General features: G+C 38.9%; 1 protein-coding gene and 1 long non-coding RNA gene across 3 annotated transcripts; both read right to left on the bottom strand.

Moving 5' to 3' along the window:
* Nucleotides 1-32033: 32033 nt before the first annotated feature.
* Nucleotides 32034-67275, bottom strand: LOC129431237 (hemicentin-1). 2 transcript variants are annotated; one of them, XM_073874940.1, is made up of 21 exons: nt 66953-67275; nt 66783-66824; nt 66326-66592; nt 63255-63521; nt 62862-63128; nt 62168-62434; nt 61511-61777; nt 59592-59864; nt 53429-53695; nt 53001-53273; nt 52616-52900; nt 48433-48702; nt 48056-48346; nt 40698-40958; nt 39503-39769; nt 36049-36150; nt 35817-35873; nt 33920-33970; nt 33386-33454; nt 33242-33289; nt 32034-32481 (listed from the first exon to the last, which is right to left on the bottom strand). In XM_073874940.1, the coding sequence occupies exons 1-21, from the start codon at nt 66981-66983 to the stop codon at nt 32474-32476; spliced, it is 3930 nt and encodes a 1309-aa protein (XP_073731041.1). In that variant the 5' UTR covers nt 66984-67275; the 3' UTR covers nt 32034-32473. The 2 variants fall into 2 exon arrangements, with proteins under 2 accessions (XP_073731041.1, XP_073731042.1); XM_073874941.1 differs by lacking the exon at nt 53429-53695.
* A 3248-nt stretch (nt 67276-70523) lies between these two features.
* Nucleotides 70524-71230, bottom strand: LOC141369274 (uncharacterized). The gene is made up of 4 exons (XR_012372861.1): nt 71121-71230; nt 70928-71004; nt 70776-70857; nt 70524-70621 (listed from the first exon to the last, which is right to left on the bottom strand). It is a non-coding gene; the product is annotated as an uncharacterized lncRNA (long non-coding RNA).
* Nucleotides 71231-72089: the final 859 nt, after the last annotated feature.

Here is a 72089-nt window from a genome sequence, read left to right as displayed (position 1 = left end):
AGTACTGTATACAGGATTTGCATTATAGCTCAACTTTTCAACTTCGCTATATTTTTTATTTCATGCTTTTTATTCCATATTTCATAAAAGGGCTTCTGTTTTACAATTTATTTTTACAATTTAATCATTTGTAATTTAACATAGGAACACTGAAAAACGTATATCATATGCCCTTTATACCCTGTAATCCTTAAAGATGACATAGAATGATTGAACGGGGTATTTATCCTTGTTCTGTGATGTGACATGTAGACAAAAAATTTTTTGTTTGGGTCTGTAATGCCTTAGAACCTTCCTAAAAACCTCTCTCAGATAGCACTATTAGGGTGGGAGATTTTAAACAAGTGGTTTTGCACCTATTTGGCTCCCCCTACTGGCTTAACTTGTAATCTCATTACTGATTGGCTGACTTTGCTGCCACTCAAAAAATGTAGCCAATTATTTTAAAGTGGAGGGGCAGTTAGATGCCTGTGATGTCATAAGCATCTGTTTTTCAGATTGGGCCGTTTTCTGGCTGACATTTCTAAAAGAGGAATTTCTATGAGACTGAGATGTTTAGCATGTCTAGCACTTTTTGTATGTTCGTGAATGTGGGTAGACTTCCATTATTCAACAAAGACAAGGTAAATTTTTTTTCATTCTCTGTCCCCTTTAAAAAGTGACAACTATATATTTTGTTTTTTTTATTCAAAGCTGTAGTCCATATGTGAAATGTCAAATTTTGAGCAAGTACATAACCATGTAGTGTTCAAAAATCTCCTTACCTTAGTAGGTAGTTATCATAGTAAACATTTTAAATATGGATATTTTTCTTACAAAATTGCATTGATTATTTAGAAGGCCTTTATTAACACCCTGGAGCCGTGTGGATTACATCTGTGAAGGATAGATGCACTTTTTTGAGCTTCAAAGTCAAAAGTTGTTCCCTGATTCATGTTTACTAGCATTATAAAGCTCGGAAGAGCAAATACATTAAAAAAAAACGTTAATTGTGTTCATCTGAATAAAGATAATTATGATAATTATACATGGAGGATGGCTTGAGGGTAAGTAAATCACTCTTCGCTGGAGTATCCCTTTAATATCAGCAGGGCTTTTTAACATCTGAATGACTAAAATACTGAAGCAGAGATGGCATTTTCCTCTGAACAGGTAAGAATAATCCTGTATGTCAAAAATATTTATGTTTTAATTTAGTTAGAAAAAGTGCAGCAGATATATGACTTGCTCAGATGACATTTCTTCAGATATATGGCTTTTAGGATACTTCTAACTGTCAAGTTGATGTATAATGACAGATTTGCTCTAATGCCGTGATCACAGATATTAGATCCATCAATTAATTTAAATGGTGCCCCACAACAGCACGTTGTGTATTGTACGCATTTGTGAGGCTGCTTCACAGCGGTCTTGCAGTGTTGCCAGGTCCTCGTCTTTTTTGTCCATTTTGGCGCTTAACTGTTTATGGCTTTTGGCTTATGAAGCGATCAAGTTTTTGTTGTTATTAAAGTGTGAAGATGCCGGTACCAATATTTTGATCTTTAAGGTAAAGCATTTGGATTTATTTCGGTTTATTATTGGATTTTTCTTGTTTGCTGCTTATTTCATGCAAGATCTGGCAACACTAGTCAGCAAACGTTTGTGCCTCTGTCATTTTCTGCATCGCACATACAGAAGACTTTTCCCACTTCTAGGCATTTATTTTTTATAGAAGAAAGTCATATCCATGATGCACGTTTAAACACTTTATTAACTACTAGTTTTTCAGTTCGGTTATGTACACACTGTGCAGAGTTTCTGTAAATGCGGTTGTCACTACCTGCATTTTGCGGGAGTTAATGCGGTTGTAGAACGGGTTGTCAGTCCATAAATTACTGAACTGTGTGTGTACAGAACAGGATTAAGCATTAAAAGGTGAAGTGACAACCGAATTAATATGCATTGTGTACGGGACCAAAGTTGAGTTTAAAGGGGACATTTCGCAAGATTTTTTAAGATGTCAAATAAATCTTTGGTGTCCCCATAGAAATTATGTAAAGTTTTAGCTCAAAATACCATATAGCTAATTTTTTATAGCATGTTAAAATTGTCACTTTGTAGGTTTGAGCAAAAATTGTCTGTTTTGGGTGTGTCCTGTAAAATGCTAATGAGCTGATCTCTGCACTAAATGCAGTGCCGTGGTTGGATAGTGCAGATTAAGGGGCCGTATTATCTCCTTCTGACATCATAAGGAGAGCCAAATTTCAATGACCTATTTTTTCACATGCTTGCAGAGAATGGTTTACCAAAACTAAGTTACTGGGTTGATCTTTTTCACATTTTCTAGGTTGATAGAAGCACTGGGGACCCAATTTTAGCACTTTAACATGAAAAAGCCATATTTTTATGACATGTCCTCATTAAATTTAAATTATATTCTGTCAGAAGTGATTTTATGAAATTTTTACATTTGACTGAGCATATCTTTGTGTCTTTAACACAAAACCCCATCATAACTGTATGAACTCGTTCCTCTTTGATTTAGTGCTGAACACATCTGAACACAATGATGTACTAAGACATTTAACATTCATTTTAAATTAAATTCATTTAACCTTCATGTTGTGAATTGGCACATGCTTTGTTCTTTCTTGACATAATGCAAATTCTTACAATCTTTCCCCAAAGGCAAAATGTGAAAGTAACGCAGAATGAATAACTGGCAGTGAATATTAACCACTAGTCCCTTAAGCTTTTGAAAACTGGACAGGATCACTTTTTACAGCATTGTTTTTTCAATAAACAATTTGGAGGATTATATTACACAAAACATGCATTTTTGGCAACATTAATCTTAAAGTGCACCTATTTCATTGCTAAAAACGTTATTTTTTGTATTTGGTATAATACAATGTGTTTGTGTGGTTTATGGTTACAAAACACATTATTTTGTAGCTGCAGATTTCCCTGTCTTCCTGAAATGCATGGATTTGGTATAAAACTGTCCCTGATTGGCCAGCTAATCTTATCTGTACGTTGTGATTGGTCTGGCCTCTAAAGTCAGACGGAAATGTGACACTCCTTACCATGTTTGAAAGATTCGCTCACAATGCAATGTTAACAGGAGCTAACTTACAGGCTGTGAGTCCAAGCGAGAGGAATTATGATAATGTCGATCTTTACTACATCACCAATCCCAGGTAGTAAACTGTTGCCTAAAATCTGTGTGTTTGTTGTAGTCCAAGAAAATAAATTTACGTTGGAGACAATAACTTGCGTCATTTTTAACTTTGGGGTTTGTACCTTTTGCATATTGTTAACATGTAATAATACACACTTACACACCAAAGGAAATGTAAAATCCTGAATCGGACCATTGGTGCTCTTTAAACATGACTTTGTTGGTAAAACTAATGTGGTCACTAATAAATAAGTCTGACTGAAAACCCAGCTAATGCATCACAGAAATGAGGAACAATTTCAGGTTAGCTCTAAAACATTTCTGAAAAAGCATTTGGTTTTCTTGTCAGCCTTTTTAAAATAGTTGCACATTTTCTATTTAACAAACTAAGCAAAACAAACACAGAGAAACCAGCCATTGCCAAGGTTTAAACGTTTATCACCGGGTTACATGGCTTTGTAATCTTGGAGTTGAATCAACAATCAATCAATGCCAGGGTACGAGAGGACAGAACAAATCGATTCTCAGTTAGCAGCTGTGAGATAACTGTAGAGGTATCGGCCTCCAGAGGTGAACTGCTGTGAGCTTTAAAGCCCACAAATGACTTGACCCTAGCAGAGATCCCAAATAAGCAGATAAACAGGTGACATAGCCTACTGTTTATACGATACGAAAAAGTAATGCAATATACGAAATTGTAGTTTGGCACTAAAAGTGTGTTTTAAAGTGATTCATGTGGTTTGAGATATACGCTGTTAAAGGTGCAGTGAGTAACTTTCAGGAGGATCTCTTGACAGAAATGCAATATATTATACATTACTAGTTTTTTTGAGGTTTATACCTTACTGTACATAATGAACTGTATTGTTTTTATTACATTAGTATGAGCCATTTTTATTTATATACACCGCAGACTCGCTGTTTCACCTGAGTCGCCTGTTTCACCTGAGTCGCCTGTTTCACCTGAGTCGCCTGTTTCACCTGAGTCGCCTGTTTCACCTGAGTCGCCTGTTTCACCTGAGTCGCCTGTTTCACCTGAGTCGCCTGTTTCACCTGGTTCACCTGAGTCGTCTGTTTCACCTGGTTCACCCGAGCACCCTGAACTCTCTGCCCGGCCCAAGATGGCCGTTCCCGAGCTCCCTGAACTCTCTGCCTGGCCCAAGATGGTCGTTCCCAAATGCCCTGAACTCTCTGTCTGGCCCAAAGGTTTTTTTTTGGGGGGGGGCTATACCACCATGTTAGTCTACCCCATGTTGTTGGTCATTGTTTGTAAATGCTGTTTCGTATCTAGTCGCTGTGTATGTTCCAGTTTGTGTTAATTCATTAAAAGTATCATTACAGTTATTTCCTTCGTCATCATCTTGCCTTCCTCCAACACCAAACCCTGACACATGCTATACAATTTGGATTTGATATGATTTATGAGACAAAGTACATAAGTAATGCCAACAGCTCTGAAATTGTATTGATTTTCCAATAACTCTTCTTCATCATTTATAAAACATGGATGAGAGCATTTCCGTATTCAATTTATCATGTCACTGATCATTTCAGGGTGTCACTTTTTAAAGTATCTGTAAATATTCAGTAACTCATTTTATTAAGTTTGTACATTTTCTAAAGAGAATAATGAGTGGTGCTGCGTGTGTGTGCAAAACTTATCACAATAATCCCAGGGTGTTTTGGGTGGGTGGCAGGGTGTTTCGATGCAGTTGCCAAGGCATTCTGTGGAGTTTGGTGTATTGCTATGCTAATATTAATGCATTTTAGGTGTTTACTGTACTGATCAAAACACACATACTGTATACAAATGTATACCTTGTAATGCACTGTAAGTCGCTTTGGATAAAAGCGTCTGACAAATGCATAAATGAGTGGCTGTGGGAGTAAGACTCATTGCACGTACCTGCTCCATCACTTATTTTTAATGGCTGTAGTGCTGAAAATACTACTTTGCGAAATGTAAAAAGTAAGTAGTAAACAGAAGTAAAAATCAAAGAACCATCCACAAGAAACATTTCCAGCAAGGAAATACCGAGACTACCTATAGACCCAATATTGTCCAGCTATGAGTAACCTACTTCTACCCTAAATAACCTTGAATTTGGTTACATGCTGTTGTTACCAAAATAACTCTGAAAAGTACTATATTTCATCATGTAAGAAAAATCAACAGGCGTTCAAGGTGTTCATTTGTTCTAATTGTATACATGGTCTATTCTTGAGCTAGACGTCTAGACTTTAACTGACAGACAAAATTTTGCCTCGTTTTAGCCAAAATTGCTTGCTGGGTTAATAAAGGCTTTGTTTTAGTAGAAGTGTAGACCCCATTTTGGCTAATTGTTTTTACTTTCATTGTTTCACGAGTTTGTGACCCATCAGTCTAAATAATTAAGGGTAAACGAACTTGCTGTCCTCGAAGGCAGCTCGAACCTGAGTCCCAAAATCAAGTAACAGAACTGCGCAAAGGGAAAAAATAAGCAATGAAGGAGGAGATTGGAAAGAGGAGGAATGCTGGAAGAAATGCTGCTGCGCGGAGGCATTGAGACTTCTGCTTATATGCTTTTAATGATGATTAACACAGGACTGAATGTTTAGGTTCTTCCCAAACCTACGTTTAAAGTGTACCCGTTTTTTCTCATGGTGCCGCTATCGCTGGATAATAATGTATTTGTTTACCTGTAGGGGTGATACTTTCCAGTAATTTGTAATGTCACAAAGTGGAACGTCCTCACATATTGACATGTATTTGAATTTGCAGGGTACATTTGCAAATGATTCATGAAGTAATTTCTCTGCAATTCTTGATCGGTTGTGTTTTACAAGTATGCTCAAACTCTAATGACAGCAATCCTGTGTGATCGCAGATGCGTTGGTAAAGAGAGAAAGAGAGAGAGAGAGAGAGAGAGAGAGAGAGAGAGAGAGAGCGTGGGCCTGTACAAAAGTGGAAATGATCAAGGTCATCTGCAGTCGGCTCTTAAAGGGCAACATACCCGATAAAGCTATTACGTTGTTATTAAACACAATTAGTCGTGACCTGGTGGTTGAGGACCTCTGGCCTAGAACTGAGAAACGGTTTGGGTAAGTGTTGTAGTTCTCGAGACCGGTCTCAAGACCACTTTTTAAAGGTCTTGGTCAGGTCTTGGAATCGACCGGGTTTTTACTTGGTCTCGTCTCGGTCTCAGACAAAGAGGACTCAGAATTTTATTTCAAGACCGGTCAAGACCACAACTGATGGTACATCACAAATTTATTTTTTATCATTTATTTTATGCTGTTTATTCAGGTTTGGCATATGATGTTGGCATTGTTTAAGCATTGTTTAAGTTTCTCCCAATTACAATTTTTCTAATTTTATTACTAAAAACACTTGCATTGTGATAAGTGGATGGCAAGCCATGGAAAGACAGTTCAGATTAAATGGTTAAGTTGATTTCAGCTCTTTAGTGTTTGTTCACTTTTATATGCTCATAGACAAAGATAAATTCCCACATATCTGCAATGCCTTTGATTATTTTATCAACTTCTCTGATGGCACACACACACACACACACACACACACACACACACACACACACACACACACACACACACACACACACACACACACACACACACACACGCGCAAGCACACGCACACACAGACAAGAAGTGCCTAATCATATGCATATTTCACATTTTATCATTAGTGTTTTAATGCAGTGACTTGCACTGGTCTTGGTCTTGACTTGGTCTCTGCCTGTCTTAGTATTGGTCTTGATTTGGTCTCGAACCTTTAAAGTCTTGGCCTTGGTCATGGCTTGGTCTCGGTTTAGGTGGTCTTGACTACAACACTAGGTAAAACACTGTGCTTATCAATGTCACTTTTAACTCAGCAGTCAAATCACAATGGAGAAGAGCTGGGACAATTACCACACCAACCAGTTGTCAAGGTGAGAGGTCTGCGTGTCATTGCGTCCCAAAATTGAAATAAAAATCCACAAACTTAGCATTACGATGGGCTCCATGGAGAGAGAGAGCTTTACTTTCTGTTTTCTTCAAAACAATCGCATCCTAATGACGAAAGCATGCTCGGAGCGATAAAGTATAGTCAGTGTGAGGGCAAGCTTGTGGGGGAGTGGGGAGGGTGCAGGGCTGGACTGGGACAAAAAAATGGCCCACTACAAATCTTTGTGCAACCTTGACTACAAACTCCCTATAATGATTAAGGAGAAAAATATAAGAGCTGACACGTGACATTACAAAAATGTAAGCGCTGTAAAAGGCATTGCAGGTTTTTAAAATAATAGTATTAGCCAGTGAGTGCACAATGTTTAAACTAACCATTCTGAATACCTTATGATAGCACTGAGACCTGATAAATGTTAAAATGAAGTCGCAGTCTCGTGACTGAGCCATGACTCCCCTTACAGTGTGTGCAGAATATTTTGATCACTTTTTTTTCCTGAACACCTTTTACCAATTCCAAACCACAGTAATTTTAATAACCAACATTAATTTTTGTATATGTCCTTTCCTTTCATCCTATTTTATGCCCTTGCTGCCCGAATCTGGATTTGTATAATGGTCACACTTCAATTTTGCAATCTCCATGCATGGCATCTTTCTTATGGACATTAAATAATGAATTTCCAGTGTGTGTGTGTGTTAAACATTTTTTGTCCCGTTTTAAATGTTAAAGAAAATGTGCCTACCTGAATATAAGGTGCTTTTATCTCCAGCCATCATTAACAATAATGTATTACTTATAAATGCCTTATTTACGAAATGAATGGTAGTTAAGATTGATTTGGTTTGGAATTAGTAAAATATGTTTGATAAAACTGTCAATCTATGTTTGACGTAGCTATCTAATAATTCTGCCCACACTGTATTTTATTGCAGTGTAATCACTGTCATGGCAGCCATTAGTCTATCACTTGTGTTTTTGACTGCGTTTTATCAAAAGAATATCTAACGACAGTGTTTTAAAAGCAGTTCTGCTTATCACACGTCAACTCGATTCTCAGTCGTATCTTATTTTGACAGACGCACACTGATGCTGCATGCCTCATAAAATGCCCTAAAAGTTGTGATTGGGCTTGCCAAATGTCAAATAAAAAAGAACCAATGGGCTGCTGATTCGGTGTCTCCTGTCCGGAAAAACAAACAAACATCTTACGCTAACTTTTTTGGAAAATGCAGTACATTGCCACCGCGCCTTTTCGCGATATTAATGAATTACATTAAAACAAAGAAAGAAAGCAACGGGCTGCATTGGGCGATGTACGAGTGTTATGGGCTGGTCAGACAAAAATAGTGCGAGATGTATGATACGTCTGTATGATACTCGCTCTCTGTTTCTTGTGTCAGATCATCGCTCTCGGTTTCCATCTGACACAAGAAACAGAGGGGGTGGGTGGAGCTTGTTAAGGGATGATTGGGCCAGCTCAGTGTCAGTATGGCTGTCCCTGCTTAATGGGCCTGTCGTTGGCCAATTAAAAAAATATATTATATTCACCGGCCCCCAAGGACGTTGGCCCACCGAGCATTTGCCCGGTATGCCAGATTACCAGTCCAGCCCTGGGAGGGGGACATTCGAGCTTGCGCCCTAAAGCACCTCAGCTGAGAAAACACTGCCATTCATCCACATTTATAGTTTACAGAAGAGCACCTGGTGTCTTCAGCCATTTTTAAATGCTTTGTTGTACATACTACGACCTTATGGTGGTTACCTGCCCATCCACAATAATTGTAATGGGTCAGTAAAACAATACTGTACTAGGAGCAAATTATACTAGTAGTTTAATAAGCTCTTTGTATTTAGGCATGAGCCTAAAACATACACAAACAGTTATTTTTCCAATAAACTACAGTATACTATATGTCCCTGTATTGTTTTCTGTGTTGTTTGTCTGCAAGTAGTGTACCGAATTTGGCATTCTGGTCTTTGGGGGCAGTCTATTTCTCTCTCTATCTCTCTCTTTCTCTTTCATATGTAGGTCTGTTGTTTCTCTACTCTAGAATTATAAAGCAGCTTTGATCAATGCTTCCTTTGCGCTCTCCAGTCTCACGTGTCTGGTGTCTAGCAGGACGCAGATGATGGACAGAACACAAATTGACTTCAGTACAATAACCTTGACTTAACCTAAATGGTGCACACAGAGTACATTTCTACATTTAGACTTACAGTCGTATGCAAAATATTTGGGTGTTTGGATCAGCAATTTAATTTTGATCAATCAAATAACTGAAAGACAGTAATATTTCAGTAGTGAAATGAAGATTAGTGGTTTAACAGAAAATGTGCAATATGCATCAAAACGAAATTAGACAGGTGCATAAATTTGGGCACCCCAACAGAAAAATCACATCAATATTTAGTAGAGCCTTTTTTAGCAGAAATTACAGCATCTAGACCAGGGGTAGGCAACGTCGGTCCTGGAGTGCCGTGTCCTGCAGATCTTAGCTCCAGCTCTATTCAAGCACACCTGAACAAGCTAATTAAGGTCTAAAATGTCTGCAGGACATCGGCACTCCAGAACCGAGGTTGCCTACCCCTGCTCTACACGTTTCCTATAGCCTGTGATGAACGTCTGGATTCTGGATGAATGTATTGTGGACCATTTCCCCTTACAAAACATCTCCAGTTCAGTTAAGTTTGATGGTTGCCGAGCATGGACAGCCCGCTTCAAATCACCTCACAGATGTTCAATGATATTCAGGTCTGGGGACTAGGATGGCCATTCCAGAACAAGTACACAAAATGTACTTGTTCCTCTGCATAAATGCCAGAGTAGATTTTAAACACTGTTTTGGGTCGTTGACTTGTTGAAATATCCAGCACCAGCGTAACTTCAACTTTGTGACTGATTCCTCAACATTAATCTCAAGAATCTGCTGATATTGAGTGGAATCCATGCGACCCTCAACTTTAACCTGATTCCCAGTAGCGGCACTGGCCACACAGCCCCACAGCATGATGAAACCTCCACCAAATTTTACTGTGGGTAGTGAGTGTTTTTTTTTTGGAATGCTGTGTTCTTTTGACGCCATGCATAAACGCTCCTTGTTATGACCAAATAACTCAATCTTTGTTTCATCAGTCCACAGCATCTTATTCCAAGATGAACTTGGCTTGTCCAAATGTGCGTTTGCATACCTCAAGTGACTCCGTTTGTGGCGTGTGTTTAGAAAAGCCTTCTTTCACATCAAAGTGCGTTGAATTGTTAAACAATGCACAGTGACAACATCTGCAAGTTAATGTTGTAGTTCTTTGGAGGTGGGCTGTGGGCTGTTTTGACTGTTCCCATCATCCTTCACCTTTGCCTCTTCAATATTTAACGTGGCCTGCCACTTCTGGCCTTAACAAGAACTGTGCCTGTGGTCTTCCATTTCCTCACTATGTTGCCCACAGTGGACACTGACAGCTTATATCTCTGTGATACCTTTTTGTAGTCTTCTCCTAAACCATAGTGTTGAACAATCCTTGTTTTCAAGTCATTTGAGAGTTGTTTTGAGGACTCCATGTTGCCACTCTTCAGAGGAGTCAAAGAGAACAAATATATCTTCCAAGGGTTTTTTGCCCTCCTAGGACTTTTTGTTCCTCCCACGCTAAAAAAAAGTCAGGAGGTTTTTCTCTTAGGGGGTTTTTCAACCCCGGGGGTCAGTCGACATTGGCTTAACTTAGCACTCTTTTGTATACGATACATTATTAATACGCTCGCTTGTATATTGCTTATTTATTCATAGCCGCTGTATTTTGCTACTTGTATTGATGTCGATTTTGTGTTTTTCCCTGCTTCTATTAATGTAAAGCTGCTTTGAAACAATTACCAATTGTGAAAAGCGCTATATACCTGCAATTGACCACCTTAAATCCCTTTACTCATGATTGGATGCACCTGTCTATGACGTTCAAAGCTCACCAAACCAATTGTGTGTTTCATTTAATTAGTGCTACAGCTATTCAAATTAACAAAATGACAAGGGTGCCCAATTTATGCACCCGTCTAATTTCGTTTTGATGCATATTGCACATTTTCTGTTAATCCAAGAAACCTCATTTCACTACTGAAATATTACTGTGTCCTTCACTTATTTGATAGATCAAAATAGATCAACACCCAAATATTTATAAATGAAAATCAAGGAAATTGTCAGGGGTGCCCAAACTTTTGCATACAACTGTAAATCACACAAGTGCATATTTACAGGAATATTTCTACAGTGGTAAGACCAATATGAGGCTCAGGCAAGTTTTCACATGAATGAAACACCAAAGCCAGCAGCTGAACAGAAGAACATGGTGGAAATGCTCAAACCAAGAACAAAGTGAAATATCAAGTGCATCTGTATCCACTCAGAGCTCTTCTGAACCAATGTGAAGGACTTCAGACAGCACATGAGGGTCAGTTCGCTTATAGCTGAAAGCTAACAGTGAACTTTTCACTCGGTACCAACAGAGAGCCTACATTCTGTGACTATGAAATAACACAAACCAAAACATCATCCATTTGAGCCTACTGAAGCCTTCTACAGACACAATAAATTGCAAAAAGGTCCAGAGTGCAAATAAAGTTTCAAAGTTGACCTTTCAAAGTTCTGTATAACCATTATACTTTCAGCCAGTTCAGCTATTTCAAGCCATGATATTTCTTTTATTGTTTTCAGAAGAATGGCTTTGAAAAGTCTCTGTAAGCATCAAATTAATGCACTATGCACTTCTTTCATGAAAAAAGAGTTTTCAATGTTGGGGAACTAAAGGGGTGGGAGGTTAATGGTATTTCATGCATTCTGACTCATTTAAAAAGTTGTATATCTCATGCTAAACAAAAGCAGTGTCAAAAAAACAGTTGATCTTGTGACGGAGTATTTCTAGGTTAAACTTCTTTGTTTCCTACAAGTTTCGAAGTTTTTTTTAACTGTTATGTATCATGGACCGGTTATTTCTTTTATGGGCACTTCCCCCGGAAAAGCACGCCCACACATCAATCAGAGCGAGAACGCTCATCATTAACATTGTTCCTTCGAGTAGAAGTCTTAACTTTGTTATTTATAAAAAAATCATGAGGAAAAAGTCTGTTTTTGGAAGTATAGAGAAGAAAACCTCATTCAGCTTTACAGGTAACCTTTTCTCTAAGGATTAGTCCATTTTCTTAAAAAAAAAAAAAACATACAGATAATTTACTCACAACCATGCCATCCAAAATGTTGATGTCTTTCTTTGTTCAGTCAAGAAGAAATTATGTTTTTTAGGAAAACATTCCAGGATTTTTCTCATTTAAATGGACTTTAATGGACCCCAACACGTAACAGTTTTAATGCAGTTTAAAATTGCAGTTTCAACTGAGTTTCAAAGGACTCTAAACAATCTCAAATGAGGCATAAGGGTCTTATCTAGCGAAACGATTGTCATTTTTGACAAGAAAAATAAAAAAATATGCACCTTTAAACCACAACTTCTCGTCTTCCTCCGGTCCTGTGACGCACCAGTGCGACCTCACGTAATACGTCATCATGTCAGGAGGTCACGGATGATGTATGCGAAACTACACCCCAGTGTTTACTAGTGTGAAGAAAGAGGACCGTTCTTTTGTTGTTGTATGTCAAATGATACTAATTAATGTCTTTGTGTCAGTTTATTGTTTAAAATGGTCCACAAATTCATTAACAATTACGTGAGGTCGCGCTGCCTCGTCACACAGCTGGAGGAAGAAGAGAAGTTGTGGTTTAAAAGTGCATATTTTTTATTTTTCTTGTCAAAAATGACAATTGTTTCACTAGATAAGACCCATATGCCTAGTTTGAGATTGTTTAGAGTCCTTTGAAACGGCATTGAAGCTGTTGAGTGTTGGGGTCCATTGGAGTCCATTGAAATGGGAAAGGTCCTGGAATGTTTTCCTCAAAAAACATAATTTCTCCGCGACACATCAACAAATAGAATTTGCTCAAGATCATTCTACTCAATCATTAATAATACGTTCTTGTGTCTGTCAACTGTCTTGTGTTATCTGTCTGTCACGTTTGTCGTGTCTCATATGTTATGTGTTACAATCTGTATGTGGCGCTATAATCCCCCCTCTCCTTATGTACCTCACTAAAGTCTAACTAAACCGAGTGAATGGTTACAGTAGGACAAATAATGCACTGTATATAAATCTATTGTCTGTATTGTAACATATTGTGTAGATAATTTGCTTTATTAAAAAACTAAAGTTGTCCTCAGAGGAGAGGGGGTGGTGGCGGGCCAAAAAAAGGCCCCGTTCAGGAGTTGGAACCACAGGCGGTAAGTAATCTAACCTCAAGTGTTTTGTTTGCAATCAGTGCATATAATGTAAACCTTCCAGGTGCGTTTGCACCTCCGGACAAAAGCTAGAGCAGACGGAACCGCTGCATCGGGTTCTTGTGATGGAAAAAGGGGAGGTTGATAACCAATAGATACTTCAAAAGGAGATAAACTGGTCGAGGAAACGGGAAGGGAGTTATGCGCATACTCGACCCAGGGAAGCTGTTGGCACCAGAAGTTCGGATGTTGAGACGACAGACAGCGGAGCATTAAACCAAGATCCTGATTAGCGCGTTCACATTGTCCATTGGTCTGCGGGTGATAGCCAGAAGACAAGCTGGCTGTGGCGCCGATCTGTCTACAAAATTCCTGCCAAAAACGAGAGATGAACTGGGGACCCCTATCTGAAACTACGTCAGTCGGAAGTCCGTGTAACCGAAAGACGTGATTAATCAGTACCTGAACCATCTCTTTGGCAGAAGGGAGTTTGGGCAGGGGAATGAAATGAACAGCTTTAGAAAAGCGATCCACCACAGTCAAAATAACAGTGTTACCATCAGACGCCGGTAAGCCGGTGACAAAATCAAGGGCTATATGTGACCAGGGGCGGGAGGGCACGGGCAAAGTTCTTAGCAGACCAACGGGTGACTGATGAGAAGCTTTATTACAAGCACAAACCTGACAGGCTAACACAAACTGTCTGACGTCAGAGCTCATAGACGGCCACCAAAAACGCTGACGGACGGCAGCCAACGTTCTCCGAACTCCAGGATGGCAGACAAATTTGGATTCATGACCCCACTGGATGACTTCGGAACGCAACACCTCGGGAACCCACAGACGACCCACCGGGCACCCCTCCGGAACTTCCACCCCTCGACCGGCCTCTCTCACTCGCTGTTCGATTCCCCAAACGAGAGCACCGACCACCCTCCCCTGCGGAAGGATAGTTTCGGCTCGCTCAGGTTTCGAGTCCTTGAACAAACGAGAGAGAGCATCAGGCTTAATGTTCTTGGAACCTGGCCGGTACGAGAGTGTGAAGTTAAAACGGTCGAAGAACAATGCCCAGCGAGCCTGCCTGGATGTTAATCTCCTGGCCGAACGGATATACTCAAGATTCTTGTGATCCGTCCAGACCAGGAAAGGCTCCGAGGTACCCTCTAACCAGTGACGCCATTCACCCAAGGCGAGTCTGACCGCCAGCAGCTCCCGATTACCTATGTCGTAATTACGTTCCGCTGGGCTTAACCGGTGGGAGAAAAAGGCGCAAGGATGCACCTTCCCATCTACAGGTGATCGCTGTGACAAAACGGCGCCTACCCCGACATCAGAGGCATCCACCTCCACTATAAATTGGTTAGCCGGATCTGGAATAGAGAGAATAGGAGCAGAGATAAAATGGGACTTTAGTTTATCAAAGGCTCTCTGAGCCTCACTATTCCAGCGGAAACACACTTTAGTGGAGGTTAGAGCGGTAAGAGGTTTAGCTATCTGACCAAAATTTCGGATAAAACGCCTGTAAAAATTGGCGAAACCCAGAAATCGTTGCAACTCCTTACGAGTGTCGGGAACTGGCCAATTGGCAACCACTTTGACTTTAGCGGGATCGGGACGAATCTCACCAGCGGCGATAACAAAACCCAGGAACGAAACCGACTTCTCGTGAAACTCGCACTTCTCCGCCTTAACAAATAACTGATTCTCCAAGAGCCGTTGTAAGACCATGCGAACATGTTGGGTGTGTATCTGCATGGAGGGAGAGAAGATGAGAATGTCATCGAGATACACAAAGACAAACTTGTTAATCATGTCCCCCAACACTTCATTAACCATGGTCTGGAAGACAGCCGGTGCGTTCGAGAGACCGAACGGTAGAACGGAATATTCATAGTGTCCAGAAGGAGTATTAAATGCTGTCTTCCACTCATCGCCCTCCTTAATACGTACCAAGTGATAAGCATTACGCAGATCTAACTTGGTAAACACACGAGCACCCTGCAAAAGTTCAAAGGCAGAAGACATAAGAGGTAAGGGGTATTTATTCTTAATCGTAATGTCATTTAAGCCTCTGTAATCAATGCATGGACGAAGAGAACCGTCTTTCTTCTTAACAAAGAAAAAACCTGCCCCGGCTGGAGAGGTCGAGCGGCGAATGAGACCGGCACTAAGCGCTTCACTAATGTACTTGTCCATAGCCTCTCTTTCAGGACCAGAAAGGGAATAAACACGACCCTTAGGCGGAGAAGTACCTGGGAGGAGATTGATGGAACAATCATACGACCGATGAGGAGGAAGAGAAGTGGCACGAGCTTTACTGAACACCTGATGCAGATCGGAATACTCCGCCGGGACCCCCGAAAGATCGGCAGCCGGAATCTGAAAAACAGAAGAAACAGAGCCAGAGGACGCAGGACCAAGACACGAGACATGACAAGATGGTTTCCATGACAAGACAAGACTATTCTGCCAATCAACGTGAGGATTATGTTTTACTAACCAATCGTGTCCCAAAATTAATGGAGAAAGAGATGATTGTAAGATATAAAACTTGATATCCTCACGATGATTGCCAGAAACATAAAGACTTACAGAGGGAGTGCGATGGGTGATCAAAGCCATGTGTTGCCCCTTCAAAGTCCAAGCGGACAACGGTTTAGATAATGCCTGTGCAGGAATACCCCAGGATTTAGCAAGCGCAGCGTTTAAAAAACTTGCCTCAGCTCCTGAGTCCAAAAGAGCCTGTGAGTGAAATTCAGAGTCATTAAAGCGAACAGTAATGGGTAACAAAGTACGAGAAATGGGAGATTTATGAAGATGAGATGCGCCCACCGGAACTCCCTGTCCTACCGGCGGGCGGAACCTTTTACCGGGCAATTCACCGCCATATGCCCCGGCTTCCCGCAATAAAGACACAGTCCATGTGAGAGACGATGCTGCCTCTCCTTGGTAGTGAGCCGGAGGCGTCCTAACTGCATGGGTTCTCCCTCGGGTGTGGAAGATGTGTGTGATGAACTTGTCTCAGGATGTGAGGTATTGGTGAGATGATGAAACGAGCGTCTAATGTTACGCTGCCTAAAGCGAGCTTCAACACGTAAGGCCAATTCAATCGCTTCCTCCAGTGAAACAGGCATATCGCGGGCCGCGATCTCATCCTGGATGTTGGGTTCGAGTCCTTCAAGAAACTGGGTACGCAAAGCCACATCGTTCCAGCCACAAGAGGCGGCGAGTGTCTTAAAACGAATGGCGTAGTCAGTGACAGAACGCCCATCTTGGACGAATCTGACTAGCTCAGCAGCTGCTAGGTCCCCCTGGAGAGAACGATCAAAGAGTTTGGTCATCTCAACACGAAAAGCCTCGAAACTCCCTGTGCACGGGGCCCTGGACTCCCACACAGCCATTCCCCAATCTCGCGCTCTCCCATTTAACAGAGTCAAAGTGTAAGCAACCTTTGAAGTCTCGGAGGTGTATCTTCGTGGCTGGAGAGCGAAGACTAATGAACATTGAGACAAGAAGGCTCTGCAGGAGTTGGGATCACCGTCATACAGCGGAGGGTTGGCGGGGTGAGGTTCACGTTCTGACCCTCCCGTAGTGTCGATCGGAGGAACCGGACGCTGAAGATTCCCGACAGTCAAAGACACCCGCTCCAATTGATTGTGTAATTCAGCGACTTGGCCGGAAAGAAGAGAGAAGTCATGTGAAGCGGATGATAGCAACTGAGAGTGCTGTTCCAGCATAGCTCTTTGCTGGGAGAGAGTGGTTTGCATTGCGTCGCCATCAGTACTTGCAGATTCCATTATATGACGCGCTCGTTCTGTTATGAAAGATGAGGAGGCGGAATCTAATGCAAGTAAAAGTTTATTTTTGAGATAGATAAACAACAATGGCACATCAAATACTCAGAAGGAAAGTTAGCAGAGTTCTCAAAGGATATCAAGGGCGTCCATCAGTATCCTGTCCTTATGCGTAGTACACCGTCAATAGATCTAGAGAGAGGTAGAGTCAAATAATAACAATACTCAACGTAACGGAAGTCCGTCGGATCCAGCTTAAATGCGAAGCACACCGATGGCAGTTCCGGAGAGAGAGAGAGAGACAAATAATGTTTACACAGCGTATTCACAGCGTCACTGAAGACCGTCGGTTCCTGCTTAAATGCGAAGCACACCGATGGCAGTTTCGGAGAGAGAGAGAGTCAAAATGTAAACACAGCGTGTTCACCGCGTCACTGAAGTTCCTGCTTAAATGCGAAGCACACCAATGACAGTTCCGGAGAGAGTGTATAATCCACAGTGAGTATATCTCAGCGAAACGGAGTAAATCCAAAGGCAAGGAAACCCGATAGCAAATTGGAATCTTCCCGTAAATCCACAATGCGAACAGGAACAAGGACCCGTACTCCTTAACGACACGATCGCTAAACCTGGAGATCCACAGAGAGCGAAAAATAGTTCAAACAAGATCAAACAACACAAGATAATGAAAACTACCCGGGCAACAGCGTGACTGAGATCACCCGGAAACACAACGAGCGCGTGACGAGAGAGACACATGACGAGCTTAAATAGGAAGAAAGAAAAGGACACACAGCTGGAGAACATTAAAGAGAAACGAGAGGAGGGAACAATCAGTGCACACATGGAGGAACACACCCACACACAAAGGTAAACAAACACATATGGCTACCGATCAGACTGAGGTCATAACAGTAAACAACACAAACATATAGCTGTGCTGTACCCACTTTTTGGACATAGGTACTCAAGATTAATTTGAAATTGGCAGAAACTGTGTGTGTTATGTGATCTTTAAACATATTTATTTTGTTAATTTTGGCTGATCTTTGTTTTAGAAACAAAACAGTCTATTTGGAAAAAAGCTTATTCCAAGTATTCAGTATGTGGCATGTTGTTTTTTTATAATTGGGCCTTAAGATGCAGTTGTTGCCTTTAATTTCAAATAACTGCAGATATTTCTATTAGATTTTTTTATTGTTGGAATGCTTAATTCTGAATTGCCAGTCGCAACATTTGCAAGTTTGTTATTCCCAGAAAACAACTGCTTAAAACTAAAACATGCTTGCACTGGATGCTGCGAATCTTAAAAGTAAATGGGTTTTCCTACCAGAAACATTTGTTAAAAATAAGCAAATAAAGTATTTCAAATTAATATTTAATGTTCCTTACCTTACTTATGAGGTAAATAGCCGTGTAATATACAGTGGGTAAAATAAGTATTTGACACATCAGCATTTTTATCAGTAACAGGATTTCTAAGTGGGATATTAAGACAAAATTTCCACCAAATGTAGCTATCAAGCCAAATATTGAATTCATACAAAGAAATAAGAACATTTAAGTATACAAGTTGAGTCATAATAAATCCACTTAGAAATTCCCTTACTGATAAAAATGCTGATCAAATACTTACTTTCCCCACTGTAAGTGGGATAATGTACAGGAAGCCGGTTGTTATTGCGAAATAATTATAATTCCAGGGCTTATTTTTGCGATTAAAAACCGTCTGCCTATATATTAACCCTTACTGAGGGCCAGTTTAAACATCTTACTCATGCAAACTTTCATTCTTTCTTGTGTGTTGATTTAACAAAGAATGATTGCAAATTGGTATCAGAATCAGACAATTTGTCTGCAAAATCGAAATTGGCCATGAAAAATCATTATTGACTCCCTTATATTCGGGTTGTTGCACACTAAAATGCATTACTTATGCCTTTCATGCCTTTATTCTGCTGTTTGCCTAGTGGTTGTTTTTTATTTATCATTTTCTTTTTAATTAAGAATTTAATTATACACAACCAAAACCTAACAACATAATACTATTTAATGCTACCCTGGAAACCCTGATTCAGGAAAAGCAAATCAAGGTAAAATAAAATTTAGGATACAGGGAACATGCAGAGAACAGTGTGTACCCTGCGAAAACCATATGTTCTGTTAAAGCACTGTCATTTTGCTTGAATATAAATTGACGGCAGAAATGCTGATATGCCCTCTTCCTTCTGTAATCTCTGCATAATATCACAAAGATTGCCACTGTGTGCGTCTGAGAACACGTCGAGATCAGCATAAAGTACAAAGGGAATACAGTAATGCAAAGCCCTTTACCAGCACAGACAAACTCATCATGCTTGCGCTAAGCCCCGCCTCTGGCTCCACCCCTCATCCTTCCCTTTGGATTAATTATGCAGCTCACTGCAGCATTTTCAGCGGTGCAGCCTGCAGTTTATCCTGCCACAACTCCCCATTCCCCTCTCTCTCCCTCTCTTTTTTCTCTATTCTTCCCACCCCTTTTCTTGGAGGTCTAAATTTGATTACATTTGTGTCTCTGTGCCATAATTCTTTCCAAAACATAACAAGAAATAATGGTACAACTCAAAGGTGATTTAAAAAAACACGCTCTGCAGCACACACACAGCTCCAGCTCTGACATGCAGCAAGCAGCGGCATCAAGGGAAACCACATCTAATGTCTGGAACATGCATGCTCATCATACATTTACACGTTTAGCAGGTGCCTTTATCAACTTACAGTGCATTGTATGTGTTTTTCCTGGGTTCGAACCCATGACTTGTTCCACTGCTACCACTGAGCTATACGGGAGCACATATAAAACAGCACTCTCTCATTTCTGCTAATTACTGCAGCTGTTCATAATTAATCTGCATAAATAATACAGCCGTTTCAAATGGTTGTCTTTGTTGGGTTTGATTTATTTATTTTTTACATTCCTTTTTGTCTTTCCATGAAAGCCAACAACACTCTAAACGATACCAACCGAGGCATAAGGGTCTTATCTAGCAAAACGATTGTCATTTTCGCCAAAAAAGAAAAGAAAAAATTAGTACTTTTTAACCACAATTTCTCATCTTGCACTAGCCTTGTGGTGCGCCAGCATGACCTTACGTATTACGCAATCTCATCGAAGGTCACACATGATGTATGCAAAACTACCGCTCCACAACTGTTGAGAAAAAGAACCGTTCCGACATTGTTGTATGTGGAATGATACTAATTAATGTCTTTGTGTCAGTTTATTGTTTTGCAAGTGTGCGTTTCACATATGTAACGCGTGACCTTTCGACGTGATTACGTAATACGCATGGTCGACCTGGTTCGTCACACAGATGCAAGTGCAAGACAAGAAGTTGTGCTGTAAAAGTACTTTAATTAAAAAAAATTATTTCTTTTCTACTGAAGAAAGAAACACATGAGGGTGAGTAAATTATTGGGATTTCTTATGAAAGTGGAGTAATCCTTTAATGTCCCTGAATAGTTTACAATAGATTCATCTTATGGCTAATATTGCTCAGAACTTATTGTGACAGGGACTTAAATAATTTAAATTAAATAATTCTTAGATTCTTTGTTGAATTAATACATTAAACTATACAGTAAACACTACATAGGAAAAATGAAAGAAAACATTGTCAGGAGGAGTTGAGAATCCAAAGACCGTTACCAGAGTTTTTCCAAAACTCGTGCACGAGTATTTGAACAAGAGTGTTTGTTTACCACCGGCATATGCTGTGTCGCGTCAGTGGATTCATTATGTGAAATGATATGATAATAAACACATAAGACGTAAAGTTAGATCAGTCGATGCTACTCTTATTTCAACTAGCATGTAGCAGACTGGTCACTGCCTTACAACTACAGAAAAACGTCAATATACCTGAATAACAGTACAACAATAATTATTCCACAAAGAAAGAATAATCACTGTTACCTGTCGAGAAGAATTTTTGCGAACTGCGCATCTGTCTTGACACCTCTCTGTTCCTTCATTGCTCTCCAGCGTTGAAAGGTTTCTCCAAGATCGACACTGGTTACATTACGTTCTTTTGACAATTTTCTCCTCTTCTCAGCTACTTCAAAAAAAAAGTCTCTTTCGCGTTTCTTCTCTACCATGGTGCAAATTCGAGGAGGAAAGCAGGGTCGACAATGAAAAACCGAAACTTAAGACGGAGTTTCATGCGCTATGCGCATGCGTCACCTGTGTAAAGTTACTGGAGCGCCCACGTATCTCATAAGGATCGTAAGGGCAGTGATTGACAAGCCAGAGGGCCAATGATGATTGCGATGATTGCGTGAACGATTGGTTGATGTTTTTAAGGCCCCACCTTGTGCACAGATGACGTATATTAATATTATTACTTTCAATGCACCTAATAAATAGTCTTTTATCAGTTAGTAAAGACAGTTTCAAGTAATATTGCAAAAATGTATAAAACAAACATCCTCTTTTGCACCTTTAACAAATAATACCTGTGAAATTACAGTACAGTACATAAAAAACTGATAAGTTAACTCAACTCAAACCATTTGAGGAAAGCGATTGCCTTAAACTATTTAAGTTTTAAAACACATACATATGAGTACTGTAAATATTATATTGAGTCATATGCACATGCTTTAAATGGTTTGAGGCAATCGGTTTCCTCAAATGGTTTGAATTGAGTTAACTTATCAGGTTTTACAGTGTGGTGACCAGATGTGTATATTGTGCATAACCACAGTGAAAGTACACATTTGTGCATATCATCTACCACTTTAATTTGTGTAACTACACACATGTAACAACCCCTTTGAATAGCACGTGTAAGTACAAATGTGAAACACAGGTAATGGTCAGAAAACCTTTTCAAAATGTGTAACTACATTACAGCAGCAAAACAAATAGAAAATCACTCCAGTTTATCACTCCTTTAATCATCATTTCTACATGTATTGTGACTATTTCAGTGTCTGCTAAATTACAACAAAAGCCAACTGCGTGTAAACACAGCAAGAGCTGGTTGAAAAATATCAGATCTAATCTGATTTAGTGGTTTCTGTGGTGTACAGGGACTGTGGTTGACCGGTGCTGAGGATGGCAGCAGCTATTTACACTAAGTGACAATATCAGCATTTTATTAGCGATATGTTATTTACAGTAGGTGAAAATATACTGCTAAATATAATTATGTACTGCTAGATACTATTTCCACCTCAGCATTTTTGTAGATTAAAAGGATGCATTAATTACAGAGTGTAAATTAATTTATTTATTAAAGTTATTAAATGGATGCAGCATTATTGGGTGAATAAAAAGCCCTGCCTACACTGACCCCTTACCCTACCCAATAAATATTATAAATATATAAATATTCTTAATAAACACTCATTTTCACTATTCAAACATATTCTTTATATTTATTAAATATAAATGCATTTTCTGTGTGATATGTAAAAGGAAAAAAGCGAGGTTAGGAAAAGTCGGATTCAAACCAGGGACATTGTGTCAAAAGCCAGATGCAGAAGCCTGCACCACTGAAGCAGTTAATTTTAAAGCAGTGTGTCTTTTTTAAACCTTGGTGGTCCAAACAGACATTGGCTATGTTTACATGCACAAAATTTTGTAAATCCGACAGAATTTAATACGATTGAAAGTTACGACAATACAATTTACATACACCTTAAACATTGCAATTGATTAAAATGTTCGTTTACATGTACATTCTATATAATTCGAACCAAACATCTGCGCAAGCGCACAGCCAGAGTTGCTAGCTTAACGTATCAAAACCATCCCAATGAACATTCAAAACTAGTCCAAAAGCATTCCAGTGACTATTCACAGCCCAAATACCAATAAATAATGAACAAAATCCCTTCATCTTTAACCCACAGGAAAAAAAAAACAACAACCCATGGAGACAGTTTAATCAGTAGCCCATATGAACTTGAAAAAAGCTGAGAACTTGGCAACACCACCCAGCAGTTCATGCTTTAAGTTTTCAGATATAAGCAATGAAAACACAATTTTCAAAAGGCACAACGTTATTTTATTGCTTTAAGTAGCCTAATGTTATGAAAGTACACAGAATGTACAGCGCGTGACCCCAATACCTTAATAATGCGTGTTGCTATTGCCTTGCTATTGCATGTTTCTGTGACAAGGATTATGTGAGACCTTTAATACAATCCAAATTTGCATCCGATTGACCTCAATCGTATTGATTATGGTGTTTACATGAAGGCTTTTCAATATGATTGAACCATCAATGCGGTTACAAACCGATTATTTGTTTGCATGTAAACGTACATATTGGTGAGCAGAGCTGGTGCAAATAGTGCTTGCCAACAAGAGACAAGAATAAAAGGTATAAAAGTTGTCACATGGGCGGTACCTTTTCAAAAAGTCCTTTTTTAGGTGCATATTGGTACTTCAAAGTCTGGATTTAAGTAACATTTAAGTAACAGTTATACTTTAGCTCAATTCTGAAAATCTTTGCTGAGAAAACAGCATCATTCATCAATACAAATAAATGGAAGAAGCCAGTTGTTTATTTTGTATCAGATTTGAATCTTAGGCATAATGAGAACATAGTACATTTCATTTTTAGGTGAAATCCACCCCACACCAGAGCATAGTTAGAGGTGGAGTGCACGATTTCTGAAAAACGCTTTGGAAAAGGGAGTCGGGCCAATTTAAACACACTTGTAGCCAATCAGCAGTAAGGGGCGTGTCTACTAACAGACACCGTTGTCAGGGTTGTGTATGTGTGAGGTGGGTCTATCAAAAGAAAGTCCAGATTCTATTGGGGTAGGGGCGTGTTTGTTTAGGTGATTTCAAATGTCAACATTGGCTTTCAGAGATCATGCACCCCGCCTTTAAATTAGTTTGCCTGAACATGTTGTCAAAAAAGTGTACATTTATCAATTTTTCTACATCAAAAAATGTAAGTATACATGATTTTAAAATAAGATTTGCTTTAGAAAACATGAAAATATCCTGGCGAGTTTCATTTGATTTAGTCGAGTTAGTTTTGGATAAAGTACAGCAAATGTGCAACAATACTGACGATCCCAAGTAATGTTTTGCTTACCTGAACATCTCCGTAATTAGACGATTTGTAAATCCTTTTCTTTTTATATGTACCTTCTAAAATAGCTATTTTGCACTAACTTTAAAAATGTGCACTTCTGCAATTCGTCCCAACCCAAATTTTTACTTACAGTATACTCTTACACCAAGCACTTTTTTATCTCATATAGAAATGCTTACATTGGCATTTAGCAGACACTTTATATGCAATAAGTGGATTTCAGGTGCATTTGGATAATGTGACCCTGGACCACAAAACCACCAAAGCTGCACAGGTATATTTGTAGCCAACAATCCAACAATACATTTTCTTTTATGCCAAAAATCATTATTATGTAAAGAGCATGTCCCATGGAGATATTTAGTAAATTTCCTATCATAAATTCATCAAAACTTTATTTTTGCAAGTGGATGCAGCAAAATCATGAACAAAATTGGCCAGAAACTCGCCTACAAACTTGCTCTCGTTGCTACACGCTCTGGGAATTTTCCATTCAAGTTTGTTTTTTATGTAAAAGCCCATTAAGTCTTCTTCTTTACAGTGGTAAGCCAGAAGAGAGCTCTATAACAACCCCCTTATATGCGTTTGTAGGGATTTCATTTGGACTTTGACCTTTAAATGTGTATTTCTCAACATTTAGATTTTTTATCAGATTCAAGATTTTCAAATCTTTGTATCTCGGCCAAATATTGTCCTATCCAAACGAACCATATAAATAGAAAGTGTATTTATTGTTTAAATCCTCTGGGTCACAAATATGTTAGCAGGTTTACTAAAGCAATTAATGAGTATTGTTAGTCAAAGCATGAAAATGTCTCTCCCTTCTTTGTTGTAATGTCAGGTGGATTGTGCAATTTGGACCACACATAACCTTCAGAATCTGTGAATTCACAGAAAACACAGAAAGAGAAAGAAAGAGAGAAGTAGAGAGAGAGAGAGAGAGAGAGATAGAAAGAGAGCGAGAGGAGGGGGGCTTTGACAGGGGACATCATCACTTGCAGAAGGACCTGCTGTGGCACCTCATCAGTTTGAGTGATAAACTGACTCACAAGGATAAAAATAATTTAAAGGACTTTTTTGATGTACCACATGGGTCAGATTAAATGTATAAACATTAGCATAAGTAAAAAAAACCTAAAGAATAATATTTGAGAGTGTATTGCTCTGTAATGTCAGTGGGGGCTGGGTACTGCAACATACTGCAGTGCTTGAAGCTTTCAGCACACCCACACGATCATCTCTCTCTCTCTCTCTCTCTCTCTCTCTCTCTCTCTCTCTCTCTCTCTCTCTCTCTCTCTCTCTCTCTCTCTCTCTCTCATACTCACCCACAGTGCCCTCTGCCTTTTATGTTCCTGTACTATTCTTTTTCTCCAATACACGCTCCTCCCTCACTCTTCTGCCCTACATATAGTCTCAGACTCAGTATACTTGTTCCCTTCTCTTGTACAGTACTCATATATACACACTACAAACAAATAAAACTATGTACAAGTTTAAATGCATTCATGCTTCTCCTTGTAGCTACTTAAATTGTCAACCACTGCTGTCTCAAGATTCATTAGTTTGTCAGGGCCATCGAGAATGTAGTTCTCACCTGCTTCTGTAACAGATTTACCATCCACTTGGATGTGGGGTTACATAATTCTGTAATAAGATCAAACTTAAAAAAAAAAAAAACTCAACAGTATTAATACAAATTAGAATTATTATTGATATAGTAATACTTTATAGTATCATTAAGTACATTAAAAACGATAATTTCAGACAGAAATTTATTAGCTCTAGAAATCTATTTAAGAACTTCCCAGGAAAAATAGTCCTTAACAAAATAAATGGTTTGAGACGCAATTTTTAAATGAAAATTAAACAGGAAAACTGGTCATTGTTTATTTTTCTGACATTTTTAGTACAAACTGGCACCCTCTATTGGCCTAAAAAAATATATATTTTAAATGTAGATCAAAAAATGTTGATGACTGTATTCTTTCAGTGAGAAGGATATCAACATTTTTTATTCAAATATTTTCATTTTGGTGTTCTTGACATTGATCTGTTACATTGATTTCGTTATACATGACTCATACACCACAAACAAGACAATGTACTTTGTAGTTTGTTTATGCAACTGTAATCTTTGTATTGTGTAATTGTATTGTATAATGTAATTTAATGGGCTCTACTTTAACAATCTAAGCGCATTGTCTAAAGCGCACGGTCTAAATGGGCGTGTCCGATGCCACTTTTGCTAATTTAACAACGAGAAAAATGGTTTGTGCGCCGAGTGCACGGTCGAAAAGGGTTGTTCATATTTCCCTAATTAGTAATGGGTGTGTTTTGGGCGTAATGTGCAATAAAAGGACTTTGTAAACTGAAAAACTGAGGAAGAAGACTACCGGTTTAAGATTGATATTAAAAAATGTGTTTTTCATTTTTATTGTATTTTAAATTTTTTGGATTAAAACCTTTAAAAGACGTTTCTTTCAGTCATAGAAGTACAAATAGCAGGCTTTTAATTGCTGTAAATATATTGATCCTACATAAATCCGTAAGGTAGCATTTAAAAATAGATGCATTTGTTTAAAGCAAAGCATTTATTTACTTACCAAGCTACAGGTGAAGCAGCACTTTACGCCTTCTAACGTCTCATAATTAGTCCTCATTTATGTCCAAGAGACTCAATAATAATCTTTTACATTCAATCCTTTAATCTTTCATGTTAATATAAGCGTTAAAAGCGTTTTTGTGCTGCTGTGCATTCATGTATGTGATAATTAAACCTGCGTTGTTGTCCCGTTTATGAACACACCTCGTTTTCAGACCAGAACGCCCATGGGCACAAAAGTGGGCGCAATTGCATTTGCTATTTAAACAACGTGGCGCTAAACTTGAAAATTATAATTGCGCAGGGTGGAAACTAGCAAAAGACAATTGCGTCGCGCATTGCGCTGGGTGTATGATAGAGCCCAATGTGTTTATTGTTTGTTCATGTAAACTAAGGTAATTAATAGTTGTGCTTATAATTGTGATTGTTGTTTGTTCATGTAAAATAAGGGGATTATGTAACGTTAGTTAACTAACAAACAGTTGCTAACAAACAACAAACTAAATTTAAAGGTTTAAAGTGTTTTTCATAATTACCTTATTACGCAATTATGATATATTACATAAGCCTAAAGATAGTATATAATTTTGGGGCGGTTTCCTGGACGGGGATTAGCTTAAACCAGTACTAGGACCTAGTTTAATTATGAAATATAACTAGTTTTAACAAACATGCCTTACTAAAAACATTACTTGTGTGCATTTTGAGGCAAAACAAAGGGCACTGATGTATTTTAAGATATGTCAGTGCAAGTTGTTGTTTTTTACACTGTAAAAAATACTTTGCTGCCTTAACATTTTTTGTTGAATCAACTCGGATTTACAAGTCATTTCAACTTACTATTATTTATCTTGACTAGAGATGAGTTGTTATAACTACAGGTGAGTTGTTATAACTTATAAAATTAAGTTGACTTTTTTCAACTATATTTTATAAGTTGTGACAACTCATCTGTGTTGACTTGTAAATCTGAGTTGATTCAACAAAAAATTTTAAGGCAGCAAAGTATTTTTTTACAGTGCAGTTTGTACAGATCTTACATTTATTTTAGTAGGACTAGTCTTAATCTTTGTCCGGGAAACAAAAACATAAAGATCAAAAAATAATTTTCTCATAAAAACTGTATTGTTTAAATACTGTGTCAGAACCTCCTACAATAATAAACATTCAGAACATAAATGCTACTATTAATACTTTTTTTCACTATACTCTATAGACTATAGTTCAAACAACACTGTCACAAAAAGAAATTGGCCTTGTAAATACTGTCATATATCTTTTGATTTTCCATGTATATACAGTACTGTGCAAAAGTGTTAAGCAAACTTTTGGCAATCCCGCAAAGTTTTAATGTCCATCTATATTTATTTGTCACTCTTTTTTTTATTAAAGCTCACGTTTCTGCATTCTGCATGCTGTGTCTGCATTTCTGATGTTAATCTGGAGTAGCTATAGTATGACATCCTTTATATCTCCGAAGAGTCTTTAGTTTAATCAGATTTATAAAAGAAAGATTAGCTTTACAGATTATTTCCAATATAGTACGAATAAATGAATAAGGAGGAGTTACTACCGCGGGTGGAGCGAGTACGAGTCATGCAACACTATACGCTATACAATACTGTTTTAACTTATGATTCACTACATGTTTGTGTCATTTATATAATATGCACGTGCCTATTTCCAACATAAGACAGAAGTCTTACTTACCGCATGCAACTCGTGACCCGGTTGGGAAAATCCAGTGCATCAAACACTCCGCTGCTACCCCGGACAATAAACTATATCCATTGTTTCCATAAGGCTGGCTTTCTTCTTCTTACATCCAAAAACACACTTCTTCTTTTGTGCCATTGTTGACTTTTGAAATTAAACAAAGCTGTCGCGTGATGATGTGATGTTTGCAAGTTGTAGTGTCTCCCGCTGAATGACGGGTGGGCGGGGTTTTCCGGGGGAAGTGCCCATATAAAGAAGTGATGCGTATAGAAAACCCCTGAAGCGTCAGTTGGACCTGTAATCGAAAAAAACTTTCAGAAACTTGTACGAACCCTGGTGAAGTGCATTCGGCACAGAAATACTCTGTAACACGCCCAACTGCTTTTTTGACACTTTGCCTACGTTTAGCATGAGGAAACTCTTTGTTATTACTTATAACTCTATAACTGTGTTAAGTCAGAATGCGTGAAATACCATTGAACCCCCCCTTTAAGATACAAACAGAAAATACAGGAATAACAAAACAATTTATAGAACTAAATGTCTTCTTCAGGCATTAGACTGAAGTCCTGAAGTCATTCGATTAGAATTAGAAATTAGGTTTTAATTTAGAGATCCTGCAGTTTCCTGCTATTGCTCAAGTGGAAGGGAGTTTACCCTAACTTGACACTTATGCTGTTTAATACCACTAGATACTAATCTCCTGTACTTTCTGGTTGTATTCTAATAAAAAGACTGATAAATAATTATAACATTGCAAAAACAACAACCCTAATGGTGGCATGATGGCCTAAGACTAAAAAAGAAATAAACATCAATCACTGTAGATATTTTGCTTTATCACTTTCCTTTTGAATGATTTACAAACATTTACCTATGCAAACATATTGCAAAACCTTCACTTACCATGTGTGCGCTCTCCCGAAGAGAAAGTTAATGAGGTGTTAAGGGAAAAGCTTTAGAGAAACACTACTGTATAATGCCTAAAAAAGCTCTTGCTTCAAATGCATCCAAGCATGAATAAAGATATTCACAAAAGATAAGCCAACAAAAAGGAAGAGAAAACATACAGTACATTCACTCATAAAGTATTTTACTATTAGTAGTGTACTCAGAATGGCAAAGCTGCTTTAAAATCATGAATACTCTGGCCTTTAATTGGATGGAAACAATTTATTGGGCCTACCCAGACTCCTCTCTCCCTTCAATCCTCACACACAAAAATAGCTGAGCTCCGCAATATCTGAAAAATTCTGAATAATGAGAAGAATAAACTGAGGAAGCCAGGTGGCATTATATTATTTCAGCAACAACCTTTGCTTTTCCCAGGAGGTCTTTCTTCAATAAATGTGGAGATTAAACTCATTAACTTCAGCACCCCCTCATTTTAAATGTGCTTATACAGTACATGACATTTAATGAAATGCAGTTATTAATAAGGGTTCATTATCACCGGCTTATAGATTTTCAGTTTTGAATAATCTTAACAATGGTATGTTTGATCAGTCCCCATTTCCTGCACTCACTATAATTACATCAACATGACACACTGAAATCAGACAGTGGCCAAACTGCAAGGCCTGCTGGCGCCATCTTGTGTCAAGACGCGGAAATTATAGTGACGTATCGGCTGTATAAGCTACTGATTGTTGTGGTGCATCGTGCATTTTATAAAATCCACTATGATTTTAAACATCATTACAAATAGCTGTTCTCTCAAAGAGTGCACTAGATCAGCCTATGGGGTGATTTTTGGCCACAGCCATTGACCATGAACTATACAAAGTAGTAGAGACAAATGTGAGGCCATCTGTCCAACAGCTAAAGCTTGGCTGAAATTTGGTCATCATGCGAGGACAATGATCCCTAGCACACTAGCAAATCTACAACAGAACAATGGGTTTTATACTGCAAGAATTATTCAGTTTTATACTTGAAATATATACTATATAAACTGTACCAAGAGTTGAGGGTGACTTTAAACTCATTTAGTTAACTTTACATTAGTGTTCACCAGAATATTATAGAAAATATAAGGAAACCAAGTGCCTAATATTTTTAAAGGGTTTTGCAAAAAATACGAAGTCATAAATTAACTGAGATTATTTGTGTTTACAAATACAAACTGTATCAAACATTTAACAGGCATATTTTTAAAAATTACATTTCAAAACAAATATACATATTCATTTAGGTTATTGTACATGCATATTACGCAAAACATTTTAGTAAAAATATTCTAAAATTTATGACCCTGTGGATTTTTTTCTTGCAGTGTAAATAATGGCTAAGACTTCTAAACTTTAAAATAAATTATATTAAACTTTAAAATATATATGATAAGCAAATGTTAGAGGGTAACTGACCCCTGTTTGTTCCCTTTTATTTACTTATTTTTATTTGCTTATTTTTCCTAACATTTTGGTCATACCTGTAATTCATAAACGTTCACTAGATGGCACCATGTTTACAGAGATGATATGCAAGAGGTAACAGCATAAAAGTTATATAACTGGTTATATAGTTTCCTTTCAAATGTTTTCATCCATTTTAAGTTTTCATAAAGACATACAGTATACTTCATATTTCCTATAGAGATTGTACTGTCAAGGTGTTTGGAAACATTCACACATAAATTTAAATACAGAGATGCAAGATATCATGTTTTTTTCAAACCAGTTGGACATGGAGGCGGTGTCATCAGCAATTCATTTCATATTTTTATTTTTTTTTGCAAAATGTTACTGTAGAAATAGTTCATTATACATCATTGTTTTTGGGCACTTATAATACTTTTGAAAAGTATTGTTAGTTTGTATAATTATATTTTTGTGCCACCCTTGCCTAGCCACCCCATGAACAATCCGTGGCTCCACCAGTTTTTTAAATATAAAAGTAAAAAAGTTTAAAAATGCTAAATTAAAAAATAACAATAAAAAAAGAAGTCTTTACAATTTTAGGCAGCATATTCTTACATTTCATTTTTCAAACCATAAATCACACAGTATTTACATATTTTTTTAAACAGTGTCACACGAAGGGATAGTACAGATGATACATTTACACACACAGAGTCTATATTTAACAAAATGTCATTAATATTTGTTTACAAAATAAACTCACTAGCAATAAGCACAGTTGTGCTGTGGGGAAAACAAAGGATGGGGTGCTGGGCATGTATAGATTTAAATGTAACTCAGTATTGGGCAGTATATTCTGTACCAGTGTTTAAACTAGACCCCAAACTTTTTACGCTGTACTAAATTGATATATACCAACCTTTCTGGCAAATGCAATATGTTCTCTAGAAATACTAAAAGTACATAAACTATGCAGAGTGCACATACTGCAGTAATAAAGTTGTGTGGTGGTATATGGTTTTAAACACAACCAGATAAAATTTATATAATGGATTAAGTGAACTTTTATTTTACAAATTTAACATTCAGAAGTGGTGAAATAGCACTTAAAACAGCAGAAACATTTAAAAGCTTTTGCTTAATTTCTAAATAAATTACAATCCGGTAGATGTATTACAATCATTCTAGACTACAGTAGATGTTTACTGCTTAGCATAACACAAGTCCATTATTCATCTTTACTGTACAATCACCGCCAGCATACTGTTCCTAATCTCACATATTTACAGTTTAACACTGCAGTTAATATTAAAATGTCTGAAACATAAGCATTTTTCAGCACTTGTAGTGCAATTGCTCTTAGACAAAGTGCTTTGCTATAATACAAATATCAGTCTTATTAAAAATGCACGTGCTACTTTAGCTGCCTTACTAAAAAAGAGAGAAACTTCATCTTGATGTTGATCGTTGACGAAATGCTTTAGCTTGCTTTAAAATAGACACAGTGACATTATAATAATGGCATATACTCATAGAGGCTGTTTAAACCTGGTATTAAGATGTGTTTTGGTCGATCAGATCACAAGTGGACAATGCTAAATACAGGTGTAAATGAAGTTTAAAACATTTTGAGCTCATCCACTTTTGACCACATTCAGAGGTAGTCGAAAACACATTTGACTGAATTACTTTTGTGGACGCGCAAGTGGTTGAATGCGTTCAAGCAGCCCCAAAAAAACCCTATTCTCCGCCTATTGATCTAATGTGTGATGTATCGAGCACAATGTTTTAACATAGAAAATGACTTCTAGCACGAACACATAGTGTACATCACTTTCTGTAGTCTTTTGTTGATAAAACTGAAAGTTGCGTGAGCTTATTTTATCAATTTCAATTCAAATAATATCTGAGAAAGCCCTTACATATATGTACAAAATGTTGTGCTGCATGTTTACTAACAACACAAGCTGCGGTATTTATATAATATTAGTGTGCATCAATTTAAACCCATCATTTTTAATGACTCGCCCACTGACCATCACCTTTAAAGTAATCAGGGCAGAAGCGGTCGAAAGTGGACAAAAGAGACGGATTAAAACACCAGCTGTGAATGTCTCTCTCTTGTCCACTTGTGGTCCGATCGACCGAAACCCATCTTAATTAATACCAGGTTTGAGCAGCTCCCTAGAAACTGGACACAAGGCATAACATTTTAAATCCTTAGGCAAAAAATACCATCAAATTTTACCTTTAAAAGATGTTAGGCCATTAGTTTCTGCTGATGGTGAATCTTCACCTTTGAAATATTAAAAAAGGCAAATGTTTAATTGACATTAATGGATTAATGCTTAAGACATTCTGAAACATCATTATAATCTTGTCTTTGACTCACCCTTTATCACACCATCAACATGAGTGACTGAAATACTATCCAGCTGCAGTTCTTCTTTTTCCTCTGATTCTGAAAGATCATAGACAACATTAAATTAATTCAAAAGCTTAAAAGGATAGAAAATAATCATTCTGTCTCCATTTACTCACCCTCATGTTGCTACAAACCTGTATCAATGTCTTTGTTCAGCTCAGCACAAAGGAAGATATTTGTAATCAACAGGAAACAGAAACACCACTGACTAACTTAGTAGGAGAAACTCTTACTACAAAAGTCAATGGTGTTCAAAATAGTTTGGTTATAAACATTTCTCAAAATATCTTCCTTTGTGTTCAGCAGAACAAAGAAATTAATACAGGTTTGTAACAACATGAGAGTGAGTAAATGATGACAGAATTTTAATTTTTTTGGTGAACTATACCTTTTTCTACAAACTATATTTGTAGAATCATGTTGTATAAGATTTGATCATTACTTTATCACTGTGTATTAAAATGTACTGTGTTATCAGTAAATCTTGTGAAAGGAAAGTACCTTTTTCTAATGGTTTACTGTCAATGTACTCCATCAAGGGCGAAGTAGCTTCTGTAATCAAACACCCATACAAAGTAAATATAATGTGTAAACACAGAAAGATGGTTTTATGTGACTCTTTATGTGAACTTCAGGGTAATTATAAGATTAAGAGCATGAAAGTTTTTTTGCGTAATGAGTAAATTTACTTAGTGATTTTGCATTGATTTCAATGTTTGACATAAATTATTCAGTCCATACTGAAGATATCGAGGTTGTATTTTGACTGAATGTTCTGTACATTATGTAGGATGACTTAACAATTAACCACAAAATATTACTTTAGCTGGGCTACACATGCAGGGTCACAAAAGTATAAATAAGCAAACTGTAATAAAACATTTAGGGGTGGTTTCTCGGACAGGAATTATCTTAAGCCAGGACTAGGCCTTCGTTTAATTATGAAATATAACTAGTTTTAACAAACATGCCTTACTAAAAAGATTACTAAAAGCATTTTGAGGCAAAACAAAGGGCACTGATGTATTTTAAGATATGTCAGCTTAGTTGTTTTCAGTTTGGACAGCTCTTACATTTATTTTAGTCTAGAACTAGCCTAATCCCTGTCTGGGAAACCGACCCTATTTTTAAAATTAAATAAAAAATATAATAAAAACATTACATTTATATATACAGTATCCACCTGTTTCTTGACATAAATGTGGGAGCCGCCATCTTTGAGCTTTCCGGTTTATGACTTCCGGTGAGCCACTAAAGCTAATGGTGGTCTATTGCGAAGGACACAAGTGTGCCGTTTTGACTGGCTGTTTTATGTTTATTATGAAATCCAAGAAGACCGACATAATTTGTGCCGTTAAGGGGTTGCCATAATAGCAAATACAAACGCAGTAAATCTCTACAAAACATTAGTTTTAACCGTAATCCACGCACAAGAACTGAATGTGTATATGGCACACATGCCCTCATGATCTGTATTTTTTTACAAATCCATCCAGTAAAACCTTTCATAGAAACTGCCAGTAAACAATAAATACAATAATTGCTTAAAAACAACTAATATTATCCTGATAAAAAATATGCTGATTTATTCTGCTACTATATATTATTACAAAAATGAGATTACATTACAGAATATATATACGACATAATCTGCTTAGTTAATGTTTATAACAGTTCGTAATGTGTTTGCGCGTACTTTTGTTATGCTTTAAATGAAAAAGCAAATACTTTAAAAAGTAAGCTTATGTCTCCACCTGCTTAAGAAGCAATGTAATAATATTTCATAAAACGAAAACAATACTGAATACATGTAATAGTTTAATATGTTTATTATGGTTTGTTCAAATAACTACAATGTGTTGAATGAGAAAGATACTGCTGACTGTGTCGGACTGCGAGAAGCTCGACGTGTCGCCATAAACAAGTCCATTAAAAATTGGCGTTTAAAAAAACTTCACACCAGTAAAATCACAGTTGTGACATTTTAAACCAGACCCTGAAAAGTTAAAAACACTCAACTGACTTTCCCATTGTAAAGATACTGGTATGTCTCTGCTTTTATATTTGCGCACTGAACCTCCGATCAACAACACGAAATGATTGAATATATCTTCATATATCAAGCCACATCTTAATTTCATCCTCACACTGGTTCATACATGGCAGGTGTAGTATATTAACAGTTTAAATCATGTTTTATGTGTGCTCCCACTACACTGTTTTCTACCGGCTGGCTATTGAAATGAACGTCTCAGACTAGAAAGGAAATACGTCACATCACTTACTTCCGCGTTCTATAAACAGGTGGATAGTGTTTTTACAAATGGAATCCCAAAATCATTTAGCTCACTTCTGGACACACACACACACACACACACACACACACACACACACTTACGGTTCTTGGAATCTGCTAGTGAGATAAACAAGTTATCACGAACTGGCTCTTTCTTCTCTAAAGATAAAATATAAATGTTTCATTAGTAATAATGACATTTGACAAGTTCAAAATGTATTAATGCAAGACATTTTACTACTACAGTAAAAATAGCAATTTTGTTAAACTATAGTCATTATGTAACTATTACACATACACACACAATGTATAATGTATATATTTCTGTTTGTACCTGGTTTACGAGTGACCTTCAGTACGATGCATCCAATGATCAAGATAACAATACAGCAGACAAAACAGCCTGAAATGGCCAGCAGTATTTTTCTTTTGAACACTGCAAAGAGGGGCAGAAATGGACAATAGTTACTGCACTGGCCAATAAAGTGAAGCCAATTTTAGTGGTACAGGAAATTTTGTAGAAAAACAAAGTTCACAAAAAAAAATTCGTTATTCCATTTGTTTTCTTAATATTATATCATGGATTATTTGTTTTATTTCTTTTGTTTGTTTGTTTTATTGTTTCACTCTATAGTATTATTACACAGTTTTTTAAGGTAAACTGGGATAGCAGCTAAAATGGGACAGTGTGTTGATTCAGTACAATTTCAAAAAAAAAAAAAAAATTTTAAAGCAATTTTTAGCCAAAAAAATAAAATAAAAAAAATAGTCAAGATGATTCATCCACCAGATCATCATAAATGTCTACTCAGTTGCCCATGCTGTCATACTCTCGGTCAATTATTTGAAGATATTGATTCATAAATAACACACAAATCAGCCCATTCTCAATGTAGTGCAATACATACGGCAGATTCCAATTTTGCGTGCATATGATACTTCAGTCCTTCCAGTTCACTTAATATGACGCATCTTTTCATGTCATTTTATGTATTGGTTCCTCTTTTCTTGTTTTTTTTTTTTAAACCATTGTCGCTTGGGTTTGAGGTTGGGGTTATAACAACTTTTTTTTAAAAATTCAATCCTAAACCACTGGTCATTTTTTTAATGAGAGCCACACTGATAGGTCAGGGTCAATATGCGAGCCGCCTTTACCGCAAAGTATCAAAAGTTACATCCAGTCATAAATAGCATGTCTGCTTATCAATCTGTCAATCATTCTTTATCATTTACCATCAAATTAAAAAGACAACACGTTATTTCATTAAATGAGCATCAGTATCTTTTATGATTTTTATTAATTTTAGCTGGGTATGAAGAGGATTTCCACTCTTACTGAACCAATATACAGTATAAAGTTATCTATTCTAGACTATGGATATATTCATGTATTGCAATACCTTATACTGTATATACCTTAAATACAGTTAAAAGAAAAAGTATGTGAACCCTTTGGGCTTACTTGGATTTCTTTATAAATTGGTCATAAAATGTGTTTTGATCTTCATCTAAGTCACAACAATAGAGAAACACAGTCTGCTTAAACTAATACCGCACAAGCATTATATGTTTTCATGTTTTTATTGAACACAACATGTAAATATTCATAGAGCAGGGTGGAAAAAGTATGTGAACCTTTGGGTTTAATAACTGGTTGACCCTCCTTTGGCAGCAATAACCTCAACCAAACGTTTCCTATAGTTGCAGATCAGACCTGCACAACGGTCATGAGAAATTTTGGACCATTCCTCTTTACAAAAGTGTTTCAGCTCAGCAATATTCTTGGGATGTCTGGTGTGAATCGCTCTCTTGAGGTCATGCCACAGCATCTCAATCGGGTTGAGGTCAGGACTGGGCCACTCCAGAATGCGTATTTTCTTCTGTTGAAGCCATTCTGTTGTTGATTTACTTCTATGCTTTGGGTCGTTGTCCTGTTGCATCGTCCATCCTCTGTTAAGCTTCAGTTGGCAGACGGATGGTCTTAAGTTTTCCTGCAAAATGTCTTGATAAACTTTGGAATTCATTTTTCCATCGATGACAGTAATCCGTCCCGGGCCTGAGGCAGCAAAGCAGCCCCAAACCATGATGCCCCCTCCACCATATTTCACAGTTGTGATGAGGTTTTGATGTTGGTGTGCTGGATATATTCACACCTTTTGTTCTCCACACATAGCTTTGTGTGTTTTTTCCAAACAACTCAATTTTGGTTTCATCTGTCCACAGAATGTTTTGCCAGTAGTGCTATGGAACATCCAGGTGCTCTTTTGCAAACTTCAAACGTGCTGCAATGTTTTTTTTGGACAGCAGTGGCTTCCTCCGTTGTGTGCTCCCATGAAGTCCATTCTTGTTTAATGTTTTTCTTATTGTAGATTTGTCAACAAAAATGTTAGCATGTGCCAGAGATTTCTGTAAGTCTTTAGATGACACTCTAGGATTCTTCTTCACCTCATTGAGCATTCTGCGCTGCGCTCTTGCAGTCATCTTTACAGGACGACCGCGCCTAGGGAGTGTAGCAACAGTGCTGAACTTTCTCCATTTGTAGACAATCTGTCTATACTTTTGTAGCCCTTTCCAGCTTAATGTAAGTTCTGAGAGCTCTTTTGTGCGAGGCATGGTTCACATCAGACAATGCTTCTTCAGAACAGCAAACTCAAAACTGGTGTGTGTTTTTTATTGGACAGGGCAGCTTTAATCAACACATCCAATCTCATCACATTGATTGGACCCCAGGTTGGCTGACTCCTGGCTCCAATTAGCTCTTGGAGAAGTCATTAGCCTAGGGTTTCACATACTTTTTCCACCCTGCACTATGGATGTTTACATGTTGTGTTCAATAAGAACATGAAAACGTGTAGTGTTTGTGCGGTGTTGGTTTGGGCGGACTGTGTTTCTCTGTTGTTGTGACTTGGATGGGGATCAGAGCACATTTTGTGACCAGTTTATGAAAAAATCTAAGTAAGCCAAAAGGGTTCACATACTTTTTCTTTCAACTGTATCCATAGAAATCAGTTGCTACTGGAAGTTAAACAGACAAACTACTAAGCAGAATAATTAAATTGATAATGCCAGTTTTGTTTGCTGTTTGACTTTAAATACAAACTTTATCAACTTGACTTTTTGATAGTCAGCTCCCCATGCGATGCTATCATGCACACGCATTCAAAGTGTCTAAACAGAGCCAGCAGGACTCAAGTTTGATCTGTCCTGAAATGTCATTGATCAGTAAAGCCGTTTCTGTAAATCATCATCAGCTGCTTTCAGATGGAGCGGCATTTACTACACATAGCCGTAGTTCACAGAGAAGCTAGGCAAAATCGTGTTCAAAATCGAGGAAAATCAATTCCGATAATCTATGCGATTTTGCCTAGCTTCTCTGTGAACTACGGCTCTGTGTAGTAAATGCCGCTTAATCTGAAAGCAGCTGATGGCAATTTACTTCTAATCACGGAAGGCGATTTCTTGCACAGCCCTAATTTAATGTCATCTGCCTGCAGTTCTTGCTGTGCCGCATAAAGTCGAACTCACCTTAAAACTTATTTATTGCTGTTAGTAGTGATTGTCAGACTAGCACACATGAATTTAGCACACAAAATGAGAAACCAATAAATAAACTTACAGGAAAAGAAGCGCCCTATTGATTGAACGGAAAGATATCACATGCACGCAAAATGCATTGCACAACTTTTCACACTGCGTGCTATACACACATCATGAGAATGGGTTGCACAAACTGTGTTATGATATGTAAATGTATGACAGTATAATAATATAGTGCAAATATTACTTACAAATATTATTTGCCATGAACCCCTCACTCCAATAGGAGTACAGCGGTCGTTCTGTCCTTTTCCCTCTGCATTTAAATTCATTTTTAATAGTTTCTTCGGTTGATTTGACCTTTAATGTACTTGAAGATTCATTCAGCTCCTGATTGTTCTCAAACCAGGTGTAGTTCCATGTTTTATCATCTAAAACCTCACAATTCAGTGTCAGGATATTTCCAGCGATGATGTCACTCAATTCAGTGACCAGGTTTAGGGAAGTATCTGAAAGAGCTTAAAACAAACAAATCAATTATTTTATATTTGTTATAATAAGTGTTTTACAAAGCAAGACAAGGGGTTTGTTTTGTTATTGTTTAAGGCGAGTGTGTCTCATTTCTGTTCCGCCACTGCCAATAATTTGAATTAAAGAAATAAACTGGAAAAACTAAAACAAATAAAAACTAAAATAAAGAAAAAGGCATTTAAAAAACATTTGAAGGTGCCAAAGAATGCAATAAAATAATATGTTAAATTATTCTCTGTCCATTTACACTCCTAGGATTTGCTTTGGTCTATTATTACCTTATATAGCCTGTATCAGTCTAGGATCATGAATTATTTGGAGATTGGTGATGGACATTTCTGAGTGGCTAGTTTGGGTTAGTTTTTCAATATGGACCTGTAAAACCTAACCGCAACGTCAATAGTAGAACTTGAGCCTAAACGCTAGCATATAACATTAACTAGCGCTAACTCAGCAGTCACTTTGTTTTTAGCATTGTAACAACATTGTAATAAATTTTATGTGTAATTTAATGCTCACAATATGTCATTATCATGTACAGAGCTCTAATTATTCATCTATGCTTGGGTAAATACAGTTTTACAATCTATGGCACCTTTAAAAGATATTTAAACAGTACTCCTTTCACTTGTGTTTGGGTAAACAAATGGTCCCTCCCCACATGCACACCATTGATGAAACATCCTGACTAAAACAGCCTCAACCAAATACAGAATATTTTATACCATTACAAACCTATGAATGGTGTACTTTTGTTGACTCTGGATATTAAACTTAATATACGAGAATATTTTAACATTACACAAATGACACACTTTTCTTGTGACAACTTCTAGTGTTTTTTAACCCAGTGTCATGGGGTTGTATCCTGCAGTAAAACTAAAGTTACCAGAAGTCATTTGTATGTTCACTCACCTTTAACTTGCACTTTTTGTCCTTTACTTTGGATTGAGAATGCACGTCTCTTTGCTTTGCAGTGATATTCACCAGTGTCATGGACTGATGCTGAATTAATAATATAATTTTCATTTGCAGAAGTTTTTGTTGGCTTTGAATCTTTGTACCAATGATATTCCCAAGCAGGACCTGGCATGCTACAAGTAAGCTGGACTTGCTCATCAGTGTAGAAAAACTCAAATGATGGCTCTGGTCGTATGGTTGGTTCAGGCGTGGAACCTACACACAACAGTTGTATGGTTAAAAATCCATCCGCAAACATTAACTTACTTGATAGTCTGAGGCTAAGGCTACATTTACACAACAACAATGTAGTAAAAAAAAGAAAAGTTTTTCCTTTTGTAAAATTTCACATACACTCAACAACGTTGTCAAAAACATCTACGACTGCATATCAGGCCAGTAGATGGCGATGCTACTTTGTAAAGAAGCACTACACTCCAGTTAACATACACATTCTTCTACTGTACAACCAGGGTCCGAAAGTAACACCCGCCAAGCGCCAAATGCGGGTAGATTTTCCGTTTGGCGACTAAATTCAAAAGGCTACCCGCCACACTGGCGGGTGATTTTCATACCAAAATATTAATGCAATTTAATTTGTCTGCCAGTAACTAATCTGGGAACGAGGTGAGCTAGCCACAGAACGTCTCTACGCTTCAAGTCTCGCACTAGAGACGGTCTGTTTCTAGCTAGTACTGCAGGTAACTTGCGGTCTGTATCTGCTGCATATTAGCTATCAAAATGCATCCCCGCCCTGCTCGTCGGGCTATCTTGACTTTATAGGGAGAAAAAATATATTTAAATGCTTATGCAGTCTTTCACAGATTTTGGATGTGTAATAATTGGTGTATGAAATTCAGGCATTGGGTAAATTACGTTTGAGCGTGCGCTCGAGTTTTACTTTCACTTTCGCGATCGCGCGAAAAGACGCAGTACAGGAAGCAATCCGTCAGGATTTGTCATGGATTTGTTGGGCATATCCTCCAACTTCGTCCTGTCAGTCATTACTATCCTCACGTAAGAAAATTAAATCTCTCGCAGCAAGCTTTAAAGTGATATAGATTGTACGGGCAGTAAAGAGAGTGACTCTGTTCACAAATCGCTCTTAAAGCGACAGTAGCCCCTGTTTTTCTAATTGAAAAAATTATCCAATCTGTAACTAGATGATCCAAACTGTGAGTTTTGTGACCCACTAAACCACTTTTAAATGGTGAGTATATCTGATGTGGGGATGAGCAGGAAAAGTTGGTTTACATTAAAATCCGGTCTTTTTGTTTGTTAAAAAACAACAGCATCAAAACAACAACAAGAATAGCAGATTAAACATTGTGGTTAGAGGCCCTATTGGCTTTGTATTGGCAAAATTTGGCCTGTGGTAAAACTAATTGAATAAGCCTGTGCTATGCCCACAAAGTCAAGTGGCATTTTCTTATCTGTGACTTCAGTTAATATTTCAGATTCAGAATCTGATGTATAGATATTTCACTTTGGTTAGAATAAAAATTTGTACTGATGATTGATATGTACTGAAAATTGATATGTGTTATTTGTGTTTTGATAGATATTTTGTCTTAATACTCTACATTAAAAATAATGTATTTTTTATTCGGGCTACTTGCATTCATTTCGGGCTACCAAAAACTGAAGAGTTCCTGCCCGAAGGGCTACCAGGGATTTTTTGCGAGCCCTACAATGAATACAGCAAATGATATCAATGTACATGTGACAAAAAAGGCTGTTTATTATTCTGGCCGGTAAAAAATATGCTTGGCTGGTGGATTTTTTCATCTACCAGTCCCCGTGGCAGGTGAGCCAAAAAGTTAATTTCGGACCCTGTGTACAACGCAGTAAAACAATTAAGACAGCAAAAGCATTGAGCAGTTTTGTGTTTTTACCACAAGTGACCCTGGACTAGAAAGTGGCAAAATTTTGTATACTTTGTTGGAGAAATGTTAATAAACACTTAATCAGCACAAACACAATCCTGTAGTCTGCCATTATTGTTTTGGTTATCACTAGGTTTGCCAACTTTGTCAGTCTGAAAGTATGGTTTTGTGTGAATATTGTTTTAAGCCATTTGTCAAAACAATACCTAATCTCCTAATTCAATATTCATTTAAAACTCTTATGCTTTGGCAACATAATGTGTTTATGGCATCATCAACACCCCTACTAGACCTATAGGCAAATTGTAATGGATCTAAATTACCCTCCACCATTGTCATAAGAGCATTCTTTATGATCTTCTCAAATGTTTTCATAATTAAAGAAGTAAGAGCTACTGGCTTGTATTCATATAAAGATTTTGGAGTCTTATTTTTCGGTACAGGTACTATAAAAGATTCTTTCCAAAGATTAGGAACTTTCTTCAGACACAAAGACATATTAAAAATAAAAGAAAATATAGCTGCAAGCAGCGATGGCGGGCCCTCGCACGTTATTTTACCGCTACACGGTGCCTCCGAGAAAACGATGCACGGTGGGCATGTGCATCAAGTGGGTAAATATCAGTGGACTATTTCATGTTGCTACTGACCAATTTGGGTACTGTAGGTAAAAGAAACCCCACATTTTAGACAAACGGGGGCGCTAGTGAGCCACTAAATAGACACGCCTTTCTCTGACCTTTTTGTCAACACTTAACAGCCAACAACTCTCATGTGTGTGCCAAATTTGAAGTTAATCTAAACACGCCAAGAGCCTTAAATATGCCTGAAATAAATGTAAAGTTTGACGCGTTGCCATGGGAACAGCGTTCGAGATGTCAAAAATTCCTTCGCAATTTAGTGTCTACAATGTCTCAGCATCATGTTGACCACTTCTGGAGTCAATCACATTATTTCCCTAGAAGGAGTATTTAAAAGTTCACTGCATGCAACTGTAAGGCTTAAATATGCCTTTAAAAAGAGAGTAAAGTTTGACACGTTGCCATGGGAACAGCCTTCAAGATATCAAAAATCCCTTCGCAATTTATCATCTACAATGTCTCAGTATCATGTTGACCACTTTTGGTGTCAATCGCATGAAAATCCTAGAAGGAGTATTTAAAAGAACATTGGATGGAACAGTCAAAAAAATCAACCTTTATGACTGCAACACTTCCTGGCGCCTGGTGGTGGCGCTATACCCGAGACTCACAATAGGCACATCGATGCGATCGGAATCTTCAGACGAACAAACACCCCGCGTGTCATCACAATAAGACATTTTTTGCCTTAGATATTAGACACTTCCTGTTTCTCTGATTTCGCCATGAATTTGTCGCCTCGCCATGGCAGAACCGTTAGAGATATCAAAAATCCCTTCGCAATTTAGCAAGTACAATGTCTAGACATCCTGATCACCACGTTAATCCATTAATCCACTAGGAGGAGTATTTAAAGTTCACCACATGCATTTCTTAAACAATCCAAAATGGCCGACTTCCTGTTGGGCAGAGCTAATATGTTAGAGTACGAAAGTTGTTCGGGTCGATGAGATCTATATGCGTACCAACTTTCGTACATGTGCGTGCATGTTTGTCCGTTCTATGCACCAATGTTTTTTTTCCCATTACAGGGGGCGCTACAGAGCCCCCTGCCACGCCCGCGTTCCATCCTTTGGTTTTCTGCGATGACGGACGACTCTGACATCTGTGCCAAATTTCAAGAGTTTTCGAGTATGTTAAGGCACTCAAAATTCCCAAAAGTGTTGAAAAAAAAAACACTTCGGTGCTCGGGCCCTAAAAATATCAGCCAGTTGTTCTGCACAGTTCTTAAGAATGCGACCCCCAATACCATCTGGTCCAGCGCATTTCCTCTCTTTTACACCCCTAAAAAGTTTTATAACGGTACCCTTATCAATATCTATACAACTTTGCAATGACTCAACATTTTTTAACTCAGCCCATGCCTGCCTAAAATCATACATATTAAACCGGTTATAAAAAATATTCAAATCATTAGAAAGTTGAAAATCTTCAAATTTCCCAACAAGGGAAATATTACTCTTTTTTGACTTCATACCCATCATAGATTTAACCCCTTCCCAAGCAGGACGAGCATTTCCAGAACTGAGCCTCTCCTCAACTTTATCCTTATATTGTTCTCTTGCTAATTTAAGTTCCTTTTTAACTTGCTTTTGTAGTAACTTATACTGAATCATATCACCTCGATTAAAACAAGCATTCCTTTGGATAATGGTATTTTTCACTGATTTTGTGACCCATGGCTTATTGTTCGGGTACATACGAATCTCTTTTTGGGTATAATGAGATTCTCACAAAAAGTTATTGAAGCAGTCACAGTCTCTGTAAGTTCATCAAGGTCAGCACAACCATCTAAAAAAACATCCCAATCCCAATCTTGGAGGCACATTATAGAAACCTCAGACCACTCAGGACTTAAACGACACTCTGGTTTAGTTTGCTTTAGGACTGATTTATATAACGGCAGGTACACAACATTATGATCAGAGGTACTTAAAGGAGCTCTACAAAAAGATTTATATGCCCCTTTTACAGATCCATAACAAAGATCCAAGCATTTCATGTAGCGTGTAAAACAAGTTACATATTGATAAAACCCACTCTGGGACTTCCCTACATTGCAATGATTAAAATCACCCATAACAGAGTTTGGTGCATCCGGAAACAACCCTTGGAGCCCCTGTACAGTCTTTGCAATAGTTCTAATTGCCGTGTCAGCATTCACCTTTGCGTTACAAATATCTGTGGGAACTCTTATGAGGGTATACTAAAACAGAAAGGTAGTTTGGAGCGAGGCCATTTAGATATTTGTACACAAAAACTACAATTTTGTACTCTATTCTATATTTAACTGGAAGCCAGCACAGAGACGTCAATATGGGAGTAATGTGATCATATTTTTTTGCTGCCGGTTAAATGCCCAATAGATGAACTAGTAGATCCACAATAAAGTGAATTACAGTGGTCAAGACATGTGGTAATGAATGCATGGATAACAGTTTCTAAATTCTTAAGGGAAAGAAATGTTTTAACTTTAGCAAGGCAGCACAGATGGAAAAACATGATTTACCACAGAATTGATCTGTTTATCAAACTGAAGTCCTGAGTCAATTAAAAAGTCAAGATTTTTAGCGCACAGAGTAACATAAGAAGTTTAAAAGCCTAGATCCATATTACCATGATCATAAAAGTCACTTGGTCCAAAAATCATAACTTTAGTTTTTTTCTCATTTAAAGGTAGGGTAACACATTTTGAAAAATGCTAACGGTAGCCGCCTAGCAATGAAATCCCGATCCCACCCTCAAGTCAAATCGGCATCCAAAGTCACGCCTCTTTCAAAACACATGAACACGCACAGATCAGACGGTCACATCTCATGTCTCATTCAGCAGTGAGAAAACGTTGCAGTACAAAGTTGAATAACACTTCCAAAATAACCAAACAACTGGTTTACATCAGAATTAGTTTAAGCACACGTTTGGTTGTGTAGACGTAGTAACTATATCGTTACGCTAATCCGTAAACTAACACGAATTTCATAAGCAACACAATGTTTCATCAAAGTAGAATATCTGAATCCATCTCAATACAAAGATATCGCGTACCTACCTTACCAAAATAAACTGTGCAACGACTCTTTCAGACCCTTTGCCTCCTGCAGCTGTTTCATCTCGTGGTAAAGTGGTAAAGTTACCGATGTTCATTTGGGTTTGTGCTTTTGCTGATCCAGGCAGTGTTTGCTTTTGTTGTTGTTATAAAAGATGTCTTTCGTTGTGTGCCTCCTGTGTAGGTTGTTAATTCAGCAGAAAAGTTTGCTGGTCTCACTGTTTACAGATAGGAGGTGAGCGCACGTGAATGCGCCGATGACGTATGGTGTCTGCGTGGACTCGCTGCGCGGAGGGCATTCAAATTACGCTTACGTATAAGGGACATAAATGGAAACGTCCGTTCGGACCGAAATCTATGATTTGTGGAACATTTTTTGGTCCTACGCCTTTCACAGATGACATAAATTTCTACAAATACATTTAAACAACTTAACACACTGATTGCTATCAGGATGTGAGAAGACTTTTAACCAGCATAACAAAAAATGTTTCAGGATCAAATCTGTTACCCTACCTTTAAGGCCAAAAAGTTTAGCGAAAGCCATGTTTGCAGATCCTATAAGCATGCTATCCAAGCTTCAATGGAACATGAATTGTTGCGTTTAAGTGGAAGATACAACTGGGTGTCATCGGCATGTAACTTGAACGATACACCATGTTTAGAAAACAGGGATCTCAGTGCTAGCATTTATAAAGAGAAACGTGTAGGACCAAGGATAGAACCCTGTAGAACACCACAGGAGAGGTGTGCTACTGAAAAAGTATACTTTCCAATACATTCAGAAAACTTCCTATTAGATATGACCGAAACAATTTTTACAATTTTAGAATTTTAATGCAGTTTCTGTACTAAGTAATTTTCTATAACCTGAGTGAAAAGTGCTGTATACTGAATTGTGTGAGTAGCAACTTTTCTATAATTTTTTTAATAAATGGCAGATTGGAAATTGCTGCTTGTGGCGCCACAGCAACAGACAAGCGGATGACATCAAAGTACCGCAAGAGCATTTTGATTTGTCTCCTCTGTATGATTTCTCAAATTGCTTTTGTGGGATTTTTATGTCATCTCTCAGTTCTTATGGCACCAAATGATGTCAAACAAGCCTATTGTATCAGTCACTGGTTAGATCAGTGTAGCCGTCAAAAATGGGACACGTGAGGTCCTGGTACAAATTAATTAAGCCCAAAATATGGGACGTCCCGGCTAATACAGGAAAGTTGACAACGCTACACAAAAGCTGTTTGGAGATATGCGCATGTAACTTCGCATGCACTTTGAAAGGACCCCAAAATGCTGTTGTCGTGTAATCGAACAGCCAAACCAAAAACTTTATCAAAATGTAAAGTTGAAAATGTTGTTGTGTACACAACCCCTAAATTAACCAAATGACACTGCTAGTGCTTCTCTAGAAACCCACAGCACTGCACACTTTGAATGTCTCCGTTATAATGGCACACCCTGTTCAGCTCTCTGCTAATATGATGATGATTATGTGAATCACTAGCAGTATAATTTGGTTAATTTAATCTCAAACTATCAGGACTTTGAGAATCACTGTTCTTACACAAATGCCAACAATAACCAAAGACTTTAGTTAAATAAAAATACTACATACAGCTTGCTTATTGACTTATTCATAGTGCCTGTCTGTCACTTTACGCTTTCGCTTTTGACTTTGTGTGAACTCATTTGTAATTTATATCTGACTTCCACATTAGGATAATTATCTTTACTTGCCTAAAATGTTAAGATGTAGAGCCTCTGTTTCTTTTGTAGTGACTGGCAATCTCTGTTTATGTTTTGCTTGGCATGTATAGTTTCCCGTGTGACTTGATTTTGCTGAGTTTATTGTAAGTGTTTTTCCAGATAAGGAGATGTCATTGTCTTTGGAGAGCTTATTTCCGTTTCTGTACCATTCATAATTCCAATCATCTGGTTTTTCATCGATTAAACACGTCAGAGTCACCTTTTCAGTTGGGTAAAATAATTCCCATTGAGGCTCTTTGGACACTGTTGGTTGAGGTGGCTCTGTTTAGAGATAAAAACAATGTATGTTGAAGGTATTTTTGGCTTTGTATGCCTGCCTAGACAAAAATGCAAAAGATTGATCTTACCGATTATGGTCAGTTTTTTTGGCTCAGATGAAAATGTGACCCCATTCCTGCTTATATGACACGTGTAGGACCCTTTGTGAAGCATTGTAGCACTTGAGATAGTGTAAGTCTGACTGCCACTGTTGTCCGGTACAGTATTATCTTTTTTCCACTGGTATGTCCACTGAGGAGATGTCTGCTCTTTAATGCTACAGGTAAGTCTGACCTGTTCCCCGGTGTAGATCTCTGGGTATTTTGGATCTTGGTCCAAACTGATTGTTGGCTTGGATCCTGTATGGAGGATGTAGATAAAAAATATAAAAATATCAATACAATTATACTTAAAAAATACATTTCAAACTTTTCCTTTCCTCAATTTTAGCAATGAAAATCGAGGCTAACAATGAACAGCACCAAAATTCAACCAACATACAACCAAACATACAACCTTTCACTTTTGAAATAAGCCAAAATATATTCAGGAAATGGTGCAAAAGTTTAAATCAAAAACAGGAACAAACCATAGCATGTAATTTAATATCAAGATACAGCATGTCTCAAAAGTGAGTTCACCCTTCACATTTCAGCAAATATTTTAGTATATCTTGTCAAGGGACAATGCTATAGCAAAAAAAAAATTGATATACACTCTAAAAACAAACGGTGCTATATAGCACCAAAAGTGGTTCCTTGCCCGCAATCATAGAAGAACCATTTCCAGTGCCATACAGCACCGGCGAAGCACCAGTGAAGCACCTGTGCAGAGTCACATAGTGCCATGCAGAACCAAATGTGGTGCTATAGTGGTGCTATATGGCCCTTATATGGTTCTACACAGGTGCTACACAGGTGCTTCACAGTTGCTATATGGCACTAAAAATGGTTCTTCTATGGTTACGATCCAAAGCAACAGTTTTGGTGCTATATAGCACCGTTTGTTTTTTTAGAGTGTAGAGGCTACATATCTTTTTACAGCCTTCACCATTTTTTGTGGAGAGCAACAATTCTAATTCTCAAATCCTCAGAGAGTTCTTTACATGAGTTGCCATGTTTAAAGGGGGGGTTCAATGGTATTTCATCCATTCTGACTTATTAACACAGTTAGGGGCCAGTCACACCAAAAGCGCTTTAAACGCTTACAAACGCAAGGCGCGACGCACTGTCTTTTTTTAAAAAAGAGCAGTGCGACGCGGCTTTTCATATTGCTAAGCAACCACCGAGTCAGCTGTCTTGTCAATCAAATATTGAAGCGTGAAAAAACCACAAGGCGCTCGGCGCGCATAAACAGCACGCAAACGAGCCCTGCCCATAGAATATCATTCAAAAGGCGCCTGCAACTGCCATAAACGCCTTTGGTGTGACTGGCGCCTTATAAAGTTGTTTCCTCATGCTAAACGTAGGCAAAGTGTCAAAAAAGCAGTTAGTCGTGTTACAGAGTATTTCTGTGCTGAATGCACTTCGCCAGGGTTCGTACAAGTTTTGGAAAGTTTTTTTTCGATTACGGTCCAGCTGACGTTTCAGGGGTTTCTATACGTATCACTTCTTTATATAAGCACTTCCCCCGGAAAACCCCACCCACCCATCAATCAGCAGGAGACGCTAGAACTTACAAACATCATATTACGTGACATAGCTTTGATTAATTTTAAAACTCGAAAATGGCACGAAAGAAGAAGTGTGTTTTTGGATGTAAGGAGAAGAAAGCCAGCCTTATGAAAACAATGGATATAGTTTATTATCCGGGGTAGCAGCAGGGTTTTGCGTGTGTATTTGATGCACTGGATTTTCCCAACCGGGTCATGAGTTGCATGCGGTAAGTAAGACTTCTGTCTTATGTTGGAAATAGGTGCATGCTTATTATATAAATGACACAAACATGTAGTGAATCATAAGTTAAAAATTTTACTCAATTCACCAAACAATTAACATGAAGAATAGGACATGTGGGTTTGCATGTTTAAACCATATACATCTATTATCACTTAGGGTGTACTCTCTTTTGTGACATACTGTAAATAGCATATAATTAAAACATTAAAGGTGACATAAAATGGTTGAACAGAGTATTTATCCTTGTTCTGTGATGTGACATGTAGACAATTTTTTTTTTGGGTCTGTAATGCCTTAGAAGCTTCCTAAAAACCTCTCTCAGATAGCTCTATTAGGGAGGGGGATTTTAAACAACTGGTTTTGCACCTATTTGGCTCCCCCTACTGGCTTAACTTGCAATCTCATTACTGATTGGCTGACTTTGCTGCCACTCAAAAAATGTAGCCAATTATTTTAAAGTGGAGGGGAAGTTAGATGCCTGTGATGTCATAAGCATCAGTTTTTCAGATTGGGCTGTTTTCTGGCTGACATTTCTAAAAGAGGAATTTCTATGAGACTGAGATGTTTAGCATGTTTAGCACTTTTTGTATGTTTGTGAATGTGGGTAGACTACCATTATTCAACAAAGACAAGGTAAAAATGGTTTTTCATTCTCTGTCCCCTTTAAAAATAGCATATATGACCCTACCTGTGAAAAATCAATAAAAGAAAACAAACTTTGATGCTTCTAATCTCACAATTGGATTAGATGTAGGGTGGCCATTCATGCCAGTTCTGCCAGACACGTCCCGAACATGTTTTCGGGTTCGTTCTCCGGAAGTCACGTTGCTCGACCGCATACGTCATCGAGGTTCTCACATTTTAGTTAAAATACATTAGAAAATTAAGATTTGTTTCTTTTAAGACATACAATCATTGTAGTTTCATTCTTACCTTGAAATGTAACGGTTGCTTTTCTGAAATTAAACCCAAAATATTAAACCTATGGGGTCGACCAACGCGACTTCCGGAGAACGAACCCGAAAACATGTTCTGGCACGAATGGCCACCCTAATTAGATGTTATCCCGGGTTTCACAGATGTGGCTTAAGGCTATTCAAAGACATGTTTGATCCGTCTTAACTAGTATATAATTTAAGGTAGAAAAGTGATATAATCAAGAGCAGAAAGAGATTTTCTCTTAATGCTGTTTTATAAACATAAATGACAGACAGGGGCAAAATTAGGTAACTTCCCCTTTAAGACCGGATCCAATATACTGTTACACATGCGTTTTCTCTTTTAGCTGGTCACTTTCTCTTAAGCCCTAAATGGTCGTGTTTATGAAGATACTTGCAAAGACAGGAATTTTGATGAATATATGTATTTAAGACCAATAAAGCGGGCAAAATGTTCACAAGCTTAATGAGCAGCGGTTGCGCGACTTGCGGGCCCCTCAGATACAGAAAGAGAGCATGCATATAGATCTTTTGTTTGCGTTTCAATGGTGTTGTGGCCAATGTGAATGTGTGTGCATGTATAGTGTGTGTGTGGGTGGGCGTTAGGTTTGTGTGAATGATTTGTCCGTTACGTCACCTGCGGTGATGTGTGGATTTGCTAATCAGGCAGGTTAGTAAGGGAATCACGGGGAAGCCAGATGAGGAATTTAGCTGAGGAAGCCACACAGTTTTTCATCTTCAGCTGTGCGATTGTGATGGTTTTTAACCTTTAAACGTTAAGTCAGTCGTTTGTATATGTTTTTTTAAATTTACATAATAAAGAAGAATGAATTATACAGCGATGGAGGACCTCATTTATTTGCAACAGCAAGAGTTGGAAAGGGCTTCAAAATACCTGTAGTGGCATTTTTTGTGGACAGATTGCCACTACAAATGGCTTAAAATAACTTGTTTTAAAACTGCAGTGCTTAAATAAGTGTACAAACGTGACGTTCTCGTGACCACGTGCACAAGAGCGTGACGTGGGCGCGTAACCTCGATAGAGACGATAGTCCAAAATCTCTACCTGTTCACAAATTTCTACCGGTTAATCATGTCTACCGGTTTATCGCCCACCCCTAGTCTTAAAAGAAAATAACTTACACCAACAGATCTTAAAACATGTCAGAGCCATTGATTTGTCTCACGATACACATCAGTAACATCTTTTTTGATGAAAAATCCTGAAACATCTTAATTTTAACTAAGGCCTAGTCCTGGCTTTAGCTAAGCCTTTTCGGTGAAACCAGGCCTACACGTCACATATAACACAGCACTGAATAGCATCCAATAATGAAACTATTAAAATAAATTAAATGTATTCAAACTTGTGTTCTACAGTTTCAATTACATTCTGCATTTAGTTTAGGTCAGAACAGTTTATGAAAAAAACTTACCATAAACTTTTAACAAATGTAATGAGCTTTTCCCAGTCATCACTGACCTGCCCTCCAGCTCAGCATAACATACATACTTGTATGTCCCACTTTGGTCGGGTTTAACAGAGATTGACAGTGTGTTTCCATTTATCTGTGTGTCAGGAACACTAGAGACAATGTTTCCATTCTTGTACCAATTATAAGTCCAGTTTTCTGATATATCTTGAATCACACACTGCAAAGTCACTGTTTCACCAGGGAAAGCATCTGTCCAGTCTGACACGACTTTAACACTAGGAGGGTCTGACGTGAGAGAAAAAACAATTAAACTCTTGATAAATAAATTAACTCTGATAATTATTTAGACAAATATGTTATAAAAAAGCAACTATTATCACTTAACCTTTGACAATTACTGTGCGTTCATCACTTCGGTCAGAGGTGAAAGTTCTTCGTTTGGTTTGACAGCAGTATTTTCCACCGTCTTGCACTTTTGCTGATGTGACAGAAAAACTGTTTGCACTGGTGTCAGTGTTAATCTGCTTTGAATCTCTAAAGAACAGATATTCCCAGCCTGATGACTGCACCTCAAATGTACAATTAAATGTTAGTTTTTCTCCTGTGTAAATCACTTGAAAATCTGGGGTCTGGGTTAAACGCGGATTAGGCAAGAGATCTAAAGAGAGAAATAAAAGGCAATATTAATTTACTAGTATTTGGTCATATGTCACAATATGAACAAGGAAGAAAATGACATGACCATTGCTTCTGCTTTGTGTGTGAAATGCTTTGCAGCTACTGTATAGTAATTATTTGTATGACTGAACTTACCTTTTACATTTAGTTGAAATACATTACTCTGTTGGGTAATAACCAATCTGCCATTAAGTTTTCCTGTACATAAATATTGTCCAGAGTCAGATGAATTCTTTGCTGTGATGGTTAGAGTCGGGTTTGTTTTAATTGTTTCGCCATTTTTGGTCCATTCAAAGGACCAGCCGTCAGAACTGCTTCCAAATCCACACTGCATGGTGATTTGTTCGTTTGGGAAAAACTCTGTCCAGGCTGAATCTGGAGTCAGCTTTGGGATTGGAGTCTCTGCCAATGACATAAAGAAGAACGTTGGGGTTACTTGACTGTAACCTTGTTCCCTGAAAAAGCGGAACGAAATGCTGCACTGCTAAGCGCTATGGGGAAACGTCTTTATTGTTGACCCGCTGAATATAGTGTGCAAACACGTCAATGAAATTGACCCGGAGGTATTTATAGTCTCGGTTGATGACGACATCAAAGCGCACGTGAAGCGAGACTATAAATTAAATGAAAACAGCTGTGATACTCAGATCTTTTGTCTGAAGACCAGTCCTGGTTCATCTACTGCACGGCAAGACAGCGCAGCATTTCGTTCCGCTTTTTCAGGGAACAAGGTTACAGTCAAGTAACCCCAACGTTCCCTATCAAAAGCTACTCTCAATGCTGCGCTGCTAAGCGCTATGGGGAACGACAATACCCACGCTGCCGTGCTTGGAGATGTCTGGACCCCTTACGGGTGTGTAGGTGTGCGCACAAAGAACGCAAGGAAATCTCAGACATAAGTAGCCAAACTATAAGTCATGGGTGTGTGCGGAAAGGATACTCCTGCCGCCTCACTAACACCTATAAGTAGAGCAAATAGTTAGACAGTAGCTTGTGATGTTGACTCGAGGACATGGGAACCTGGAGTGACATGAGCATCCAAGCTATAAAATTTTATGAATGTATGCGGAGAGGACCAGCCTGCCGCATAACAAACGCTCTGTAAGGGGGCACATCTTACTAGATCCGTAGAGGAGGCTACCCCCCTGGTGGAGTGGGCTCTCAGCCCCGTTGGCGAAACCTGACCGCGAGCCTCATAAGCAAGAGCAATAGCATCCCTAACCCAATGAGATATAGACTGCTTGGCGGCAGCTGCACCTCTGTTGCGGCCCCCAAAACAGACAAACAACTGCTCTGACCTACGCCACTGGCTAGTGCGGTGGACATAGGCCTGGAGAGCACGGACTGGACACAATTTGTGGTGTAAGTCCTGCTCCGACGTAACGAATGGCGGCGGGCAGAAAGTCTCAAGAATGACCGGATGTGCAGCCGAGAAGGGAACCTTAGGCAAGTAATCAGGGTGAGGATGCAGAATGGCCTTCACCATACCTGGGGCAAAATCTAAACAGGATGGCGAGACCGCCAAAGCCTGTATATCCCCAATTCTCTTAAGAGAAGTTATTGCGATTAGGAAAACCATCTTTAGTGTCAGAAGTCTATCAGACGCTGACTCTAGAGGTTCAAAAGGGGTCTGAACCAGACCCTCAAGGACTATAGCTAGGTCCCACGAAGGAATCTTAGTTCTTGTTGGAGGCCTTAATCTTTTTGCCCCACGAATAAAGCGAGCGAGCAGAGGATGCCTCCCGAGTGGTGCCCCGTCCACTAAGGCGTGGCAAGCCGAAAAAGCGGCCACATAAACCCTGAGAGTGGATGGGGATAAACCTGCTGACAACTTTTCCTGCAGAAAACTCAGAACTGTAGCAATCTGGCAGTTAACAGGATCTGCATTATGTGTCATGCACCATGCTTCAAAGACACCCCATTTAAGGGCATAACACTTTCTAGTGGAGGAGGCCCTAGCACTTAAGATGGTCTCAATAACGTCAGGTGAGAGCCCTGTGCCTCTCAGTTGGTGCCCTTCAGGGGCCAAACATGAAGATTCCACAGGTCGGGCCTGGGATGAAATATCGTGCCCCCCGCCTGAGACAGAAGGTCCCTCCTCTCCGGAATCGCCCACGGCGAGCCGTTGAGGAGAGATATTATCTCCGAAAACCATACTCTGTTCGGCCAACGTGGTGCTATCAATAAGAGGCACGAGCCTTGTTGGCGAACTCTGGCTAGGACCTGCGGGAGTAGTGCAACTGGAGGGAACGCATAGAGGCGCTTGTTGGGCCATATATGCGCCATTGCGTCCAGACCCAGGGGGGCTGGGGGACTCAGAGAGAAGTAAAGGGGACATTGCGCTGTCTGAGAAGAGGCGAAGAGGTACACCTCCGCTCTGTAAAATCTGGTCCATATCTGAGAAACTATGTCTGGGTGGAGTTTCCATTCCCCAGTCAACAACGTTTCTCTGGACAGTGAATCCGCCGCTACATTCAGGTTCCCCGGTATGTAGACTGCCCTGAGCGACAGGAACTTGTCCTGAGCCCAGAGTAAGATCCGCCTCGCCAACCTGTTCAAATTGCGCGAGCGCAGACCTCCCTGGTGATTTATGTACGAGACTGTCGCTGTGTTGTCCACCCGCACTAGGACATGACAGCCCCTCAGTTGGGGGAGAAAATATTTCAGGGCCAGAAATACAGCCATCAGCTCCAGACAATTGATGTGCCAACTGAGTTGATGACCCTCCCATTTCCCTTGAGCTGGACGACCATCTAAGATCGCACCCCAGCCCGTCAGGGAGGCGTCTGTCGTTAGCATCCTGCGACGACAAGTCGCCCCTAGCGTGGGACCCAAGGCAAGAAACCGGGGTCTTACCCACATAGTTAGTGTACGAAGCCCGCGGCGCGTCACTTTTATTAGCCTCCGAGGGTTGGCCCTTGGATGAAACCCTCTGGCTCTGAGCCACAACTGAAATGGTCTCATGTGCAACAGCCCCAAAGGAATCACCGTGGATGCTGAAGCCATGAGCCCTAATATCCTTTGATATTGTTTTACCGTGAGGTCCTGGCCTAGCTTGACTTTGCTCAAGGAATGCTGAATGGTCGCGATCCGTGCGGGAGACAGATGTGCTCGCATCGTAATCGAGTCCCAGACTATCCCTAGATATGTCGTTCTCTGGGCAGGAGAAAGAACGCTTTTCTTGATGTTGAGTCTCAACCCTAGAGAAAGTAGATGCGCTAACACAATGTCTCTGTGTTGGAGCGCCACCTCTTGTGATTTCGCTAGTATTAGCCAATCGTCTATGTAATTTAGAATGCGGATGCCCCGGAGTCTCAATGGAGCCAGTGCTGCATCCATGCATTTCGTGTATGTGCGGGGTGATAAGGCTAGGCCGAACGGAAGAACCCGAAACTGGTATGCTTCTTCTGCAAAAGCGAACCTCAGGAACTTCCTGTGTTGTGGCAATATTTCTATGTGAAAATATGCGTCTTTCAGATCGATTGTGACAAACCAATCGTGACGTTGAATTTGTGCCACAACCGTCTTGACTGTTAACATCTTGAACTTGAGAGTTTTTACTGTTTTGTTTAAACCTCGAAGATCTAAGATTGGACGCAACCCCCCGTCTTTCTTGGGAACCAGGAAGTATCTGCTGTAATAACCCAAGTTTCTCTCTGGGAGGGGAACATGTTCTATGGCCCCTTTCATCAACAGAGTTTGTATCTCTTGCAACAGTACATGTGCCCGCTCCGGTCTCACGGAAGTAAATATCACGCCGTTGAAGCGCGGAGGACGACGAATAAATTGGATTCTGTATCCTATGTGTACTGTGCTTATTACCCAACCAGAAATACCTGGCAGAAGTTCCCACGCTGCCAGACTCTCTGATAATGGTATTAGCTTTAATATTTTTTCTTGGGGGGATGTTAAAAGACCTGTTTCCTGAATGACAGCAGGAGAACAGGGGGCCTTTAACTTTTGGCTGGAAACCACCGCCATCCGCAAGCCCAGAGGCGGCGGAGGTGGGGAGGTTTCGTGAGGGCAACGGGACGGAGCGATCGGATGTAAAGCGATATGCTCCGCCCCGCCGATGAGCCCTAGAGTGGATGCAACCGTCAGGACTGCTTTTTCCTATTAATAACAGTCCTGAGGTCTGCCCTGGGGGGCTGCTGAGGGCGGCGAGTCGAACCCCAAGCTCTTTGCGGGGGAACACGATTCGCCACACTCTCCTTCTTCGCGTCCCTTCGCTTTGAAGGACCGGGAAGAGGTCGGGTGACCGTGACAGACAGCCCCTCCCCTTGTGCGCGGCGAGGCAAGAACTGCGAAAAAGCCTCTTCATGTTTTTTAGCCTCTGTAAATTTTGTGACGACGGAATCAACCGCATCGCCAAACAGCCCTGACGGGGAAACAGGAGCATCTAAGAGAAACGCTTTATCTTTCTCCTTTATACCAGACAGATTCAACCATAAATGCCTCTCCGTGCTAACCAAAGCGGACATAGAGCGGCCGATAGCGCGAGCCGTTTGCTTGGTCGCACGGAGAGACAGATCTGTAGCCCTACGCAGCTCATCAAACACCTCTTTGTCAATAGTCTCGCCCGCACTCAAATCCTTTAATAAGTCAGCCTGATACGCCTGTAACACCGCCATAGTATGCAGCGCAGCACCAGCCTGACCTGCAGATTGATAGGCTTTACCCACTAAAGCTGAGGTTATTCTACACGGCTTCGTAGGAAGGGAAGGTTTCTTTAATGTTGATGCCGAGCCAGGCGAGAGATAACTAGCTAGCGTCTCTTCCACCTGTGGCATCTCAGTATATCCGCGTGCTTTTGCACCCACGATAGTCGAATAAACCGACGTCGAGGGCACAAAAACACGTGAAGAGTATGGTCTCTTCCACGATTTATCTAATTCACCGTGGAGATCCTCAAAGAAGGGGAGAGGCTCATGTTTCGTCCTCTCCTCTTTGCCAACAGACAGAAACCTATCACCTAATTTATTTGTTTTGGGCGTCTCTGGTTCGCGAGGCCAGTCAATCTGTAATCTGGCCACCGCACGGGTTACCACCTCGAGAAGTTCCTCGACCGATCTATGATCGTGCGAGGAACGCTCGGAGGCTGGTTTATCAAAGTCCGCAGAACCGAGAGAAAAATCATCATCATAATCATCATCATCATCTTTACCCCCCACATGAACCGAAGAAGCACCGGAGTGCGCTTCAAGATCATGTGAAGGAATAAATGGATTTGGAGATAAAGCAAGAGAAGAGGACGCGCCTGTCTCTTGCTCATCAGCCAAATCCATCTGGGAGCCCCATGAGCCTAAACTTTTAGGTGCGGTTAAGAAATAATCACGGCGAGCACGAAGCATTTTTATAGAGAATGACTCGCAATGCTCGCACTCATCTGACTGTAAAGCCGTGACCGCATGCTCCTCCCCCAGACACACAAAGCAGTAAGTGTGTGTGTCGTCCTTAGCGATAGCGCGAGAACAAACACACACCTTAGACTGCTTGTGGCTCTTCTTACTCATTCTTTTAACTTAAACTCTTGTAATATCGGAAAGAGAGAAAGACTGCACTCTATCTAGTTGGAATCTAACTCCTAACAAAGATCTCGAGTGGAGTTCAAAAGGTAAGAGATAGTTTTTGATGATTTTTTAGATCGTGTAGCACACATACACAGATGTCGGTCTGAAGACAAAAGACCTGAGTATCACAGCTGTTTTCATTTAATTTATAGTCTCGCTTCACGTGCACTTTGATGTCGTCATCAACCGAGACTATAAATACCTCCGGGTCAATTTCATTGACGTGTTTGCACACTATATTCAGCGGGTCAACAATAAAGACGTTTCCCCATAGCGCTTAGCAGCGCAGCATTGAGAGTAGCTTTTGATAGGGAACAACAATAGTCAGGCTAAAATAAGTTTATTAGATGTTTCTGCACATTTGTGTTTTGTTTATTATTTGCTGCTTCTTTAACAAAATTTTAAAAAGTCAAAAGCAAATGCATTTCAGATTCACATGTATATATGCCCCCTTTTGTATAAAATCCTCCTGTGGTCAATAATTGTATTCTCAAAATGACACATCTAGACGCTACATCCTGTGAAAAACCTTTATGCTTCAAAATAGCTTGAATTATCTTTACACCCATTTTATGTACACAGAACCATGACAATTGCAAATTTGTCCCCACCTCGATTCAGTCACACCAGCTTTACTCACTAGACCCACTCACTCAATTGCAGTAAATGTGACACAAAAGCAAGTGGAGATATAGAAATGGTTTGGAATTATTTGTGACTGAACTTACCTCTTACGTTTAGTTGAAATAAATTACTCTGTTGGGTAGTAACTGATCTGCCATTAAGTTTTCCTTTACATGCATATTGTCCAGAGTCAGATGAACTCGTTGCTGTGATGGTTAGAGTTGGGGTTGGGTTTGTGTTAATTTGTGTGCCATTTTTGGTCCATTCAAAGGACCAGCCGTCAGTACTGCTTCCGAATCCACACTGCATGGTGATTTGCTCATTTGGGAAAAACTCTGTCCAGGTTGGATTCGCAGTCAGCTTTGGAACAGGAATATCTGCAGAGGACATAAAAAAAACAACAACAGTCAGGCTATAAAACGGCTCATTCTGGTCCTTCATTCTGATTGGTTGAAACGCGTTCTAAGCTGTAATAAAATACACCGGTAACCCCACGGTTCAGACCACATTACATAAGTATCACTGCGCCACTGTTGCTACGTACTGATTTATGAAAATAAACACCAGAGTCTTTAATCATATTTTTAATTTGTCTACAATTGCACAATGAATGGTGATATCCAGTCAGTAAATATTGTTGAATCATCTCGTCAATAAGGAGAAAACGCTTCTCTTTATTGTTCTTAACATCCAATTCATATTTCGTGCTGTTATCTACTAGATGGCGATCTTACCCAACTCAAACACTGACACATTCACTCAACACAAAAAACACTGAGTAAGTTTTGATGGCTCTGAATCTGATCTCCTACAAAAGTTCTTCACAAAAATTGTATTATTTCCGCTTTTAGCTCAAAATTTGAGAGGCGAAAAGAAACTAATGAAGGTAGGATGAAACTTTTTTTTATTAGTTTGTTTGTTTAAAAGCGGATGGTCTGTTCTTTCATTTAATATTTTATGTTTATTTAAAGAAGATACATTTTCTGGAAGGCATTAAACTAAAACTGGGTGGGAACTGTTTTTAAAAATGCTGACAGGGAAAAAGTTAAAGTTAAGCATGCTTCCAAGCATATTTGATCATCTCTTCAAAAGTTGCACAATGTAAATGTTAATGTATAAATTAGATGAATGTTGATTTATAAAAATAAACATCACAGTCTTTAAACATATTTTCATTGTGTCTTTGCTGCGTCTGTGTTGGTTGAGAACTGCACTCTGTTGCAGCCACACTTGATTCTGAGGAACTACTTTGCTTGGCAGAAGAGTAATATTTGTACTAATATAATTACAACTTATTTGTGTTTTATTTTATGAAATCCTATGCATATGAAGTAACCGTTTTATAAAAGCAATAAGCCCCGAGACGCAGCGGGTTACATGTGCATTTAATAACAGCTAAGGCAGTGGTTCTCAAACTTTTATGCGTGCGGTCCCCCTTGTGTACGATGCATTCCTTCGCGGCCCCCCCAAAGAAAATGTATGACAAAAAACTGCTCTAAAATGTAACATTTTAATTAGCCAAAACATATTAAGTTAAACAAAGTAGTGCTGTTGGTTAGTAGCCTTATTTTTGTTAGTTTCAATTACACAGAATTCATGATAAATGAATGTATTTTATAAAATGTCATAAAACTGGGGCCCCCCTGGCACCATCTCGCGGCCCCCAGTTTAAGAACCACTGAGCTAGGTTAGGCACGACACAAAGTGGAGTTTATATTATAACTCTTCAGGTGTTTCTGCATATTTGTCTATTGTTTATTACTCCTGTGGTCAATAATTATATTCTTAAAATGACACATCTAGACGCTACATCCTGTGAAAAACCTTTATGCTTCAAAATAGCTTGAATTGTCTTTACACCCATTTCATGTACACAGAACCATGACATTTGCAAATTTGTCCCCACCTCGATTCAGTCGCACCAGCTTTACTCACTAGACCCACTCATTCAACTGTAGTAAATGTGACACAAAAGCAAGTGGAAATATAGGAATGGTTTGGAATTATTTATGACTGATCTTACCTGTTATGTTAAGTTGAAATACATTACTCTGTTGGGTAATAACCGATCTGCCATTAAGTTTTCCTTTACATGCATATTGTCCAGAGTTAGATGAACTTATAGCTGTGATGGTTAGAGTAGGGTTTGTGTTAATTTGTGTGCCATTTTTGGTCCATTCAAAGGACCAGCCGTCAGAACTGCTTTCAAATCCACACTGCATGGTGATTTGCTCATTTGGGAAAAACTCTTTCCAGGTCGGATCCGCGGTCAGCTTTGGGATAGGAGTCTCTGCCAAGGACATAAGGAAAAACAAGTCAGGCTAAAATGTGTTTATTATTTGCTGCTTCTTTTATGAAAAGTTACAAAGTCAAAAGCAAATGCATTTTAGATTCACATTTATGCATATGGCCCCTTTGTTTTAAAACCATCCTGTGGTCAATAATTTTATCCCTTAAAGGTTATCTTTGATTCTCAAAATTATACATCTAATGCTATTTTCTGTGAAAAATCTACATGCTTCAAAATAGCTTGAATTAACTGCAAATTTGTCCCCACCTTCATTGAGTCACACCAGCTTTACTCACTAGACTCACTTAAATAACTGTAGTAAATGTGACTGACAAAATGGCAAAAGGAAATATAGGAATGGTTTGAAATTATTTGTATGACTGGACTTACCTGTTACGTTTAGTTGAAATACATTACTCTGTTGGGTAATAACCGATCTGCCATTAAGATTTCCTTTACATGCATATTGTCCAGAGTCAGATGAACTCTTTGCTGTGATGGTTAAAGTAGGGTTTGTTTTAATTGTTTCGCCATTTTTTGTCCATTCAAAGGACCAGCCGTCAGAACTGCTTCCAAATCCACACTGCATTGTGATTTGCTCATTTGGGAAAAACTCTGTCCAGGCTGAACTCACAGTCAGTTTTGGGATAGGAGTCCCTGCCGAGGACATAAAGAAGAAGAACAACAACAGTCAGGCTAAAATATGATTATTATATCTCTTTTGATGTTTCTGCACAATTCTGTATTGTTTATTATTTGCTGCTTTTTTTCAAAAAGTTACAAATTCAAAAGCAGATGCTTTACAGATTCACATTTACTGTATGCATATGGCCCCTTTGTTTTAAAATCCTCCTGTGGTCAATTATTGTACCCCTTAAAGGTCATCTTTGATCCTCAAAATGACATATCTAAATGCTATATTCTGTGGAAAAAAACTCCATGCTTCAAAATAGCTTGAATTATCAATTGCAAATTTGTCCCCACCTTCATTCAGTCACACCAGCTTTACTCACCAGACCCACTCAGTTAACTGTAGTAAATGTGACACAATGGCAAATGGAGTTGTTTGTATGACTGATCTTACCTGTTACGTTTAGTTGAAATACATTACTCTGTTGGGTAATAACTGATCTGCCATTAAGTTTTCCTTTACATGCATATTGTCCAGAGTCAGATGAATTCTTTGCTGTGATTGTTAAAGTCGGGTTTGTTTTAATTGTTTTGCCATTTTTGGTCCAGTCAAAGGACCAGCCGTCAGAACTGCTTTCAAATCCACACTGCATGGTGATTTGCTCATTTGGGAAAAACTCTGTCCAGGCTGAACTCACAGTCAGCTTTGGGATAGGAGTCTCTGCCGAGGATCAGGAAAAACAACAAAAGTCAGGCTAAAGTGTTTCGGCTGTTCTTCGGTGGCTACGAGATGGATAAGCTATTATAAGCGGCTGAATAAAATAGAGAAGTAGTATTATAATGCTACCTTTAACTTTAAGTGTAAGAGCAGTAGACTTTTCAGTGGTCACTCTGCTGGTAAGAAATCCCTCACAGGTATAATCTCCAGAACTATCCATTGTTGCTGACTTGATCTCTATTAAAGATTTAGATTCTCCTAGAGCTTCATTATTTTTAAACCATCTGTAACTCCAGGTATCCGAGCTGCCCTGAATCTCACAGCTCAGAGTGACTTTTTCAGATGGGTAGATTTCTGTCAGTTTTGGTTCCAAGGTTAGTTTTGGTGTTGGGATTGCTACAACAAGTAAACAGAGATTAAAAAAACTCAATTAAAAGACACACACACAAACTTCTAAAACTACTAATTTGGACAATTGTGTATTGTTTATTATTTGCAGCTTCTTTTATGAAAAGTTACAAAGTGAAAAGCAGATGTGTATCAGATGCACATTTGGCACAGTTTGTTTTACAGTCTTCCTATGGTCAATAATTATACCTTAAAACGTATCTTTGATCATCAAAATTACATATCTAAACATCACTTTCTGTATAAAAAACTTTAATTAACTTATTTCATGTACGCAGAACCACAAATATGCAAATTAGTCCCCGTCTTTACTCAGTCAAACCAGCTTAACTCACCACCAGACCCACTCAGTCATTTGCAGTAAATGTGACACAATGGCAAGTGAAAATTGGAAATATATATTTTTTTAACTGGTTGGAAATACTGGTTTGATTTGGTTATCTATGTTAAAACTGGAACATGATTCAGAAGAGTAAGAATTATAAAGGGGCATCTAAATTGATCTATCAGAATGGTAATGCGCATCTGTATCGCTTTTATAGCGTCGGACACAAAACTGAAACCGATATGATTAGCCTTAGGCTTGACTACTTTTTAAAAAAGCTAAATTAGCATGTGGGGCGAGTAGTATGTCTGAATTCTAGTATTAAAAAAACAGTAACCGAAAAATACCTGGATGACCTACTGCTTCCAGCTAGATCCTGTGAGGCCAGATGAGCTGCCAGATTCCAAAAAGTAAATATAATAAAAATACTGGAAATCTATGAAACCGATGGCCCTTTAAGGGGCAAAGGACATACGGGTCACATGGCAAAGAAAACATGGCGTGTCCGAAATGTATTCATACATACAGTTTTAACAATAAAGCAGTAAGTACTTCAGTACATACTGTCACAGTACATCTGCCACCACAGAGTCAGACATCGTAACATGCATCATATATATATATATATATATATATATATATATATATATATATATATATATATATATATATATATATATATATATATATAATTCAGACGCTGATGTCAAATATAGTCAAGTTGTACTCTACATGGTAACATGGTCTGTGTAACATTAGCAACACCTTATTAGCTGCTTGATAATATAGTCAAGCCTAAAGCCTGTGTCGATTGTACGCCGTAGCCTATGCACAGACATAAACCATAAGCCATAGACTAACGTCACCTCTTCAAAAATGCAACAGCGCAGGACCACAAAAGTGGTGACTGGTCTGCTAGAACCACTACTGTCAGGTTGAAAAAGTTTGCGTCTCATTTCCTCATACGCATTGAACTTGTAAGCTTTTACATAAAAAATAAACTAGAATGGGAAATCCCCAAGGAACAGGCAAAGGGAAGTTTGCAGGAAAATATCTGGCCAATTTTGATCGCGATTTTGCTGCATCCAGTCCCAAAAATAGTTTTGATATATTTACCGTAGGACATTTTTCAAATTCCTTTAATTAATATAATAATGATTTTTGGCATAAAAGAACAATCCTTTTGACCCATGCAAAGTACTTTTTGACATTTTCTACCCGTGCAACTTACAGCTGGTTTTGTGGTCCAGGGTCATATATTAATTACAGTTGTGTCTGACGTTGTAAAAAGCGATACACATAGCTCATTATCATTCATCAATGATGTGCATATAACAGGAAAAGTCCCACCCTTGCTTGGTTACAAGTTAGACATAGAACACATGGGCCCTTTTAAACTGCATTTCATTAACTGTCTCTGTTAAACTGTGGTTTTAAAGAGATAATGCTGAATTTGCACACAATTTGTCTTAAAGGATTAGTCCATTTTCTTAAAAAAATCCAAATAATTTACTCACCACCATGTCATCCAAACTGTTGATGTCTTTCTTTGTTCAGACGAGAAGAAATTGTGTTTTTTGAGAAAAACATTTCAGGATTTTTCTCATTTTAATGGACTTAAATGGACCCCAACACTTAACAGTTTTAATGCAGTTTAAAATAGCAGTTTCAGACTCTAAATGATCCCAAACGAGGCTTATGGGTCTTATTTAGCGAAACAATTGTCATTTTTGGCAAGAGAAATAAAAAATATGCACTTTTAAACCACAACTTCTTGTCTATCTCCGGTCCTGTGATGGCCCAGCGCGACCTCACGTAATTCTGTAATAACATCGAAAGGTCATGTGTTACATATATGAAACGCACATTTTAAACAATAAACTGACACAAAGTCATTAATTAGTATCATTCGACATACAACAACGTCGGAACTTGTAAACACTGGGGCGTAGTTTCGATACGTCATCTGTGACCTCTTGACGTGATGATGTATTACATGAGGTCACGCTGGCATGTCACAGGACCAAAGGAAAACAAAAAGTTGTGGTGTAAAAGTGCATATTTTTTCGCTAGATAAGACCCTTATGCCCTATTTGAGATCGTTTAGAGTCCTTTAAAAACTGCAATTTTAAACTGGATTAAAACTGTTCAGTGTTGAGGTCCATTACAGTCCATTAAAGTAAGAAAAATCATGGAATGTTTTATTCAAAAAACATAATTTCTTCACGACTGAACAAAGAAAGACATCAACATTTTGGATGACATGGTGGTGAGTAAATTATCTGAATTTTTTTTTTTGAAAATGGACTAATCCTTTAAAGCATTTTAGAACCATCACATAGACATATAAGCAACATAACAAACTTGATTTTCACCACAGGGGAATTTTAAAGCCACTTAAATGGCAAGAAAAGGAAAATGAAAGGAATGTTGCAATTTGCATTGTACAAACAGGATATTTACTTACCTTGTAAAGTAAAACTGTACGGATTGCTGTTGTCGGACGCGGAAGATCCCTTCTTCGCCCTGCATTCATATGTTCCACCGGCATTCACAGTAATGATGGATTTATCATTTGTAGGGTTTAGAGGAGATGAGTCCTTGAACCATTCATACTGTAAATCAGGTATTGATTCACTGACGCTACATTGTAGACTCACTTGTTCTGTGCTGTACAACACTTTATGAGCTGGATTTGGGATTATTTCAGGCTGAGGAATCGCAATTATAGGTTCTACAAAATGAATAAATGTGATGTTAGTGTGGATAATTACAGATATTTTTAATACAGAACAATTCATGAAAAGAAATAATTGCACTGACAGTACACAAACAACATTAATAATGCTAATAACTACCAGTTACCTGAAAACAAAAGGTCATTGTTACAATAAAAAAGGAAAACAAAACTAAATATGTCTTACCATCAGTCGCATTTTGAGATGTGACTGGTGCAATGACTGCCACTGTAAATTAAAAGAAACATTCAGAAATGTAATGGCAACATGGTAATACTTACAATACAAATGATATTTCACAATAAAAAAGCTGTTTTGTAGGCAAACACAATTTCCTAACAAATATTGTGTCTTACCTGTCAAAAGGAGTATTTTAAACATTTCCATTTGCAGCCGCAGTCAAGAGTAAAGCAAAGCTGTTCTCCGTCAGTGAACGAAGACACTGCAAAACTAAAATGACTTCCTGTCATTACCATTTAAAACGTAAACCTCACAGGAAATGAAACCTTTTCTCTTTTTTGACATAGTGTCTGCAGCCATTTCACAGACAGATTGCTTGAATGATTGTGCATCATTTCTTTTCAATTTGTCTCATTCATGGATGATCAATGAAGCTTGTAGGAGTCTGTATTTGTTTTAAATTTCAATATCTTTGATTTGTTTAACCCAAAATCACACTCATAATTTGGCACCCTAAACCTAACCATAGATGGTTAGGCTATTGTATCGACAATTACAGCTATAACAAAAAGAAACATTAATATCTGGCTTTTTGTTGCAAATCAGGAAAGATGCAAAACCCAATGGCGTTTGAAAAGTATGGCAGACCCAATGGCAGTCTGAAAAGTATTTTGCAATGTCTTGTTTCTTGTGTTAACTGTATTAACTTTTCGGGAAGTTTTGAATGCATGTCATACTTCACTAGTGGTAATAACAATGAAAACAGGAAGTTTATAGAATGCTTTTTCAACACTTTTTTTTAACTATGATGGGTTGAACCACACCCACAATGCTTAAAGCAGAAGCTGCTGCGGTGACAGAAAAGAATATATATTTCTGTTTTGTGTCTAGTGAATTGAATAAATTTAATATGAGATGTCAAACTGAATAAATCTATGACATGTGTGGTGACTAAAACATAATGTAGTTGTAGCAATGCCAATCATTTTGTGTCAGTACTGTACTTCATAGACAATAAAACAGTATTTTGATATTTATTCTCATTTCTCCTTTAGTCGTATGTAAGCTGCATACAGTATAGCATGTAAGATACTACTTAACTTTCCATTTTAAAAGGTTTTTGTGTCTAAGCAATGCTCAAGTATAGCCTTCTTATTTGACTTATTTTTTTAAGTGGTAAACCTACATCCTGCAACCACAGGAATAGCTAAGGCGTACCCCTGCAGCACTGCAAGGAGGTCAAAACTTAAAATGATGACAGGCACGCTCATGCTTTTGTTCTCTTTTAACTCTCTGCAGGTAATTGGGACTAAATCTACGTTTTTGCCATATAGTGCAGAAATCAGTTACATTTGAGTTATAATTTAAAACATGCACAGACATTTTGGGGGACAGGTACTTAAGTGAGAAAATAGGCCACCCCTCTTCATTTTTTTAAATAAAAAAAGTTGCAAACAGTAGCACATTTTCAACCTTTATTTATTCAGGAAGTCCCACTAAGATCAATGATCTATTTTACCAGACAGACCCAGCCAAGATGGCAGCCAAACTCGGATTAAAATGCAATAATTTAAAATACAACGTATACAGCACCCGTTTTTACTTAAAAGTCACCGAACAGGAAGTTGCGATCGACTTTGTGATGATTTTCTGAGTGAATTACATGAGTGTGGGTTGTGTTTTCCACTGTGAGTTGATTGGATAAAGAAAAGATGGCATTTCATTCAGAAATGGAACTTGCAGCAGACTTGACAGTTAACAGATGCTCCGCCCAAACCAATCATCAACGTCACCATAGAAGGGTTGCCACAAGAGATTTTGATTAAAGATTATGAGGGCACATATTTTTTATATTTGCCTACACAGATAAATAGTTTATAATAAACACTTGTCACAGGAGTGACGATCTTTTAGGCGGAACCAAAAGTTGGGAAAGTTTGGTTCCGCCCGGATGTTTCCGCCCGGACCGGTAAGAGAAAACACCGGACATCCGGTAGCGTCGCGAACGCTGTAATCAGCCAAACTACGCACAGCTGGGAGTTATTAAGAGGAGCGCCGGGTGATTGGACGAGAGCAACACCCAGGAGAGTACTTAAGAACAGTTTAAACCACAGTCTTGGCGGATGTTATCCCTGTTTGGTGGTGTGTATCGTAGCGCTGAGTTGGGCTCGCCGGATACGCTATTTGGATTCCTGTACTTGCTCTCTCTCTCGTTTGGATCGTAGATCTACATTGATGAAGATATCGAAGACCTTATAGGTAAAATATTAGACGGATACTGATGCTGGATGAGAGAAACGAAGGAAGAGGAAACTTACCATTGTGAGTATACACCTGTGGAAGAGTGGTGTTGGTGGCTGGAAAACGCCCTGTCTATGCATCTGGAGTTATTGCAGTGTGAAGTCAACCTAGGACGAAGGGAGTACAGTAATTGTGAGTAACAAAATCCTGTGAAGGAGGTGTTTTGCATGTACTTGACCTGTATATCGTTTTGAGTGTTCTCAAGAGAGAGTGAGTGGCCCTACCCCTGAACCAGCGTGGTGGGTGAGCCGAAGGGTCCTTGTGTTGAAGCAGCTACAGTGACGAAAAACAAACACTAGGCCGTGTTACCATCTCCATATTCTCGCCCAGAGCGAAGTGAAGGACGACGGGTGTCTATTGTGTGCACTGAGCGTGGTGGGTGAGTCTTTGGATGTAGAAATTTTCACTTGAAGTGGTGCTGTGTAATGCTGTGTATTGCAGTGAGATTGCTGTGTCTTGTCAGACGTAACCCCGCCTCCAGTCACTCGTCCCGGGACGACGAAGAGGAAAGCGGCCCTAGATAAAACCTGTATACGATTATGCTGTAGTGTGTTTCAGTCTTAAAAATCACGGAGTGGCATCTCGAAGTACTTCTTGCAGCCAACGCTTGGCGGACTTGTGTTTTGGAGTGGCGGTGAAGAACTGTGCGATTGGCGGTGTGTGTGAGTATCACATATAATATTGTTACCTTACCTGTGTCTTTTCCATCATCACAGAGTTAGAGGCGAAAGAGATCCGCCGCCCCGAGGTCTCGACGAAAGGGCGCCCCGGTCCAGTTTTCGATTGACCAACGGGTCTCGAGGAAAGGGCAGCGCTCGACCCGGTGTGCCGGCGTGACGTTCTCGCCCCTCTGTAAACCAACGAGCTCGCCGAGAGGGTTTTGGTCCCCGGCGCCATATAGAAACCACTGTCCAGTTGACGCATTGCGTAGCCAGCCATCGTAAGTCCGCCACCCTGTAAAATACCACCTAACCCGTAAAGTCTGCCGATTAACAGGGAAGAGGAATGTGTCGTGAGAGCTGTGAAGAGAGCCATACCTACCCAGAAGCTGTAACCAGCGCAGAGGTGAGAGAAAACCTTGAAAACGATTCACTGTGTCCCTGTGTCCCAGCAGTCGTCTGTGGAGAGAAAGAGAGCCAGCGTGAACGCTGAGATACTGAGCTGTGAAGAGAGCCATACCTACCCAGAAGCTGTAACCAGCGCAGAGGTGAGAGAAAACCTTGAAAACGATTCACTGTGTCCCTGTGTCCCAGCAGTCGTCTGTGGAGAGAAAGAGAGCCAGCGTGAACGCTGAGATACTGAGCTGTGAAGAGAGCCATACCTACCCAGAAGCTGTAACCAGCGCAGAGGTGAGAGAAAACCTTGAAAACGATTCACTGTGTCCCTGTGTCCCAGCAGTCGTCTGTGGAGAGAAAGAGAGCTAGCGTGAACGCCGAGATACTGAGCTGTGAAGAGAGCCATACCTACCCAGAAGCTGTAACCAGCGCAGAGGTGAGAGAAAACCTTGAAAACGATTCACTGTGTCCCTGTGTCCCAGCAGTCGTCTGTGGAGAGAAAGAGAGCTAGCGTGAACGTCGAGATACTGAGCTGTGAAGAGAGCCATACCTACCCAGGAGCTGTGACCAGCGCAGAGTCGTCTGTGGAGACAAGGAGAGCTAGTGTGAACGCTAAGATACCGAGCTGTGAAGAGAGTCATACCTATCCAGAAGCTGTAGTCAGCGATGAGGTGAGAGAACCATTGAAAGTCGATTCACTGTGCCTTTTGTGTCCCAGCTGTCACCTGCGAAGGAATAGAGAGAGAACAAGTGTGAGTGCTAAAGGAACGAGCTAGGACGGAGAACCATACGTACCAAGAGGCTGCAGTCGGTGAAGAGGTGAGCGAGCCCGTTGAGACCGATCCACCGTGTCCCCGTGTCCCAGCTGTAGTCTGTGGAGAGAGAGAAAACAGGGAAGGAGAGTGAGTCAACGAGCAAGGAGCTGTGGGAAATAGGCGGCGAACCGCCGTGCGCTGTATACAGGTACACGGACAAGAAAAGTCCATACCAACACTGATTGTGATTTATTCTGCCTCCAGGAAGGAAGAGGAGCGCGCCACGGGCAGAGGGAACCAGAGGCGGGAGCCAGTTCCCCGACGCAAACCCCCCCCCTACCCTCTGTCATTCATTCGGCCGTGGCCCCCTGGAGGGCAGAGCCTGATTTTAGTTTTAATTCCCCTTTCCCCAAGTCCCCGTACATTTTAACTATTTAAATAAATAAAGAACATTTTTTTATACTTACCTGCCCTCGTTGTTGTCTGGTCATTGGGTTGGTTTTGGGGACCTCCTCGAGGTGGAAGTTGAGAAGGGGCGTGGCTTAACCACTAGCAGCCAGCCCCTGGCTTGTGACACACTCCAATATTTTCATTCAAAAATAAGAATTGTTAGTTTTGATTTCATGGGGACATTAAATATATATAGGGCTGTTACCATTCAAATCAATGTTTGCACTGCAGAAGTGGCACAGATGCTGCATCTCAAGATATCTTTAATATTGACTGAGTAATGTCATGTGAAAGATTAAAATTAAAGTTAAATCAAATTCGACTTTAATGCTACTAATCTCATTGATTGATTAGAAAAATAAAAAAAACAATTACTTATACTGGAGCAATACGTGTGTTAAAATTTTTAATTGTGAGGCAATTTATATTAATCCTGGACTTGCTGTCATAGCAACAGGGCCCGGTTGCATAAAACACCTTAAGTTTTTCGCTTAAGTATGACACTTAAGGGGTAAATTCCCCTTAACTAAGATAATTATTTAAGGGTATTGCATACAGTATAATCCCTTAATTGGTTCACTTAGGTAAGAGTAATCGTTAAGTGTTTCTCAACAGTGACCCAGGTTTGTTGTTATAAAATACTATTGTTGCCATGGAGACGCAACAGAAAAAACTTAAGGGTTATTTCTGCAACACCCTCAAGTTTAAGGGAAACATAAGGGTGAACTTAAGGGAAAATTACACTTAAGGTG

Source organism: Misgurnus anguillicaudatus, chromosome 13 (assembly GCF_027580225.2).
Source record: "Misgurnus anguillicaudatus chromosome 13, ASM2758022v2, whole genome shotgun sequence".
NCBI lineage: Eukaryota > Metazoa > Chordata > Actinopteri > Cypriniformes > Cobitidae > Misgurnus > Misgurnus anguillicaudatus.
Note: the sequence above shows the minus strand (reverse complement) of the source record. Positions and strands in the feature narration are given on the sequence as shown.

Coding starts and splice junctions, on each gene's coding strand:
- LOC129431237 (XM_073874940.1), bottom strand. CDS start 66,983: ATGGAAATGTTTAAAATACTCCTTTTGACAG. Junction 63,129..63,254: donor TCTTACACTTAAAGTTAAAG/GTAGCATTATAA, acceptor GATCCTCGGCAG/AGACTCCTATCCCAAAGCTG. Junction 59,865..61,510: donor ATTTCAACTTAACATAACAG/GTAAGATCAGTC, acceptor TGTCCTCTGCAG/ATATTCCTGTTCCAAAGCTG.